This window comes from Nanorana parkeri, unplaced genomic scaffold, assembly GCF_000935625.1.
Source record: "Nanorana parkeri isolate BGI_ZX_2015 unplaced genomic scaffold, ASM93562v1 scaffold3064, whole genome shotgun sequence".
NCBI lineage: Eukaryota > Metazoa > Chordata > Amphibia > Anura > Dicroglossidae > Nanorana > Nanorana parkeri.
The window spans coordinates 1,332-61,118 of NW_017309332.1; the positions used below are offsets into that span (position 1 = coordinate 1,332).

The 59,787-nt window shown below is 42.6% G+C and overlaps 2 protein-coding genes across 2 annotated transcripts; one reads left to right on the forward strand and one right to left on the reverse strand.

Annotated features, from left to right (window-relative positions):
• Nucleotides 1-26,055: 26,055 nt before the first annotated feature.
• On the forward strand, nucleotides 26,056-34,968 carry LOC108802724 (acrosin-like). Its single transcript, XM_018574579.1, has 6 exons — nucleotides 26,056-26,196; nucleotides 26,593-26,680; nucleotides 33,255-33,441; nucleotides 33,608-33,873; nucleotides 34,268-34,413; nucleotides 34,627-34,968. Exons 1-6 carry the CDS (start codon nucleotides 26,056-26,058, stop codon nucleotides 34,966-34,968), a joined length of 1,170 nt encoding a protein of 389 aa, XP_018430081.1.
• Nucleotides 34,969-37,522: 2,554 nt separating this feature from the next.
• TERB2 (telomere repeat binding bouquet formation protein 2) lies at nucleotides 37,523-52,749 on the reverse strand. The gene is made up of 7 exons (XM_018574580.1): nucleotides 52,683-52,749; nucleotides 52,092-52,251; nucleotides 47,990-48,129; nucleotides 47,654-47,887; nucleotides 46,665-46,737; nucleotides 41,433-41,521; nucleotides 37,523-37,635 (listed from the first exon to the last, which is right to left on the reverse strand). Exons 1-7 carry the CDS (start codon nucleotides 52,747-52,749, stop codon nucleotides 37,523-37,525), a joined length of 876 nt encoding a protein of 291 aa, XP_018430082.1.
• Between the last annotated feature and the right edge of the window lie 7,038 nt (nucleotides 52,750-59,787).

A 59,787-nucleotide genomic window follows, 5' to 3' on the forward strand; every position in this document is an offset into this window, starting at 1 on the left:
TCCACGCCGCACCTCCTCCCCGCCTCACACTCACCGCCCGCCCACATCCACGATTGGCACAGGGACGCGGGGAGATGTAGTAAGGAGGAGCAGGTGTGGGGGGATGACAGCCGCTGATAGACAGGTCCGATCTCAGAAGCTAGTTGCTGGAAGACTGCTCAGGTAAGCCTGCACTTCCCACACATGGTGCTCTATAATGTATTGCTGGGATTTGTATTCCTCTATAGCTTATGGTACATTGTGCTGTATATTATACATAGGAATACACATCCAGCAATACATTATACACTGTATGTATAATGTATTGCTGGGATTTGTTGTATTCCTATATAGCTGGTGATATTCTGCACTTCACTGTATAGAGGACTACAAATCCCAGCAATAGTACATTATACAGCGCAATGCAGAATACCACCAGCTATAATGTACTATTGCTGGGATTTGTAGTCCTCTATAGCCGGTGCAATTCTGCATTCATTGCTGTATAATTTTACACTTTCCTTTTCACTATATTGCACACCACACTATTTTTTTCCACCGCTCCAAGCTTGCTCCTGTGATGGACTACAATCTCAATACAAACTAGTAGTCCCATCACTGGAGCCATTTTTAATTTTTTTTTTATTGTTTATCCGATTAACCGAACTTAATAATCGGCTAACTAATCGATTTTGAAAATAATCGTTAGCTGCAGCTCTACATGTAACTATATGTAGACATCACGTTATCTCTACACAACAGGGGGACATGGGGTTTAGATTACCCTGTGTGCATTCCTCACACCACACAGCTCACAAGTCACTTGGAAACATCACAATACACAATAAGGAGAATGAAGTGATACCACGGTATTAGGTGTCGCGGGGCAACCAAGGGCCCATTCACACCACAGCGTTATGGTAATTGTACGATACCATACAATTAGCGCACACTATCACACAGCATACCTGTGCGCTGTAGAGTAGCACAACCTGCGGTACTGCAATACTGCACGTTGTATTACAATGAACAGAAAATAGTGCATGCTACTACTGCGTTTCATCACACCGCAATGCAACAAAGGTTATCAATACTAGGGTGTCAATGGGCCCTAAAGAGGAACTTGACCCATCGATTTCATGTCTGCCAAAACAGGTACTTTTAAAAGGTCAAGGTTGTCTGTGTGTTTATTCAGCTCTCAAACCAAACTTTCAAGCCCACAAATAACTGGTGTCATAGCTGATCACATGGGCAGCACCATGGCAACTGCAATCCAAATAGAGGCTATGATGGCATCTTCATTGGCTGCAGGGCAAGGGTGGGCAAACTATAGCCCTACAGCTATTGTGAAACTACAGATCCCATAAAACATTACATCATTCTCACAGCCACAGGCCTGACTTCCAGAAACAGATGCATCATGGGATTTGTAGTTTTGCCACAGCTGGAGGACCGGAGTTTGTGCAACCCGCCCTGCTTTAGGGGATAGGAAGGTATAGGGACTTTTTATTTTCTCAGTGGGGGTCCAAGTACAAGGGTGCGTTTTATGCAATTACCACAGTTCAGATTTATAAAAATGAGAATAATAAAATACATTTAAAAAAATGATTGGCTGACAAAGCTATGAAGTTGTCTGAGCAGAGCCTGTGCCCAGTGTTGTGTGCATCCTCCACCTCATAATAACCACACCGACAACAAACCATAATACTAGAGGAAACCGTGTAAATCCTACTACACACAGTCCTGACCGTCCATGTACATACAGCACACTGACCCAGCCTCAGGACTGACACCCCCGCTATGGTCTAGCTATGGGGAAGACACAGACCGCCACCATCAATCCTCACAACCAAAAAGCATTCGGGCCTACAAAGGGCCAAAACCGACATTAGAAGGAAAGAAGGCCACAGTTATCCCCATGCACACAGAGTGTTTGGTCACATGTGACATGAAGCATCCCATTATTTACAATGCTGGCCGTTCATATCTGAGCCCTGTGTGGCTTTGAACTCCAAAAAGGTACTCAAGCTTTTAGCAGCCCTCATAGGCTTCAATGGGAGCTCCGCTTAGCATGCTTTTTTCCTCTCCTCCTCCAAGTCACTAGCCTTCCCTTCGGCTAAAACAAAAACACTCAAATACACTTCAAGGGTGCTGAAAACGCCGACCCCTCACATATGAACTGAGGCACCAACTTCCTGTGATTGCTTTATCAGAGGTATTATCTGGGAATTTCCCTGATCTGGGAAATAAACGTTATACTTCCCACATCAGGTTCTCCTGCGTTTAGATGTATTCTTCTTTATTTGTGCTTACACATGTTCAGAGTATTTATTATGCCCCTGGACACACACAATTCTATGGTTCACACCAGCCGCATATGGAAATGTTCTGTTATAGCACACAGCTGGTGTCTGAGATGTGTAGCAGTGCCTTGCGTCAGTACAACGCAGGTCATGTCTTCCTTTTTTTTTTTTACTTTATTGGCAGTGTATATACATATCATTCAGCTCTGCGTAGCAGTGCGGTCTGCATCACTGCCGTGCCATCCAGAACGCTGCAGGAGATTCCAACATGTCTGCATTGGTCTGGACAGTGCATCACAGCAGTGCTGAGGGGTGAATGGGTACATGTCCCCTTGCTGTGACTCGCATTGATCCAGAATGGAAAAACACCGGTAACCAGAACTGGCGTGAACAAGCCCGAAATCCAGCACAATGTGTGCACTGACTGTACCATTATAACCCATTACCTGCATTTATATGGGGTTAGAAACACACATATGTCACTGCCAATGTGATATGTTTATGGATGACATGTACATCACACAGGTGTGTGCCAATAGACCAATACTGGGATAAACACACAATATGCACATGAACATATGAGTCTACACCAACGCATGCTCATTGTATGAGCCCATACCAACGAGCACTCATTGTGTAAACCCATACCGACGCATGCTCATCATATGCGCCTACACCGACGCATGCTCATCATATGCGCCTACACCGACGCATGCTCATCATATGCACCTACACCGACGCATGCTCATCATATAAGCCTACACCGACGCATGCTCATCATATAAGCCTACACCGACGCATGCTCATCACATGAGGCCATACCGATGCACACTCATCATACAAGACCATACTGACATGTATCACGTTTGATGATCATCATACTACATATGACATGTGGTATAGAAATGAACCTTTGTATTATTTCCTATTGTTTGATGTACATTTGTTTCTCTCCTCTCACAATACTGTAAATATCCATTGCTGAGATATACAGAAGGATGATGATGGAGGACGGCCGATTGCCCTCATACTGGTCCCATCATTAGACATCAATGACGATCGATCATCTATGTGACATTTTATGTATGTGTGAGGACATCCAGAAATAACATGATATAGACATGTATGATGTCGGTAATGAGCGGAGCACACATATACGATGTCACACAATCATCCCCCCCTCCCCGGGGGACAGAAGACCCTCAATGTCAACAAATGTCATTGTACACAACACACCCTGTGCGATCTCACACCCGCACCGAGCGACCGACACTTTCACACCAACACCCCCGTCATCATCCATCGCAATGCAGACTGACCACCGGCAATCAGAGAAGTGTGACTGATTTATACTGATCTGATAACGCGGTGATACAACCTCCACCCCGCAGACACCCCCATTCCTCTCACATCACCCCCCACCATATCCTCAGGAGCAGTCATCACCGTACCACAGATGTCCCTCGGCCAGCCGGGCAGACACCGCTCTCTTCCAAGCCGCTTTACCTCTCCTGGATCTCCTGGATCTGCCCACGTCTCAGTCTCGCGAGATGTACCGGTGTGTGTACACTGTCCGCACCGCCTGCGTGATCGCCTGCCACTGCGCATGCGCAGACTCCTAACAGCGTTTATGATGCTTATTATTAGACAGGATGATGTGTATAGCGCCGAAAGTCTGTGCAACGGTGTACAAATAAAAAAGAGACAGTACTCTTCCAATACAGGCCCTGAAAACTCATCAGGGAATCCCATCCTGCTTCCACATAAAACTACCTTTATATTCCACATCACCTCAACCCTCGATGGCACCTGAGCCATTACAAGTGCCATTTAAAGCTTTACTGCTGGACACTGGGATTTCCACTATATTCAGTGGTGCCCGCTCACACCTGAGGGTAGTGCCGCTTGAAGTTCATCACTTGAAAAAGTACAGGAGCATCTTTTGGGCCAGAGTCATGTCTTTTGCACCCAATAGACTGAAAAACGTGTAACTTGCCTTTTCTTGCATGGTAACTAGCTGACCAAAAATATTAATAAACACATTCATGTCTGAAATATATGCAAACAGTGGTGGACCCAAGGAACAAAGAGCCCTGGTGAAAGATTTTTTTCTTGGCCCCACTCTCTTCCCGCTCCCAAGGGGGGGAGCCCGGGTGTAGATCTCACTGCCCACTCTAACCCCCACAGCGGTCTCTGCACCAAAAGGATCTTACACTGTAATGTCCCCCCACAGTCACACACTATTATTATACAAATATATATATAGCTCTGACATATACCGTAGTGCTATACAGAGAACACTGAGCCAGTCACATCAGTCTCTGTACAGAGGAGCTTACACTCTAACGTCCCTCAATAGTCTAACACTATTATTTGTATACAATTATACAGCTCTGACATATACCATAGTATGCTAAAGAGAACACTGAGCCAGTCACATCTGTCTCTGTACACAGGAGCTTACACTTACATACAAATCCCAGCAATACATTATACAGCAATGCAGAATAATATTGGAATTGGACTCAGGATTTTGCAATGCACTGGACTTAGTAACACACTGGACTCAGGACCTGTAACGCACTGGACTCAGGACCTGGTAACACAATGGACTTGGGACTTAGTAACACACTGGACTCAGGACCTGTAACGCACTGGACTCAGGACCTGGTAACACAATGGACTTGGGACTTAGTAACACACTGGACTCAGGACCCTGTAACGCACTGGACTCAGGACTTAGTAACGCACTGGACTCAGGACCTAGTAACACAATGGACTTAGGACTTTGTAACCCACTGGACTCAGGACTCTATAACGCAATGGACTCAGGACTTGGCAACACAATGGACTCAGGACACTGAAACGTACTGGACTCAGGACTCTGTAACACCCCGGACTCAGGACTCTGTAATGCCCCGGACTCAGGACTCTGTAACGCCCCGGACTCAGAACTTAGGAACGCCCCGGACTCAGAACTTAGGAACGCCCCGGACTCAGTACTTAGGAACACACCAGGTTCAGGACTTAGGAACACACCAGACTCAGGTCTTAGGAACGCACTGGACTCAGGACTTAGGAACGCACTGGACTTAGGAACGCAGTGGACTCAGGATTTTGTAACGCACTGGACTCAGGATTTTGTAACGCACTGGACTCAGGATTTTGTAACGCAGAGGACTCAGGATTTAGTAATGCACAGGACTCAGGACTCTGTAGCGTACTGGACTCAGGACTTTGAAACGCTGAACTCAGGACTTTGCAACGCACTGAACTCAGTACTTTGCAACGCACTGAACTCAGTACTTTGCAACGCACTGGACTCAGGACTTTGTAACACACTAGACCTAGAAACGCACTTGACTCAGGAACGCACTGCACTCAGGACTTTGTAACACAATTGACTCAGAAACGCACTCGACTCATTACTTAGGAACGCACTGCACTCAGGACTTCGTAACACACTGGACTCAGGACTTTGTAACACATTTGACTCAGGACTTTGTAACACACTGGACTCAGGACTTTGTAACACACTGGACTCAGGACTTTGTAACACACTGGACTCAGGACTTTGTAACACACTGGACTCAGGAACGCACTGGACTCAGGAGTTTAATACACACTGGACTCAGGATCTTACACTGTAATGTCCCCCCACAGTCACACACTATTACAATACAATACAATTTACAATACAATACAGTTTCAGTACTATAGGGTTAGGAGGGCCCTGCACGTGAGAGCTTACAATCTAGTAGGAGGGGCAACTGATACAAAAGGTAATAATTGTTTAAATTGAGTTATTGGAGAAAGTAAAAAGCAGTTATGTTGAGATGAGATACGCTTCCCAGAAGAGATGGGTTTTTAGGGATTGCCTAAAGTTGGGCAGCGTAGGAGATAGGCGGACAGATTGGGGTAAGGAGTTCCAGAGAATAGGGGACACTCTGGAGAAGTCCTGGAGGCGAGCGTGGGAGGAGGTAATTAGAGAGCAGGAGGTCTTGAGAGGAGCGGAGAGGGTGGTTTGGGTGATATTTTGAGATGAGGTCAGTGATATAGGTTGGGGCGGAGTTGTAGATGGCCTAGCATGTTGTTGTTAGTATTTTGAATTTTGTTCGATGGGCAAGTGGGAGCCAGTGGAGGGATTGGCAGAGAGGGGCTGCAGACACTGAACGGTTGGTTAGGTGGATAAGTCTGGCAGCAGCATTCATGATAAACTGAAGGGCGGATAGCCTGCTTAGTGGTAGGCCAACAAGGAGGGAATTACAGTAGTCGAGGCGAGAGATTACAAGGGAGTGTATTAGAAGCTTTGTGGTTTCGTTTGTTAAAAAGGGGAGTATTTTGGAAATGTTACGGAGGTTGAGTTGGCAAGATTTGGATAATGATTGGATGTGGTGCTGAAAGGGGAGCTCAGAGTCAAGGATTACACCGAGTACCCTGGCATGATGGGAGGGGTTGATCGTTGTGTTGTTGATTGTGATGGGGAAGTTGGGGGAGGGAACACAGAGAGGAAGAAAAATTATACGCTCAGTTTTTAACAGATTGATTTTGAGATGCTAAGATGTCACTGAGTAGATTAGAGATATGTGAAGAGACAGAGGGGGTGAGCTGAGGAGTGGAGAGATAGATTTGGGTATCATCAGCATAAAGATGGTATTGAAAGCCATGGGAGGCTATCAATTGACCCAGGGAAGAAGTGTAGATAGAGAATAGAAGGGGCCCAAGGACAGACCCTAGGGGGAGCCCCACGGAAAGAGGAAGAGGAGAGGAGGAGGTAGAATTGTAGGTGACACTGAAGGTGCTCTGAGATAGGTAGGAGGTGAACCATGAGAAAGCAGAGTCTTGGAGGCCAAGGGAATGGAGTTTATTAAGGAGAATCGGGTGGTCAACTGTGTTAAAGGCAGCAGATGGGTGTTTTGTGGGTCACCACATGCCTTCCACTTTTTTGGGTGAGAGGTTCCTCAGCCTCCTCTTAGCGCAGCACTGTCAGTTCTTGCACCAAGCTGCCATTCAAAATATGCTGCCCAGCGCTGTGTCAGCTTGAGGTGGAGTGGGCTGGGGGTATGGCGGCGAGGGAGGTTCATCCATACATGCATTGCTTACAGCTCCCTCATGTCCTATAGAGGTGCCTGGACTGGAGTGGCATCACATTCTGGCTCCCGGCACCTCTACAGGGCACAAAAGGGAGCTGTACAATCAATGTACATATGGATGGATCTCTGTCACAGCAAAGCAGCCCACTGGACCCCAGGCTGAGTATCCACCCCAGTTCTCGTAAGGTAGGGAGACTGGGTGGATCTTAAAAAAAGGAAAAAACATTTTTTGAAATGTGTGTGTGAGTGTGTGAGATTGTGTCTCTGGTTGTTTATGTATGTCGGTGTTTTTGAGGGCCCGCTCACACCAGTACAGTGCATTCTGGTGTGGGAGGTGTATTGGATTGCCATTCATTTGAATAGTACCCCAAACCAACCTCCCACCCCCAGTTCGTACATCCGCACCAGAACGTGCAGTACCCTAATACAGTGCATTTCATTGCAGTGCAACTTGGGTCGCGCCTTTATGACCAAGGACAAATGTGGGTCCTGAGGTTACACAGGTTGAGAACCACTGGTCTAAAAGTATGAGTATAGAGTATTGGCCATTGGTTTTGGCAGTTAGTAGATAATTAGTAAGTTTTAGAAGGGCAGTTTCTGTGGAGTGTTGCGGACGAAAGCCAGATTAAAACGGGTCAAGAAGATGGTTACCTGTAAGGTGGCGGCTCAGGTGGTTGTGCACCAGCCATTCAAGAAGTTTGGAGAGCATTGAGATGGTACTCAAGTTGTTTGGACTGGTGGGCCCCAAAGACATTTTTTTTAAAAATGGGGTTACCAGTGCTTGTTTTAGAGGGGTAGGGATGACACCATTAGAAAGAGAGAGATTGAAGATGTGAGTAAGAGAGTGTAGGATAGAGCTAGATGGTGACCGGAGTAGATGTGAGGGGATGGGGTCCAAGAGGCAGGTTGTTAGTGGATCAAAAGAAGAGAGTAGTGAGTGTGGTGGCAGACAAGGTATGTTTGGAGTGGGGTAGGTCTGGACAGTGGAGATTTCATTGCAAATTGCATCAATCTTGTCTCTGAAGTGATTGGCAATTTCCTGGGCAGTCAGTGAGTTGGTTGAAGGAGGCGGTGGGGGACAAAGTAGGGAGTTGAAAGTCGAAAAGAGTTGACGAGGACTAGATGAGGGGGAGTTAATGAGTGTGATGAAGTAGGTCTCTTTGGCTGTGAGGAGGCAGGTACTATATTTTTGGAGGGCAGATTTATATAGGGTGAAACCTTGCAGGGATTTGGATTTACGCCATTGTCGCTCAAGTTCACGTCTACGTCTTTTGAGTCTTCTAGTGTCATCTGTCCGCCAAGGTTGTAGTGGAGGTGAAAGGGGCAAGTGTTTCCATACAGGATGAGAGTTATTGTAGAGAGAAGTGGCAAGGTCAGGGCAGGAAAGGGTTTTGATTTTGTCATAAAGGTGGTCTGTTGCAGAGTAAAGAAGAGAGGGGTTAAAGTGGTGAAGGTTCCTACGGGTGGCGGTTTGCTGGTTGGAGTGTTGGGGGCAGATGAGAGGGAGAGTGTGAATCTAATGAGGTTGTGATCAGAGAGTGGAAAAGCGGTGTTGGTGAGATTGCAGGGAGTACATAGGTAGGAGAATATGAGATCAAGGGTGTTGCCATCAAAGTGAGTAGAAGTGTTAGTCTATTGTGTTAGGCCAAAGGGAGAAGTTAGGTTGAGTAGCTCAAAGGTTGCAGTATTACTAATATTGACAGGGACATTAAAGTCACCGAGAATGACAGTGGGTGTTTCAGAGGAAAGAAAATAGGGCAGCCAGGCAGATGCACTGTATTAGGGTACTGCACGTTCTGGTGCAGATGCACGAACTGGGGGTGGGAGGTTGGTTTGGGGTACGATTTAAATGAATGGCAATGCAATACACCTCCCACACCAGAATGCACAGTAGGCGCGATTGTGTGGTACAGTGCGTTAATCGCATGGGACTGTGCTATTAAAGCACTGTACTGGTGTGAGCGGGCCCTCAAAAACACCGACATACATAAACAACCAGAGACACAATCTCACACACTCACACACACATTCCAAAAAATGTTTTTTCCTTTTTTTAAGATCCACCCAGTCTCCCTACCTTACGAGAACTGGGGTGGATACTCAGCCTGGGGTCCAGTGGGCTGCTTTGCTGTGACAGAGATCCATCCATATGTACATTGATTGTACAGCTCCCTTTTGTGCCCTGTAGAGGTGCCGGGAGCCAGAATGTGATGCCACTCCAGTCCAGGCACCTCTATAGGACATGAGGGAGCTGTAAGCAATGCATGTATGGATGAAGCTCCCTCGCCGCCATACCCCCAGCCCACCCCACCTCAAGCTGACACAGCGCTGGGCAGCATATTTTTAATGGCAGCTTGGCGCAAGAACTGACAGTGCTGCGCTAAGAGGAGGCTGAGGAACCTCTCACCCAAAAAAGTGGAAGGCATGTGGCGACCCACAAAACATGGGGTCACGACCCACTTTTGGGTCACGACCCACCAGTTGAGAACCAATGATCTATCTAATGGCTGAGCTGTGTGGTGTGAAGAAATAACCACTAAACACCCTTCAAAAGCTGTTCTTGTCTATAGTCACAGAAGTCTTCCAGCATTACAGAAATATCAAACATTCCATTCAAAAAAGTATCAGGCCATTTAAAGTACTGCTGATGCATCATTTGGAACACAGGTAATTAAGGGATTTTTTTTTCATGACAGGCATAAGATCTGGCAATGTGTGTCCAGGTATAATGTCTAAAATTACCTGAAACTTTTGTCTTCACCCTGATGGATGGGCAACTCCAGGTTATGGCTTCATTTACTGTATTTAGAATATACAGTATATATGTGTACATCAAGGCATGTTTCTAATTAATTGTTGGAACCCTAGTAAAGAAAGGAAAACAAAGCCCCCATTCACACCTAAATGATGCGACAGTGCATGTTGCGTGTATGTGCAATTTACATGTTTTTGTCACATGCGCACAGCAGCTCAGTCATTTCAATGGGCTGTCGTACTGTATGTGCGACAATCACATCAAAGAAGTACATGCACTTTTTTTTTTTAAATTGCACCAAAACGCTTAGCCGTACCAATTGCACCGTACCAATCAATACTGTAAATGTTAGGGTAGAATTACAATCAGCAGCAAATGCCATTTGGTGTTTCACAGGAATGGGAGCTGCACAGGAACGCGGCCAAAAGCAAATAATAACATTTTTAATGTTTCCAGTGACATGTTTATGTGAGTTATAACACACCTTTTCACAGTAGGAGAAAAAATAAAAGTTAGGAAAGAAAGGAGATTTGTTTGATGGTTGCCATTTCTGAGATCCCCTGAAAATATTGGTTGCCTGGCTATTATGATGGTGCTTTGACTTTAATACTTATTGTGTGACTAGCCTGAAGGGGTATAGAGATAAAGAATTCTTACATTTTGACAAATTTCATTTGATTCATGCTTGTTCTAGGCCTGTGACCCTAAACTGCGAAAGGCAGGAACAATTAGGCAACTGACATTTCAGAAGGAGGTCACCAATGGCAGCTTAGATATTTCTCACATGACATGGGTACTTTAAAGTCACCCTTCCCTTTGCTCATACAGAAGAGCAAAGTCCTTCACACATGAATTCTAACCGTGCTTTCTTCTTCATTCACATTTTTCCATGAATAGCCACAGCTGTCCTATTCCCAGCTAATGTTTATCTCAAGTTTTATCAGTCCCACCTCTCTCTGATATAGACTGAGTGGCCAGATTATTATGACCACCCGACGTTTGTATGGAAATTAGCTATAATTAGCTATAATTTCACGCTGAATTTGCTAGAGGGCCAGACCATTATAAATAGGGAAGCAGGTTGTTTACCACGACAGTAGAAGTGATTTTCTTCTGAAGATATGGGTAAACAACGCGATTTAACAGCCTTTGAACGTGGGATGATTGTTGGCGCTCGGAGCCATGGAGCGAGTATCAGCAAAACAGCAGAATTCGTTAAATGTTCAAGAGCAGCTGTTGTTAAAGTGTTTAAAGACTGGACTGTCAGCCGAAAATCTGGGTCTGAACGTGCGAATTGTGGCCGTCAGCGACTAGTCAATGTTAGGGCAGAACGGAGAGTGGCAAGACTGGTACAAGACAACAGAAGGGCAACAGTGCAGTGTCAGATTCCTCGCATCAACTTTCAACATCTCGTGGAGTCACAAGGCGGCCCAACTAAGTCATCTCGTGGAGTTATCTCGTGGCCCAATGAAGTACTGATGGGGTGGTCATAATAATCTGGCCACTCAGTGTATCTTTCAACTCTTCCATCACCTATACAAAAAACTCACTCCCTGGATACAACTGATCACACAATAGTAGATCAAAATTGTGCCTCCTCACAATTATGGAATGTCTGGAGATATGTCTGCTCCATTGCTCCAAGAAGAACATTTATTCCCACAGCTATGGTGTGCCAAAAAAGGAATTTTGGAGAAAAAGATCCTTGCATGGTACATTTTTTTAAAATCCAGTTTAGATATTAAGGTATCTCGAATGGTTTTAATAAAATGTACTGCAACTTCCAAAAACATCAATCTAAGGAAATACAAAATCTTTAAAGTACAAAGTACACTTTTAAACAAAGCGCATTTATCATATGCGCCCCATTCCTTTTGTGCTATACTAACCCACCCTCCCCCTCCTGCCTCAGGGCATATAGAGTTCTATAGATGGTACTATAGAACTGTAGCACCCTGTAGGCACGAGTGCTATTGAATTTAGTTTGTTCAGATTGTAATCAGTCTGATGCTGATTTGTAGTCCATGCTCATCTGGTTTCCCCTAATCAGTCTGTCATCGTTTGCAATTGTCTGCTGCTTGGTGTACCCTGGACACAGGGCAGAGCAACCAATGAGAGATTGTTATGAGTAGATATGTCTCCCTAGCCAATTACTGTGAGGTTAATGGCCAGTGGTGCATGCTCGAAGAGAAGATAAACACTTGGGGTGGACCTCCCTGCCTGGGGGTAGGCTGCTATGGACTGTCTGAGATGGCTAGGCCTGAAGCCTAGGGACTAGCCATGTGCTTATACTGAGGCATGAGTCTGGAAGACCAGTGGTTACTACTGATGACAAGGATGGATATGACTGGTGATCTCTACCTCAAGTAATGCTGTGCCAGGTGCTCTTCACACAGACTGTCATGTCTGGCTTAAAGGTCATAGTCTGTGATAGCTGCAGCTACACTAACCTACCACTTAAAGGAGTCTACACCTTTTGGATGGTCCTAACCCTCAACCTCTCTCCCTGAAATTCATCAATAAAGTTCCTCAGCATCACATCTACAGTCTGGACATCACTTTAATCGGTCACGATATAGGGTGGTAAGTACTAATGGGTAAAGTGAATCTGGATAACCTTAATTCAAAACGTGGAGATTATTGAGCTGTGGTAACCCATAGCAACCGACCCTGGGACAGAGGTACTCTCAAGGTGTGCTGTGTATTCCTTGATTGAGGTTCACCAAAGTGAAAATACAGGGAGACCCATTCACTAATCTATGCTGCTCCTTAGGGGGTGTGCCGCTACAGAACTTTTTGGGAAGCTACTGTGTGGCATGGCCAGTGCAATAAAGGTCTGCTGGTGAAATACCAACAAACACTGTAAGCAGCAATTAGTGCACAGTGGGGGGCAAAGAGGATAAGTACATGTGTCCTTTAAGATGCTTACAGTGATGCAGTGGACTAATCTCACCAACCCCCAAGGAATTACCATACATTATGTTATTAGGCTAGAAAATTATTCTAAAAAGAATCCTAAGCAAGCTTTCCAAATGCTGTCATATTCGTCCATCAGATGTACTCTAAGCTCAAAAAAAACTTTGATTCCTCCACCAGTTGTACTGTAGACTCAAAGAGCACTTTAATTCCTCCATCATCAGTTATATCCTAAGCTCAAAGGGTACTTTGATTTCTCCATCAGTTGTACTTTATACCAGGGGTAGGCAACCTCAGCACTCCAGTTGTTGTGTAACTACAAGGCATTTTAAGACTCTAAATGCCACGGGAATGACTCCCAGAGGCAGAGGCATAATGGGATTTGCAGTTTCATCACAGATGGAGTTCCGAGGTTGCCTACCTCTGTTCTACGTTTACAGGGTACTTCGATTCCTCCATCATCTGTTATACTCTAATCTCAAAGGGTACTTAGACTAGACACAAAACTTTTACAATTTCTCTCAAGTACAAGCTGAATATTTTTTATATATTGTGCTCATTAGTATCTGTTCCTGAAAAAGATAAGGAAGAGGAAAGCATTAATCAATAACATGTCAAAATATATTTTGTTTACGAGAACAAAAGGAAATAGTCGACACACAGGAAGATAAAAACCAGGAAAACATGCATATTTTACGGGAACAGATGACTATGATCCAAGCTTACATTACTAAGCAATAGCATACACTTTATTCTGTGGGATCACATGCAGCAACCAAAAAGTGTCATTTCAAGTATCCCTCCTGCACTGTCACAACTGGAAATAGTTAATAGTTCCCTCCAGATATTCACATCTGCATTGCAAAAGGTTTTTAAAAATTTTTAAAAGCCAAATGTATATTTTTGTGTTTCTTTAAATGTTTGCCTGGTACAACGCTGTGGGACTTGTAGCTGCTTCAGGTGGCACCAGCAGCTTGCACTGGTTCCCTTGACTTTAAGGTGAACCTGGCCTTCTGCTGTGTCCCTGATGGCGGTGATTGGGGTACTGCAAGGTTACACTAAAGCTGGCCATACACCCATAGATTATCTGTGGTCAGATTTGGTGTGGTCAGATTTCTATGGTCAGATGGAAAAAGTGTAACATATTCCTCCATCTACGCTAAACTGTGTGGATGGAGGAATCTTCCACCGGGCCAAACTTCAGTATCTTGCTAGTCGGCCCTGCTGGCTCTCAAATTACCGGACCAATGCATGCATCCAATCAGATTGTTCAGGTATTTTAAGAGCCAGCGTGGCCGACTAGCAAGATACTGAAGCTTGGCCCAGTGGGAGATTCCTCCATACACACAGTTTAGCGTAGATGGAGGAATCTGTTACACTTTTTCCATCTGACCATAGAAAATCTGCTGATCATCTCTAGGTGTATGGCCAACTTATAGAATGAGGAAACCAATGTCATAGATTATAGGATCAAGATCAAAAACAAATTAAGGCAACAGGTGATTGTACACATTTTTTTTTCATGGACGCTGACAAATGAATGCTATTTTTTGGATATTTGGAGTGATCAGAGCCTATGGTTGATATAAGGATGAAGGTTCGTAATATAAGTTACATTTTGTTTGAGGCTTGACTTTCTGATGATGAGGGTGTAGTAGTTCTTAGACATTTAGCAAAGCCTGCCATGTGTCTGTAGATAAGGTAAAAGATGCTAATTTGGCCAAACGATCATAATTGAGGCTTGTCACAAAACGTTTTGAATACTTTTCCAGTTGTAAACAAATGGGAATTGGTTCTCTGATGATGAAAGTTACCCAAACTGATCTTTCTTATTTATTGAGCAATTGTATAGTTATTGCTTTTTTTTTTTGCAATATATTCAGTACAACCCCTTTGTAATCTCAATTCTAAAAAGAGTTTACAATATTAAGCTAACATAAGCAGGTGCTGAACTACAAATCATAGGGCCCCATAGAAAAACTTGGGCTCCCCCTGGCTTAAGCTGCCCATACACCTTAGGAATATCGGGCGATTTTCGTATGCGATCGCGTTTTCGTCCGATATTTATAAGGTTGATGGGCAGTGTACAACCGCAAATACTGTACAATCGATTGACTTTAGACTATCCAGCAGGTTAGAAAACTCTGGTCAATCGTACGATTTTCGCAAGGTTGGTTGTGTTTCGGTACGTCAAAATTAATACGATTAACACTGCTTATGCGCAAACGAAAATAAGTGCGGTCGATTACCGCAATTCGTCCAGGTATTTTTTTTACTACCGCTGATTGCACCTGGTGATAATCGGGGCAGGTTGGGGCTGCCGTACGAAAATCGTATGACGGTTCGATCATCGGACGAGAAGTTTCGTCCAAAGATCGCAAGCTGTAAGGGCAGCTTAACTCTCTCTGTAGTAGACTTGTGCGCCGTCAAAAAATTCGTTCTGTTTCGTTTCGCTTCGGAATATCCGTTATTTCGTATTTCGTAATTTGTAGCTGAACTCAATTCGGATTCGTACGAAATACGAATTTTCGTTAGTGGCGGTTATACTTTCGTAACTTTACGAACATTCGTTATGATGAAGTTAAAAAGCAAAATACCTTTGTTAATATTGGAGTGGTAGTTGTTTTTTTATCCGAAATACGAATTCCGTTAACGGATTCCGTATTCCGAATTCCGTATTTCGGACTTAAAAAAAAAACTACCATCAACTCCAATATAAATGTACTTTGCTTTTTACCTTCAATATAACGAATGTTCGTAATGGAACGAAAATACGTCAACGGAATTTCGTATTTCCTGCCTGTATTTGTAATGCAACTCTCAGCAGCAGAAGAGAACCTCTGATTGGTCAACCAAAACGAAATACGAATTCCGTTAACGGATTCCGTATTCCGAATTCCGTATTTCGGACTTAAAAAAAAAACTACCATCAACTCCAATATAAATGTACTTTGCTTTTTACCTTCAATATAACGAATGTTCGTAATGGAACGAAAATACGTCAACGGAATTTCGTATTTCCTGCCTGTATTTGTAATGCAACTCTCAGCAGCAGAAGAGAACCTCTGATTGGTCAACCAAAACGAAATACGAATTCCGTTAACGGATTCCGTATTCCGAATTCCGTATTTCGGACTTAAAAAAAAAACTACCATCAACTCCAATATAAATGTACTTTGCTTTTTACCTTCAATATAACGAATGTTCGTAATGGAACGAAAATACGTCAACGGAATTTCGTATTTCCTGCCTGTATTTGTAATGCAACTCTCAGCAGCAGAAGAGAACCTCTGATTGGTCAACCAAAACGAAATACGAATTCCGTTAACGGATTCCGTATTCCGAATTCCGTATTTCGGACTTAAAAAAAAAACTACCATCAACTCCAATATAAATGTACTTTGCTTTTTACCTTCAATATAACGAATGTTCGTAATGGAACGAAAATACGTCAACGGAATTTCGTATTTCCTGCCTGTATTTGTAATGCAACTCTCAGCAGCAGAAGAGAACCTCTGATTGGTCAACCAAAACGAAATACGAATTCCGTTAACGGATTCCGTATTCCGAATTCCGTATTTCGGACTTAAAAAAAAAACTACCATCAACTCCAATATAAATGTACTTTGCTTTTTACCTTCAATATAACGAATGTTCGTAATGGAACGAAAATACGTCAACGGAATTTCGTATTTCGGATAAAAAAACAACTACCACTCCAATATTAACAAAGGTATTTTGCTTTTTAACTTCATCATAACGAATGTTCGTAATGGAACGAAAATACGTCAACGGAATTTCGTATTTCGGATATAATTCGGAAACTGCCATTCGGATTTCGGATGCTCCGAAATTCGGAATTTCAGGAAAACGAAACGAATCGCACATGTCTACTCTGTAGCAGCTGGTAGTGTTAACTGTGACAATACGTGTCCTTAATCTTAACATGAAGTATGAATCAAGGACAGGCAGCAGGAGAGCTGTCAGCATAGTCAGTGCAGTCAGTGGCGTCACAAGGATAAAATATTTAAATAAAAACATGTGGGGGTGGGGGGTGTGAGGTACAGTTCCAGCGGATGTTTATATAATGGGGGGGTCGAAAAAAAATTCTGCCCCAGGCGTCCATAACTCTGGTTACGCCACTAATATGATTGAGATTGATAACACAACTATCCACCTCTCTTCCAATGCCAGGGTCCTTGGTGTCATCCTTGACTCGGACCTCACCTTTCTTCCCCACATCCAATCACTATCCAAATCCTGCCACCTTCACCTTCGTAACATCTCCAAAATACGCCCCTTCCTCACCAAGGAAACCGCAAAATTACTCATCCACTCCCTTGTTATCTCTCGTCTTGACTATTGTAACTCCCTCCTCATTGGCCTTCCACTACACAGGATATCCCCCACTCAGTCTATCATGAATGCAGCTGCCAGACTCATCCACTTGACCAACCGCTCAGTGTCTGCAACCCCCCTCTGCCAATCCCTGCACTGGCTTCCACTCGCCCAAAGGATAAAATTCAAAATATTAACAGTCACTTATAAAGTCATCCACAACTCTGCCCCCGGATATATCTCAGACCTTGTCTCAAAATATCACCCTAACCGTCCACTCCGCTCTTCCCTAGACCTCCTGCTTTCCAGCTCCCTAGTCAACTCCTCCCATACTCGCCTCCAGGACTTCTCTAGAGTCTCTCCCATCCTCTGGAACTCTTTACCCAAACCTGTCCGTCTATCTCCCACCCTGACTGTCTTTAGGCGTTCCCTGAAGACTCTTCTCTTCAGGGAAGCCTATCCCACCTCAACCTAACCACTGAACCATTACATTCTCAAACAATTCATCCCCACACAGCTACCTCCTCATGTATCATTTCCCCCTCCTCTTTCAGATTGTAAGCCCCCAGGGGCAGGGCCCTCCTTACCATCCTGTCTTGAATTGTATTGTAATTGTAACGTCGTCCTTACATTGTAAAGCGCTGCGCAAACTGTTGGCGCTATATAAATACTATGTAATAATAATAATAATTATGATAAAATGATTATTGTTCTTGCACACATTTACTCTTCAACCCTAATACAAAGTTCATTAAACTCTAGCTATATTAAACTTGTAGAACTACAAACCTCAGCCCTCCTATAAGGTTTATACAGAGGATAAACTCTGGGATTTGTGACCGCATTAGGTATGCAGAGTTAAATTCAGTCTGTAGTAGAAGTTCAGAGGGTGAATACTGAGGTCTGACTTCAGCCCTTCTATACTGGAAGCATCACAGTTTAGTTTTCCTTATCAGGCATCCCTATGGGGCCCCCTCCTACCCCAGGCCCCATAACAGCTGCGTGGGCTGCTATGGCTATTGGTATGCCATTAAACATAAGATATCACCTCAGTTTTAAAGGGTGTATATCCTTTTTTGAAGGAACCTCTAAATAGACTAGCAACCTGTGCTAATTTATGAAGAGGGTAATTTTGGTAGTGAGTGCAGGTTGATGAGAAGATATTTAATTTCAATTCTGTGTACTTATTGTGTATTCGATTCAGTGATATTAGTTTGAATGGCAGTCCATGGGAGATTCTGCACAATTGGTCAACCTACAAGCAGGGTGAGAAGGAGTCGTGGCGGAGAGGTGAGCAAATAGGATAAGAGCACAGGCATGAAACCTAATTCCAGAATACCATTGACCAGCATCAGTAAACTGTATACCAATTTTAAAGTAGACATAACCTAGACTCTGACTTTAAGCCTTCCATCTTTAAGCTGGGATTAAAGCAGCAGATCCAACAGTACTGAGTGTTATTTAAAGTGTAAATGAAGCCAAAACTTTTTTTAAAGTTTTGGATAGAGTGGAGAGGGATTAAAAGACCTGTCAGGTTTTTATTGCTGTCTTTGTCCCTGTTAGGAAGTTTCACACTTTCTATTTGTCCTGGTGACCGTTATCACTAAAAGCGAAAATAGGAGAAAACCCCAAATTTTGGGCTGTCATCAGAACAGAAATAGAAACTAGTTCTGGTGACCCTGCTGACCACCATGGACTTCCCTCACTTTGGAGGGATTTCTGCTCACTTCCTGTTGTGGCTATATGACAGGATGTGAAGGAAAATCTCCCCAATGGGACACAGAAGGCAAAAAAAAAGCTGATGACTAGCTCTCTTCCTTACTTTATCCAAAACAAAAATTGGATTCAGTCTTACTTTAATTGTAAAAGTACAGTTTTGCCATAAGGGGCTCACGTACTGGTCCTGCAAAAGACCACTGTCCTTCTAAAGGTCCCCACACACCTTGCGATAATCGTACGATAATCGCAGGAAATCCCACGATTGTACGATTATCGTAAGGTGTGTGGAAGCCGTGCGACCTCTACTACTGTAAGGTCGCACGACTTTTAACTTACGGACATGTTGGAAAACCCGCCGAGCATCGTACGATGTTCGGCGGGTTTGTGGCATGTTCGTACGATAAAAGCCGTACGGGCCGGTGTGCGCAAGCGCACACTGCCCGTTCGGCATTGCGGTCATCGGAAGCCCGCCCCTCAGGGGGCGTGGCTTGCGATCATCGCAAGTACGATCTGCCTATGCAAGATAGGCAGATCGTACGTTTTTTTAAGTACCTTACAACCATCGCAAGACAAAAGTCTTGCGATGGTTGTAAGGTGTGTGCCCAGCCTAAGAGCTTCCAAACCCGTATGGAACCATAACCTTGTATGGCTGCACTGAAAGGGAGCATTTCTTAATTCCATGTGTAACAGCTACCTCAAGGCGCAGAAAGTGGTCAAATCAAATACTGGATATAATTAACTCTGTCACTGCCATAGCTGTGTTACGGCTTAAATTGCGGCAGGGTCAGTTAAAGTGATGCTGTTGTGAGAAAAGTATGAATCTGACATTGATGACCCTTTTTTGAAAATGCAAGTTGCCTGGTTGTGTGTGGGTTCAATATTTTTGAGTCACAGACCGATAAACAAGCATGCTGTTAGAAAAGTGTCAGAGTTCCTTATCGTTATACTTGTTTGGGATCAGAGACTCACAATGCATTAAAGCCAAAGCATCATCATGACAGCCAGGGAACTAACATTCTCAAAGGAGAGGTCAGCAATGGCTTCCTCTGAAGTTTTCTCATGGCAGAGTCACTTTAATTGTAGAAATGATTCTGAAAGCTGAACAGTAGCATTGTCACTTCAGTGGACACTCCTGCACTGCGTTTGTAATGCTGTAGGTGTCACTCTACCCACAGATCAAGAGCACACCGTATTTGTTGACTCTATTTAGAAGGATGCTCATGGCCCATAGGCAACAGGTCCCTGCATTACATTGATATAGAATACATAGGCACCTATAAAGCTGCCACAGTGACAATAAAAAGCATCCGCAGTATCTTCATCCTCAGCACTTCACATCATCCTGAGCCTCTAGAAGCAAGAGTGTGCTCTCTGACTGGCTGCTGCTAGGTACACCACCTGACAGACCTGACTGTTATGGCTTTCTAGTGTTATAGACTACAATTCCCATGATGCCGACTCCAGGATCAGTCTTATTTGGCTTCTTCATAATGATCACCCCAGCAGCTGGCACTAATTGTCTGCTGCATGTTGCACTATGGTGGAAGGGGGGGCATGGTGGCCCTTACTTCTTCCCGCATCACTTAGGTGACGACGTGCGTTTTTGCGAGGTTATTATTGTGTTTTTGTTGGTGTCTTTCCTGCTTTGTGCATTTTTGGTTTGGCCAATGAATGTGAATGACCAATGAAAGTGAAAAGCATAGGTTGTTACGGATGGGGGCCTGTTGTCATGTATGCACTAAAACACGAAAATGCATGTTACTTGTGTTTTTCATGTGCTTCTATGGAAATCTATGGGGATAAAATCGCACCATGCATGGGGATATGGACATACATTTCTGTGCATGCATGGGGAAACGATCTTGCCAGCATAGCATCTTCATGTCCTTTACACAGTATTGGCTGTGATGACTCACAGGACCTTAGACCACTGGAGTGGAGCGGGAGTTAGGCTAAAAGAACCTGGCTCCCAGGTTCAGGTGAGTATAACTTTTTTATTTAACACCCTACACGAAAACAAGCACTTAACCTTTGTAGTGTGGGGGTAGCCCCATGGCAAGAGTTAAGATTATTTCTGCTCAGAGTTCTTCATTAAATCTGCATGCCAAAATGAAACTAGGGAGGAAGCACCATTTCAGTTTCTGTATTTTCTCTTACAATAACTATGGGGTAAGCTTTAACTGATTAAACACTGGGCTTCTCTGAGCTACATTAGTCCAGCATAGGTATAAAAGAGTATGGATCTTCCTTTGTCACATGGGCATGGAGGAGGAGATGCAATTAACTTACATATATCGCAGCTTACAAGTTTCTGGGTGTGGTGGCTGCATTCATTTTTTCTTATTCAGACTTCTTTCTTAAGGTGCCCATACACTGCTCGATTCTCGTACGAGAATCGCGGGAAATCCCACGATCGTACGAGAATCGAACAGTGTGAACGAAGACGTGCGACCGTTTCTACTGTACGGCCGCACGTCTTTTGTCTAAGGAGCATGTTAGAAAACCAGCCGAGAATCGTACGATTTTCGGCTGGTTTGAACGGTGCTCGGGACCTTTATGTTCACCTAGTGATTCTGCCAGGAGCACACCTCCTGTCCTTCGGAGATAATGCTCGCTGCATTGCTGTGTTGTATCTATGGATGAGCAGTACTGTCAATATAACAGGAAGTGTGTTATGACAACATCGTCCTCTCCCAATCTCCATACCATAGAGGAAGGTGTTCTGTAGTTCACAGAGGTAAAATGGGCAGGGCTGATAACATTATGTGAGGTAACACTGTAGAGCACAGAGGATAGCACAGAATTTTTGACAAGATCTACCGGTATTTATACTTACGATTACTATATACATATATATATATATATATATATATATATACACACACACGCAAACAAAGTTTATTGTTAGGGTTTTTATACAATCTAATGATGTTCAGCATTTTGCTACTTTATGTTGTTTGCTAATTTATAATTAGATTCTCAAGATGATTTTTACTTGCCCCAGAATAAGCAAAACATGGCATCAGTAACGTGGAAATTCAGATCATGCACAGAGAACTTCAATGGATCAGATCCCAGCACCTTCATTTCCCAAGACCTAAATGTATAATCTCTGGCAGTGTGTGAAGATACACAGTACATGTGAATATGGGGAGAAGACAGAGAATGAACAATGTGGTCAAAGCCTAAACTTGTCTTCAGTGGTCAGACAGTAGCAGAGGCCTACATCAGCAGAAAGTCTTTATAGCTGCAACGAGTATGGGAAAAACGTTTCCATTCCTTCATACTTAGTCATCACAAGCTACACTCAGGAAAAGCACCATCTGAATATTCTGAGTGTGGGAAGTGCTTTAAGTTTACAATTTTCTATGTAGAGACACCAGCCCACACATACAAGGGGACGGCCATATGATTGCAATGGGTGTGACCCCACTTCTTCCTGAAGTGGATACCAGAGACTTCACACAGGAGAAAGTCTTTTTAGCTATAAAGATTTACAAAACATTCACTCAGAGCTTAACCCTAAGCTCCACTTACACCTGAGCGTTTTGTAGCTCCAATTTCTAAGCACTACACCCCTTCAAGAGGATGAGCCCCATTGTTTTAAATGGCTCCTGTTCACATCTGAGCGTTCTGATGCTTTTAGTGTGGTTTTCACACATTTTCTTGCCTGGTAACTAGCAATCCATCGGCTAAAAATAATAAAAGAATGCGCAAGCCTGAATGGGGCCTAACTGTCCACCAGAGGTCACACACTGGTGAAACACCTTACAGAAGTGCTGAGTGTGACAAATGCTTCAGACTAGATCCATGAACCCATCGCACTGCTGACCGCTTGTCTCCAATGAAGGAATCTAGGTGCTGCGGTGGTCGACGGAAGACAACCGTCATGTAACAGCAGGAAGCAGGGACACCGGCACTCCAATGTTAGTTCAAATATAAAGTCTTTTTATTGTAGAAAAAACTACATGTCACCAAGTTGCAAAGACCGTTTGGGGGCCACACAGGATCCCCTTCTTCAAGTAATGACTTGTCCACATGTAATTGCTTGAAGAAGGGGATCCTGTGTGACCCCGAAACGGTCGTCGCAACTTTTTGACATGTAGTTTTTTCTACAATAAAAAGACTTTATATTTGAACTAACATTGGAGTGCCGGTGTTCCTGCTTCCTGACAAATGCTTCAGTCACAGGTCACATCTTCACTCTGGTGAGCTCTCGAATGCCTGTGGTCACTGTGGCAAAGCATTTAAGCATATCACTCAAGTGACAGTTCTTCGAAGAACCTACACTGGGATTATATATTACTGGGGTTATATACTGTATTATATATCACTAAAGGCAAATAAGCTGTTCACTTTGCAAAGTATGCTTCCCCTTAGCTTAGTGAATCAAGTAAAGCTCTACTGACTTCCATCAACCAATAATGTGCAAGCAAGCAAGCAAGATACTGTTTTTGTTTTCCTTGCATGAGATTAGGGATTCTATGCAAAGTGACATTTCAGCACATTCATCAAGCTAAAGTTGGCCATACACCTATACATTTTCTGCAGACTTTCTATGGTCAGATGGAAAAAGTGTAACAGATTCCTCCATCTACGCTAAACTGTGTGGATGGAGGAATCTCCCACTGGGCCAAGTTTCAGTATCTTGCTAGTCAGCCCAGCTGGCTCTCAAAATACCGGAACAATGCCTGCATCCAATCAGATTGTTCAGGTATTTTGACATTCAGCAGGGCCCACTAGCAAGATACTGAAGCTTTGCCCTGCAGGAGATTCACCCACATGGCTTAGCATAGATGGAGGATTCTAGGAAACAAGGGACAAGACAGAGCGCCTCCTTAGTGTAAAAGTGTAATTTATTTGTACAACACGCAAATAAAAATGTACTTACAGGAAAGTCGGTGGTTAAAAGCATACAAATGGTGATGAAGTATAAAATCTCTAGCAGCGGAAGTCTGAAGGAGTACAGCACATCAGCGTCCTCTGCCCCCTTGAGTTCTAAAGGTCTACGCGTTTCAGGGGCACACCCCCTTTATCAGAACCTCAGAGAACTCTCCTGTATCCTGCTCTTTTAAATACAAGGGTGACCAATCGCAGGATTTTTAGCAGATCACATGGTGGTGTTTAAACCAATCTCCGATGATTCGGATTTTAACTGACACCCGTCTGACAGGCACACCAAGCCTCTCCGGTAATCGCAGCCTGACACCTGAGCCCGCTCACAGCTTTTTATTTTGTGCTCTTTTGTAGTGTCTCACTTAGTTGCAGAGAGTTATATGTAGTTTGTCACATTTAACAATAAACCCAATCTAAGGCTCCCCCCGTATAATCTTACAGTATAGGTACAGTTGGTAATGAATTGGGTGGTTAATACCTTGTCTCATACATATCAGCTGACCTATTAATTCATATGGTGAATGTTCACCAAATAGGGAAGATCGTTTATTTTGCACCACATTGATACTGTATGTATCTCCAGATATAATTTGTATATTTGCTTGCGCCGTTTTGACCCATCCTTCGGAAATATATAAAAGTATGTTTCTACACATATTTACATTAACCCCTTCATGACTGAGGCCCTTTTTTCAATTTTTGCACCCATGTTATATTCCACATTTTAGGCCTGAAAATGATTGTTATATTGGGTACAGAAACTGGTTTGATATTTGGAAATATATATATATAGCTACATAAATATATATATATAGCTAACCTTCTTTTTCTTGGTCTTTGTGGGGGGGGCACTAGATGTTTTTTAAAAGCTTCATTAAAATCGCTTCTCGGCCTTTTGGCTAAGATCAAGTGTAGTATCTGTTCTTATCAGTTCTAGAGGGGAAAGGCATGGACTGTCCTTGGGACGGACAGTTGCCTAGTACTCTCAGGAGTGAAGGTAGGTGCTTGAGGCGACTACAAAGTCTAAAAAATCGGTCTCAGTGCCTTCCCAAATAATAATAATATAGTCAATATAACGAGCGAACAAGACCAGGTGTTTGCCAAATGGGTTGTTAGCCCAAATGTATTGCTGTTCCCACCACGCCATAAAAAGGTTGGTGTAGCTCGGAGCGAACCTAGCTCCCATGGCCGTGCCCTTCAATTGGACATAGTGTTTGCCCAAAAAAGTTAAATAACTTCGGTTACTACTTCTAAGCAATTCTTATTCAGTGAAAGCGGGTTTTTGGCATCTTTGATAAGAAAATGGCGATGTAATGTCAGTTTTCTAGTGAACCTATGCAAGTCTAAGAACAACTCAAATTCATTGGGCCCCGAAGAGGGGGCAAAATTTAGCCCTTTCTGGAGGATGGCAGTCTCACTCTCATTTAATGGATGGCTTGAAAGGTTAAAAATCTTGGCAGTATTGTTAGTGGTGTTGGTTGTGGTGGCTAAAAACTTGTTCTTCCTTTTTTGTTTGACCTGTTGTCCTGCTCTACATCCTCTCCTTCTCTCCCGACCATTCTTTTTATTTTTACTTTGGGTGTCCTGGAATCCAACAAAAAATTGTTGTGATGGTTACTTTCCAGTCCCCCCTCTAATGTATTACAGGCAGTTGAACAATTTTGTTTCGGTTTGGTTCCAACCCTTTCCCATTCTAGTGAACCTTTTCTTAGTCTTGTACCCAAAAAGTGAGACAAACCCTGAGAAGATGAGGGAAAATCTTCATCTACAGGGTTATATGGAGGGAGACTAGAGAGGTTTCCAGAACTGTACTCCGTGGATAACCCAGTGGCGAAACTTTGGGAAGAACTTGTTCTTCTTCCTTCTACAGCTGTATGGGAATATCTCGGAGATTTCGGAATGGTCTTTCATTTTGATGGATGCGGGTCCCTGACTTGTTTGTGGCCCGACCCTCTAGAGAGGAAGCCTGATCATAAATAGAATAGTTTCTATGGCCTCTGGGTCTATGGAGTGGGAAATCCCTAGGGGAGCCATTTTTCATAATGGGGGGCCTGGTATGCCCCGGAAATCGGGTGGTGTTGCCTTTCCTGGCAAAGCGTCCCCGAAAACCAGTGGATTTGTGATCATGGATCTGATTATGGGGAAATGTAACACTCGAAATGTGTGTCGGGTGGACCGGCGAGAAAGGAGAAAACGGGTATTCTGATCTGGGGTGAGTATTGGATCTAAAATTAGATGAAGGTTGACCATTATAGCCCTGGGTATGTGTATTTCGATTTTTAGCTGGATTGGAGAATTTCCAGGAAAATCTTTTGTTAAGCATCTGCTTATTAAGTGGAAAACTTACTTTAAATCAGCGTTCTCCAAACTGGTCAATATCAACCCCAAAGGTCCATGGAATTATCAGAGGAGTTGAAAAAAGAGTGCAATAAATATCTGGGTGTTAGTAGGCGGTCAATAAATGATAGTTCAGTTGTAGTCAATTAACCTTTTGAGAAATCTGTACAGCTCCATGCCATGCCTGAAGAGGAGGTAGCTAGCGGCGAGACAGTATTTCCCACAACTGTACAACTCCTTGAGTTGTCTCCCTCAGGTGTGTGCTGTTAATGGAGTTGCGTACCAGCATGCTTTGTGCTGTGTGTCTGTGACCTTCTACCCTTCCCCTTCAATGAAGGAAATAGGTACATGAAGGATTCCTGTTTATGTTCAGTTATTTTTATATTATAAATGTTTGGTGGTGGATAAATGATTTGAAACCATGATGGGTTGATAAGCTGCAGAGTTTGGGGACCCTTCCTTAAAATGAATGCTGTGTTATATTATGACATCTTTAAGTGTGGTATTTCTGGATGTCTTTGTCACACTTTCCTGTTCTCTGATCCAATGCCAGATTTTGCCCCTTGTACAAGGTGCTCAGCTTCCTGCCAATCAGCTCTCAACCTCTGTGTTAAAAAGCTAGTACACATACTGCTCAGCATTCAAGCAATGTGTCAGCACACTAGAAGCCGGACCCCCTGTGTTTCCTTAAGTTTGTCTTCTGTTTCCTGAGGATTCCTTTGCTCTCTTGCTTTCTGTATTCTGGCTTTCTACCGTGTTCTTAGTGTGTTCCTGTGGATTCTGCATGTGACCGTCCATTGCATTCACCTGTGAGCTGTGAATTTTGTCTGCACAGCTTTATGTTTCCACACTCCAGCTCCCATGCGTCTGCTCTCCCTATCCACCTGCATCCTGCGTGCATCAGCCTGTGGTGCCAATCCTGCTCTGCAGTGCTCTACGTCGACCTCCTGTGTTCTTGTGCTTCCTGTGTGATCCTGTTTCTTCATGTATATCCTGGACCTCCTGGTTACTTACTTCTTCCCTAACTGCCACTGAGTCCTGTATCCCAATGCTGTTCTGTGGCCTTGCTCCCATTGTAGTTCTGTTCGCTGTGTCTGCACTGGTGTATTAGAGGGCCGCCACTTGGGAGCTGTCCTGCAGCACAACCAATCTCCACCATCAGGAGCTCTGGAGAAGACCTAGCACTCCTTATACTCAAACGTGAAGTCATCCTATCCTTTTTCTCTATGTGCCTAGTGTACCACGTGTCCTTGCGGTCCTTGTGACCAGTGTCCCAGGTCCGATTCCTGCTCAGTCAGTCTCTGGCTGCTCTGCAAACCCTGGAGCCTGCATCCCTATACCTACGGTTCCCAGACCGTGACAGACTTAACCTTTCCTAGTATGCATATTAGTTTTATATTGTTATCTTAGGGGTTTTTGTTTACAAAAACAGTATAATTTTTCTTCTCCTGAGTTCACTTTGAACTTCCAGTTATCTGCAGAGTTTAAATAAATAGGAATTTCCTTTCCACATGATTACAGTAGATAGTTGAAGTAGTAGAAGTAAATGGTGCTCCACTGAGCTGATAATATACTCCTTTAGTAAAATCATCCCTTAGTCATGGTCCACTAAAGATTCGTGATTTCTTTTGAACAGGCACTACATTTTGTAAGTGTAGTCAGGGCTCTGATATAAACAAACATTATTATATAGTGGCTTTGTCTATTAAAAGCCTGAAATGTATGGGACTCACCCCTTTCTAAGTGAATTTTAGCTATGAGAGACACAGTTTAACACATACCAAATGCAATGTATTGTGAAAATTATCTGAAAGTTCAGACCAGTCACATCTATTTGCCTGGCGCCTACCCAACTTCACTTGATTTAGAACAATGTTCCAAGATTCTAGTCAACAAGTGCCCCCTCATGAGCAATGCTCCAGTTGGGAAGTTTTGGGGGTAACTACTGAACAAGTAAAAAATTGTTTTTTACCTAAACATGAACCTCTTAGCACCCTCAGATCAGCTGGAGCACTTTACATGCACATGTCTTCTTTTAGGTAGTGTCTATGCGCAGTAATAATGGATGGATTTAATGAAACTGATACAAACTGTAACAAAAGCTCCATAGTACTGTTGAGTCCTGAAGATAGGACTAGTCCATAAACATGGAAGGTAGCAGCTTCAAGTCTACCACCACTTGCAAGACTACCAACTACTTGAGCTAGTTGGCTCATTCCAATACAACACAACTAAGTCTTAGCAAGCCGTAAATCCTAATAGGTTTACTGTGCTGAGTTGTACCCGAAAAAGTCAAGCGGAAGCAAGTATCATGGAAGCCTTGCACCTTCTTAGTGTATCCAGTCACTTACTTTAGGCAGCTGACTGGGGTGAGTGCTGCAGGAAAGGAGTACAAAAAACAGAATTGTGGTATTGATCTTTTACTGCATACTGACAAGTAGGTATTTTATCTTAAAGGTTAAATAACACTTATCCACTTTCAGACTTGCAAACTATGTATAGCAGGGACTTTGGTAAAGTACACAAACTGATATAGCTGGTGCCTAATATTTGAACTGACTTGGAGGCGATTGGAGGTAATTGGAAGCAAACAGACACACTTTGTTTTCTAACTATCACTGATCAAAAGCTTGTTGTTTTTTTTTTGGGGGGGAGGGGGGGGGTTTGTTATATTTTCTTACATGTACACTGCACAGAATTGTAAATATTTTTTAATAATAAATATATACATTTTATATAATACATTTTTTATAATTAAATACATTTTAATAATAAAAAACATAATTTTCAATAATTTTTGCAAGACAGTTTTGCTAAAAGAAAGCCTTGTTTCTCCTAAAAAATGATATATGTAGTACTTGCGCATCATATGTAATAACAAAGTTACTGTCAAATCAGCAGGCCCATAGCTGAAATGTAAAACCTTTCCTGCTCCATAATGAGAATACAGGTACAGAAGCTAAAGAAGTCAAATTAAACTTTAGGCAACATTTAAAGTGTATTTATTGCCCAAATATTTTTTCAATTAAGGGCTAAAACCTATTTTTTGCTGTCTGTGTGGCAAAATGTCCTTTCACTTCCTGTTCAGAAAGGCAACAGGAAGTTAGCAGAAATCTGCCTAAGTAAGAAATTGTTATCACCAGGACAAGTGTTCTCATTAGAAGATTTGTACTTACCTCTTGTTCAGGGGACAACGCTAACATTTTGGATTTCCCTTTACTTTCTATTTTGGTCACAATGGTCACCAGTGCAAACGGAGGAATGATTCTCCCCAATGGGGATATAAAATTGAAAGGCCTGACACTCCCTACTCTATCCAAAACTAAAAAAAAAGGTTTTTTTTGTACAAATACACTTTAACCCCTTGCCAACCACAGACATACCAGGTACCTCCGGCAAAAGATGTCACTTAATGACCCGAGAGGTAACTGGAACGTCATTTTATTGGGATCACTTCCAGCCGCTCTAATGGTATTGCAGGCATGCCTCGATGTGGAGGCATCCTGCAATACCGACCATGACTACCAGGCCACTTCGTGATCGTTCCCCGCAATCGATCACTTCCGGACTAACCGGCAGAGCAGCTGGAAATGTATCAGAGCATCAGAAGCAATCAGTCAAAAAGCTGGGGTATGCGATAAGCCCCAAACTAAAGATAGGCCCTATCATTAGAAATACTCTCAATTTCAACTCAAATGACAGTCATACAAATGACAAGCACATGTCAGAAGTTTGGCATTGCACCCCCAAAACAACCCAACAAACCTATGCATGGGTGGCATCACTGTACTCAGAAAATGTTGCTGAACACATATTGTGGTGTTATTTGGCAGTATCCCTTAAAGTTCTCAGTACATATATTCTTAGATTCCAATCTCTGTCAAAAAATCACCAACATTTTTTTTTTATTTTTTTCACATTTTGGCATCCAAATATCCAATATAGGAAGTAGAATCCAGAGATCATAATGGATTCTTTATTTCATAAGGTGCTGCGGATAATAGGAATGACAAAGGAGTGAAAAGACGATTGGTTGCCTGGTCAGCACACTTTTCACACATGGCCCTATATCTACTCATCAGTATATTGATGGAATAAAAGTGATCCACTGTAGAGATTGCAGCGCTCACATCAATATTTTCTCATTAACAGAACTTAGAGATATGCAGAGAAAATAGATAAAACTACAAGGATAAGGATTGTTATTATCAGTCGTGTGACAGTCATTTTTAAATCTCAACTGTCAACTGTCTCTCGCTCGTTCTCTCTCTCTCTCTCTCTCCCTCTCTCTGTCGCTGTCGGTTACCGCTTACTGATCATTCAGAATTTAGTTGGTTTGCACTTTGCACTTCAGTTCTTATTGCAGTTTATAGACTTGTACAAGTATTTATAGTTTACCAATGATACTCTCAATTTCAACTCAAATGACAGTCATACAAATGACAAGCACATGTCAGAAGTTTGGCATTGCACCCCCAAAACAACCCAACAAACCTATGCATGGGTGGTACTGTACTCAGAAAATGTTGCTGAACACATATTGTGGTGTTATTTGGCAGTATCCCTTAAAGTTCTCAGTACATGTAATCCTATATTCCAATCTGTCAAAAAATCACCAAGATTTTTAATTTTTTTTCACATTTTGCATAGATTAGTGGTAAAATGGTTAAATGAAAAGAGTCAAAATATCCCAAATGTAATACCTTGGATTGTCTCCTTTTAAAAAATATATACATGTAGGGGGTTATTCTGGGATCCATGACAGATATCAGTGTTACAATGTCACTATTGCTAATTTTGAAGAAAAAAAATGGTTTGGAAATAGCAAAGTGCTACTTGTACAAAGTGCTCCAAAAAAAAAAATCGAGAACATTGGGTATTTCTAAACTCAGGACAAAATGTAGAAACTATTTAGCTGGGGTCTTTTTTGGCGGATGTAGATATGCAACAGATTTTGGGGGTCAAAGTTAGAAAAAGTTTCTTTTGTTATTTTTTCATAATATTTTATATTGTTTATTATGGTAAATTATATGATATGCTGAAAATAATGGTATCTTTAGAAAGTCCATTTAATGGCGATAAAACAGTATATAATATGTGTGGGTACACTAAATGAGTAAGTGGAAAATTAGAGCTAAACACAAACACCGCAGAAATATAAAAACAGCCCTGGTCACTGATGGTAAGAAAATCATAAAACAGTCTGGTCTCTAAGGGGTTAAACTTTCAGTTCCACAAAAACAATTTGTACTATGCCATTTTAACTTACACATGCCTATGTTTTATGTAGTTAGGTCAACATGATCATTGCAGGCACACATGCACAATATCTTCCATCATCTTCAATATAGGAGATGTCAAAAATGTAGTTTTAAAAATGTGTGATGCATTCATATGATTTGCATCCTTGGATCCTGCAATGACAATATCATGGCATGCTGATCATGTGACTCCCTATGTTACACTGTGAAAAGGAGATATATGCAGCTTAGGGCTATACATAGGGAGAAGTAGCAGTGAGCTTGGTGTGGTAATGTCATGTGTGAGCTCATATCCAATATAGGAAGTAGAATCCAAAGATCATAATGGATTCTTTCTCTCATAAGGTGCCGCGGATAATAGGAATGACAAAGGAGTAAAAAGACGATTGGTTGCCAGGTCAGCACACTTTTCACACATGGCACTATATCTACTCATCAGAATATTGTTGGAATAAAAGTGATCCACTGTAGTGATTGCAGCGCTCACATCAATATTTTTTCATTAACAGAACTTAGAGATATGCAGAGACAATAGAGAAAACTACAGGGATAAGGATTGTTATTATCAGTCGTGTGACAGTCATTTTTAAATCATCCCTGTCAACTGTCTCTCGCTCGTTCTCTCTCTCTCTCTCTCCCTCTCTCTGTCGGTTACCGCTTACTGATAATTCAGAATTTAGTTGGTTTGCACTTTGCACTTCAGTTCTTATTGCAGTTTATAGACTTATACAAGTATTTAATTTATAGTTTACCAATGATATATTACCCAGTTTTGAACATAATTGTTGTTTTTAGTATCACTTCTATGAATGATTGCTGATTTTTACACATTTCTATTATTTTGTACTTTTAGCAATATGTAAATCCTCCACAAATAACGCACTACATTCAATTGATGTAATATGGTTACTTCTTTACTGGAAAACCTTGTTTGAAAACCAATAAAAACAAATATTGCAAAAGAACAAACAAAAAAAGGACCCTTGTTTGAGCTTGGGAATTGCCTGTGATGTCATAGTGAGAGGTATTTATGCAGCTGCCTATGATGTCATAGTGAGAGAGGGGGAGGGTATTTTTATGCAGCTGCACTGCCTGAAGTGGCTCAGATAAGTGATTTGGGAGAGTAGAGGAGAGATGGATCGCTTATGTATGCTATTTGTGCTGATTTTATTTGCGTCATTTATTGATGGAACTCATGCCTACATCTCTGACAGTAAGTAAACCCCAGGTTATTATTACTTCTTTGTTTCCATAGGCTCAATTCATAAAGCTTTAACACAATACAAGGATCTTTAGTTGCAGCCATGCGATTGTAATTTACACAGAGCTAACACACCAGGATAAGTATCCTTACTTTTAAAAAGTGACAGTTATTTTCATTTGAATCTAATGACATTTGAAAATTATACAGTAGTCGCATGACGTAGATAGAGTGCTTTGAGGCATTTTGTGAATGGGCAAGTAGCGGGGAGGGCCGCGAATGGGACTGGAGCACTTTACTGCTCGTCACATTTTTTAATATTTGGAACTAGAAGGTAAAATAAGCAAATGTTAGTTACTGTTGAAATAATTGGACATTATACTTGTTTTCTGACTGTAAACATTAAAGTAGAAGGTAAATATGATTTGCTGAATATTTTTTTTCTTCTTATTTTAGGTTGTGGTGGACGCCCTATGCGTAGCGCTTCACGGATTGTTGGAGGAGTTATGGCCCAGCCCGGTGCCTGGCCCTGGATGGTCAGCATACAGATGCCAGAGTTCATCGGGTATAAACACTTTTGTGGAGGAACCCTAATAACAGACCAATGGGTTCTAACTGCCGCACATTGCTTCAAGGATCTGAGGTAAGGATAACTCGTATAGAGAAACGACATGCGGGTTTGGCTTAGGATTACTAGGAGCTAGACAATGCAATATGATATATTTACAAAATTAGGTTTTCAGATATATATCTATCTATATATTTATATGTATATAAAGCGGCTCATCTTTATTTATTTTTCTTTCCAGCTTTATGTCCAAATGGAGGCTTGTGATAGGGGGTCACCAACTGTCACAACCTAGCAGCGATGTCCAGATAAGATCTATCAAGTCATACATCCTTCATAAAAGATATTCCGAGCGATTGAAAATCAATGACATCGCTCTCATAAAGCTCGATTCGCCAGTGAAATACAGTGGCTATGTTCAACCTGCCTGTTTACCCAGCAGCACCATGGACATCCCTGACATGACCTCATGCTACGTAAGTGGCTGGGGTCTCATGTCTGAGAAAGGTGAGTAGTACTGCACTTTAATTTTGAAATCCATTCCACAGAGGTTACATATTCCCAAAAAGTTAGTTATATGCTTATTATACTGTACTGGAGTCTGTTGAAGCTGTGAGCGTTTGATGTTGCAGGAATTCACCTTTGACACAGAAGCTCCCGATGCAGAATGGAAAAGGCACGTGATTAGTTAGGGTTGAGGATTACAGTTAGATTTATGTTTTCAGTAATCTTCCGAGCCCTGGTACTGCACTGTGCTGAGTGTCTTCCCCTCTGCTGTGAAAACACAGAGGGTCGCATGCTTGGCATATGCTAGGTTTACTTTAAAGTAACCACATGGTCATGTCTAGAGTATGGCTGTATACCTTGCATATTCTCACATCTTGTATTCTTTTCTTTATAGCTGCCAGAACAGCAGATATACTACAGGAAGCCAAAGTTTCACTGATTGACAGAGAGACATGTAACAGCCCAGGCTGGTACAATGGCCGTGTCAAGAAGCAAAATCTGTGTGCTGGACATCGCATGGGAGGAATTGACACCTGCCAGGTAGGTTCCAAAACTATAATTTTTTTTAAATTAACAATATCCGTCCAAGTAATTGGACTCAAATTGATATGAAATTAATGAGCAAATAAAGGGTGATCAAGTTTCCCAGAATTCTCAAAAGATATTATGGGGTCTCTGGTTAGATGCTGGTACTTACTATTGTTCTGTGAATATTATATATTCATCATTTTATTTTCTTCTAATTTATTACAGGGAGACAGTGGAGGACCACTCATGTGTTTGGATAAAAAAACTTCCAAATATTACGTGGTTGGTGTCACAAGCTGGGGTTTTGGCTGCGCCCGAAAGCAGCAACCAGGTGTCTATGCCAGTACCCAGCATTTTCTGAAGTGGATTTCTGCTAAATTATTAGGTTGCTCTTCTCAGCAGAGAAAACAACCAGCTTTTAGCACCACTTCTGCTACAGTGTCTTCGGGATCTGAGCGTAAATTGGATGTCCTACCTTCATCTCAGGTAGGCTCAACTCTGAGACTATCTATAAAGGACAACCCTTACGTGAGGAAGATTCTGAAGAAGCTTAGCCTTGCCAAATAGAATCATGCCAGGAGCATGACAAATATTAGACCTGCAAGATGTTGCATCTAACTGTCAGTTTTCAGAAGAACTTTGCAAACATCATTATTTCAAGAATGGATTCTCCAGCACCATATATGATGCAACTGAAACCTCTGTTTTAGACCTGGGTACCTAAAACAGATTAGTTAGGTTTTCTTGCAGGCTAGCTTAAAAGCGTGCTGGGGACCCTCATTGCACTGTATGGTGCAAACAATCTATCTCATAATGAATAAAACAACAATGCATTTAAATGTAAACATTACAGCCTATTTATTTTTATTTTTCATTATGGTGTGATGAAGCAACAAAGAAACTGTAAATTCTAGCCTAACATTTTCTTTGGGCTAGGAGGTAGAATTTATTAGTAGTAGTATTTCATAACAGAGGTCCACTATCACTAAATTTACAAAGTGCGAGGTGTAATTAAAATGTGTAAAAAAATGTAAATGTGCCACATTATCAAAAACAATTTAAAAAATACAGATACATACATTAATGGTGTTGAAAGACCCTGACTCCTGGGGAACATGTTCTATGTTTAATGCTCAGTGCCTTTGGTGTAGTGACAACAAGCTGGCATGCATGCTGTCCTGAGTGGACTGGTCTACTGTCCCACATTGCCTGCACAATCCCAGCGCTGATGTCACTTGTCACAGCCAGAGGTAGCAGTATGAGACCACTGTAGCGTCTTCTCTGGTTCAGGTAATTAATTGCTATCAACAATGATCAATTCAACTGAGTCACCACAGATTATCATTGTAAGGTGGTTGCCCTCCTCCCACTAATTACCATGTAATTAGTGGGGGCTATAAGGGGGCTATTTTCCTCCTGTACAGGTGGGTTCTCTGTTAAAGTCTGATGGCCACAAGCATGTCGTGCTTCTCCTTTAGCAGTCGCCGTTCAAGGATTCTTTATGTGCGTTGCAGGTACTTGGGTGCCCCTAGGATTTAATCACCTGATATCAGAAGTACAGGATTATCAGACCTAAACAGGAGGCTGTTCTTCAGTCAGGATAAGTAATTAAATGAGTCAGTATCCAATGTCATTGCTGGGGGAAAAGAAAGTTAATCTTTTCAGCAAAGTGGTAGAGCAGGATGGTAGTTGATAACAAATCCAAGGTTAGGGCAGGAGGCATTTTACCAAGATCAGATCAAGCGAGCATACAGATCCAAGGTGCCAGACAGATCAGCAATAGCAGGCAAGGGCAGGTAACAGGAACTACATAGGCTGCGAACAGGCAGGAGCCAGAAGTGAAAAAAAACTTGAAGGCAAAAACACTGGAGCAGGAACCAAGCTATGACTGGCAAACTAGGAACACTCCAGAGACAGGAAAACAAGAGCAAGGACTGAAACAAGAACACAAGAAATAAAAAACACACACACAACCTCGATGAAGGCTACAATGAACAAATGTAGCATACATAGTTGTATCCTTTTAAAGGAGTATAGAGCTATCTCTAGGCCTGCATGTGTAGAAACCCTTGCATGTACACTAGGGGTGAAACTTCAAATCATGGGAAAGGCAGCAATAGAGTACTGCAAAGATTAAGTCCAGGGTCACAGGCCAGCCATCCGGGCACAGCAAGGGACAGGCAGCAATATGCTGCAGCAGAGATGAATTCCAGGGTCACAGTGCAACAAACTGGGCACTGCAAGGTACAGGCAAACAACTGGTACAGCAATGCTTGGGTCCAGGGTCAAAAGGCAACAATCCAGGCAGCAGTGAAGTCCAGGGTCACAGGACAACAATACAGCACACAGCCAGGGACAGGTGGTAATCTGGTATAGCAACAATTAAATCTGGATTAATGGGGCAACAATGTGGCCACAACAAGGGGCAATCAGCACATAGTACATAGTAGTACAGTACAGTAATACAGTGCAGCAGTGTAGAATGCTTACACTTGTAAAACTTCTGTAAAAGACTTTTAAAAATGGTTGTTAAGCTCATGCAACCTAAATGTACACAGTTGTTTCACTGTGACTAATTTATTAGTGTCACTGTATTCCTTTTCTCTCATCAGGCTGAATCACCCACTTATAGGGTTCTATAAGACCATCTCCCCAGGCAAGAAGCGCATTGGGAAATGGCCAAAGAAAACCTTGCAGGCAGTCCTGAAGATTTGCTGGCAGGATGTAATTAAACATTGCAGGTCATGGGCAGGATTGCAGGGAGGGGCTAATTTAGCACAGCAGTGGGAAGGAGGCAGTGGAAAAATGCCCCTTTGTATGAAAATATGCCTATCCCTTGAACACCAGGGATGCGTGATGAGATCTCAGTACCTCTAAATAGCCAAACCCAATTTCCATGGCTGTTTCAAGCTGCTCTACCTCTCGGTGTTGAATTTTTAATGTAGAGGAACAAGATTTTTTTTTTAGTAATCCAAAAAGCGTGAAACTGTCATTTGAAGTTCAATCACATTTTAAATTTTTGTACAGAAATTCAATTATTGATATATGAATGAATGAAATGTAACAATATTACTTAAAGTATTTAAAACATGGTAACATAATATTTAAGCATTTCTATCCCTTAACATTTGTAACTTGGAGCTTTAACACAAAAAACTAAATATTCTGAAGAGTCAGGTCTAAAATCATGCAGCTCTCCTGGGAATTTCTTCAGCTGATCAATGGAAATATAACCTATAAGAGATATTATTTACTTAGTACACCAAAAGTATATTATCTTGAATGATTATATAGACCCCTAGTGCTCAATACATTGCCTGGCAGTGCTCAGTGCATGGCCCACTGTGCTTTAGACCTCAGTTTTGGTTGGAGTTAAGCTGGCCATATACACTAATAGATTTCAAAAGAAACCTAACATATTCCTGCATCCACACTCAACACGGTAAATTGACAAATCCCTCCCCCCAATAGATATTCTGACAGCCAACGCCCGCGACTGTCGGAATACACAAGCAGTCACTGCAGCTGATCGGTAGCAATCAATGTACTGTATAAACGTCAATTTTTGGCTTGCCTCCTTCAAAAAAATTTGTTGGCATAATGGAATTTTGTTGAGCCACCCACTGTTGGGATTTCAGCTGATTCCTGTACATTGGCTGAAATGTCTAAAAGTGTATGGCCAGCTTTATACTCTAAAATTGTGTCATATGTTTAATATACCATTAACGTTAAAGGAAGTATAGTCCCCATCACCGTTTGTGAGGTGGCTACTAGAAAGTTAGTGATTGCCAGAGCTGTAGTCAGTCTGGCTGAATTATAGGTGGCATTTATCTGGTTAATTCCAGGTGTTCTGACATAGAATGTACCTGCCTGAGTGGAGTGTAACTCTGCTGCAGTGTGGGACAGCCAATGAGGGACACTGTGAGTGTGTGTGCAGTTCACCAGCCAATCACTGGGGCTCTCACAACCAGTGTTGCATGCTGGGATAGGGAATATATACTCCAGGGAATTGCCATGGGCTCAGTCTAGTCTGGTTACAGCCATGGATATCCTGGGGAATACTTTAGTGTGGGAAATGCTCTGTTAGGCCTTAAGCTCGGAGCCTTTGATACTGATTGAGGAGGAGAACCAGGGAAGATGATGGGTGCTGGAGGTACCTGGATTGGAATGGACCTCAGGAGCAAGTCTGGTGTCTCTCCAATTGAAGATCTCCCACCCACCCCTATTCAGTGGCTTCTCAAATACCCAGTGCCAAATGGTGTTCCTATTGACCCACACTGGAGTGCTAAAAGGGACTCGTGAGTTTGGAGTCTGTGTCTGTTCTACCCTGGATGTCTAGGCCTCTATACCCTTTCTCCCAGAGTGAATATGTTAATTACGTTCCTCAGCATCATACTTCTGGTCTGGATATCAGCTCTGTTGGTCACTAGCAGAAGGGCGGTCAATGATAGTGGGGCAGCCAGTTGCTAAAAATCCCCTAGACAGGATAATTGATGATCAGGTCCCAGGCATATTTTATCTGCTCCTTCGGGGATGAGCTCTGCAGAACCATTTGGTGACTAGCCCATCAGACTAAAAAAATGCAAACTTTGAATACAAATTAGTATGCTTTGTCAGGCTTGATAAAATACTGGATCTAATAACACAACTTTATACACTATAAAGATATAAAATACTTTCTTTCCAATACACACAAGCAGTGTATTTTTTGTAAAATTTTAGTACTGTATTTACACTTAATGATCGGGACTCCAGAGTGTTAATTGGGAATTGTCATGATTTTCAGTCCTGACTTAATTCCCACCTACATGTGTGCTGCTGAGAGTGAAAGACTTTCAAACTGTTTGTATAACTTTAATCACAGCCAGGAAAGTTTAATAAGGCAAGTTGTGGTGAGGTTGGCTTTAGGGCTTGTTCACATTAGAACATACACTTTGATGCATAGTGTGTAGCCTTAAGTGTGTGAAAATCGTTCAGTTCTTGATGAACCAGCCGAAATTTGCATAGTGAGTGCCCCTTTCGGCACCCTTCAACCCGGCATCCTTCGATCAGCTGATCGAAGGAGCAGATTGGAAAATATTTGGCCGAATAGAGCTTGCAACCAATCAGTTGCAAACAGGGGGCCACTGAAAGCAGGTGATTCCTCCGTCCACACTCATAAGTGTTGATGGAGAAATCTATTATATTTTCTTTGTTCAGCCCGCAGATTGAACGAAGAAAATATCATCGTGTATACCCAGCTTTAGTGAAGGACTCTATGAATGGCAAGCTGCACACCCAAAATGCATCTTGCCAGACATTTTCCTAATGTACTACAATACAATGCATTGGTGTAAATAAGCTATAATAAACATATATGAGGCCCAATTCACAAAGCTTACACACCAGGATAAGGATAATTACTGTAAAAAATGAAGGAGTTATTTTTCACTGAGTACAATGTGTCACATAGCTGAAATAAAGGTACTTATCTTTGTGTTAAAGCTTTGTGAATTGAGGCTCTGCTGTCAAGAAGGTCTAAAGAAATGAAAAGCTTGTTGTAAAGCATACTTCCATTACAAATCCAAAAAAGAAGTGGAATTGAGACATGCAAATCACTGGTTTATGCTGCAGGGGTGTTACGCTGCCAGAGCCTTTTTTTCGTTTTTTCCATACTTTAAATCTACATTTTAGGCCTGAAAATTCCTTAAAACCACTAGAATGATATATTTCCTGAAAGCACAGACCCTGAAGAATATAACATAGAGCCGTGGGAGTCTGTTTACAGGGACCCACTGCTGCCAACGTATGGCATGTGTTGGTGGCAACAAAAGGGTTAAAGCACACATATACATTTGGTAGAGTAACATAATTTATAGCTACATGTATAATCAACAGTAAGGCAAAAAAAAAACCTTTTTCATCCTTTACAAAACAAAATATTATGCATAACAAAATGCAACACTTTGGTATATGTTTATCAAAAAAATCACACAGCCTCTTTGTCCAGCAAAACTGCATAAATATTGACTCTGTGTGAGTTAATCAGCTGATGTGAGAATGGGGCAAAGACGAACATTCTTAGTGCAATTTCTCTTCTGGTCGAATGTTCTTAAATAGGTATAGCCATACAGAACAGAGTGTGATTGGAGAAAATCCCGTATTAAGGCCACTAGATGGAGCTGTGGAAATAAATACATGTTAGTAAGGAGATACAATGTTACAATTCAAGAGACCAATGGAAAGAATAAGCATATGAATGTAACCATTGATATTACGGGGATAGCAATGGTTACATTTATATGCTTATTCTCTCCAGTGTTCTCTTGTATTGTATCTCTTTACTAACATGTCTTTATTTCCTATAATTCTCTGCTCTAGCTCTAGTGGCCATAATGTGGTATTTCCCCTTCCATGCTGTTCACCCTGCTCTGCATGAATTAAAGGAGAACTATGAGTTGAGTGAAAATCACTCATCCTCATAGTTCGAGCCGACGTGTGACAATGAAACTTTCACACGCCGGCTCAATAGATCGGGAAGTGAGCGAACATATACCGTCGCTGGCTCACTTCTCTATCATCTCCCTACAGAGAGCAGTGACTGTCAGTCATGGCTCCCCGCAGGGATTCCACCCTCCCCGCTCTGATCCTCCAGCTCTGACTGGAGGAACGGGCGGGGGAGGGGGCAGGTACAGCTGTCTCTGCCTCTACATAGGCAGAGCCTGCTGTCACTCACGTAGCTGGGTGGATCTTGACAGTAATGTCGGGATCCGTCCCGGCTGCGGCGGTCTCAGTATGCCGCGAACTGTAGCTCGCTATATACTGAGCTTTGGGTCACTGGAGGATGCTAGCATATGTCCTCCCGTGACCCTTAAGAGAACTATGGGGAAAAACACTTACCCCATAGTTTTGTTTTAATCTAATGAAGAACATTTGACCAGAAGAGAAATGACACTAAGAACATTTTTTTGGGTCCCATTGTCACAACATCTGCACAGAACGATTGTAACTGCAGTTTCCCTGGACGAATAAGACCCCTTTAAGTATTGTACCTGTCTGAATATTATTTCCCGGATAATTCTGAAGGGTATGTTGTATCCCATCATCAGAGGATCCACTATCAGATGTCAAGTCCTTCTTCCTACACCATAACAGAAAATGTCACTATCATGAGTATATTCTACATACTGTAGGTCTATGCATAGTAGAGGAGAGGTCTGCTGTGTGACAATCAGATACAACTAATCATTATGAAACTCTGAGACTGGTAGTCACTTGAAATAGCCCTGACTGGTGTATAGACATAGAGACACAAGTGCACACAGCACATCACCAACATTCCTGATAAATAGGTTTATCTATTCACCATCTATGAAAAAGCTGCAGTATTAGTTTTGGGTGGACTGACCATTTAGGTGACACACAAGTGCTACCCATGAGTCATTGTTTAAGTCAAGTTCACTAAATTTACCTTCATATGAAATGTATATAAAGTTCTTACAGTCCATTTTCCACCAGGTTAAAGGGAATATATAAAGGTTTTACATGTAATGTCTTTATTGATTTTGGTCAAGTCCAAAAACAATCTACAAATAGTTCTGTCTTTGTTGTCAGATGAATATACAATATTGTATATGGGCTCCTTTTCACATGCGTTCCAGGTTATCATTACCCGCTTTGCTTAAAACATTCCTTTCATATACAGAGCTCAATAGCTCAAGCTGAAATGTACACATGCTGTGCTTTCTCTTTTAGAAAACCCTTAATGCTTTGTGAATCCTGTCTACACCCTCTCAGAAATAATGACTTGTAAAACCGTTTATATTAATGTTGTAAAAACAAAAATATTAAATAAAAACACAAAAAGCAAATTAATATGGCTGGCCTGATATAATGTACCTATAGAGATTTGATATACCTGTCTCATTGTTTTGTTCAGCCTTCCTTAGTCAGAACTCAACCACTCTGCACACCATGCTTCCAGAAGATGCATTGGCAGAGGATCATGGGAAATAATATTTTTTTCTGCATTACATTTGCATTAAAATGGCTCTAAACTATAAATGCTTGAAGCTGAACACAAGGCAAACATATAAATACATTGATGAAACGCATATAAGGGAGCTGTTTTACCTGCTTAAGTATTTGTGTTTCTGTTCAGACAGTTCTAAGACTGACCATACAGCACAGTCCTTCCAGGCAGGGCTGGAATCCTTATTTTTTTTCTCCTGCAGTAGAATGAGAACTATGGGATGAGTGACATACACTCATCACCATAGTTAGAGCTGATGTGTGACACTGAAGCTGTCACACATCGGCTCTATTAATCGAGAACTGAGTGATCGCATACCGCTGATCTTTCAGTTCACAATCTTCTCCTTGCAGGAGCGGTGACTGTCAGTCACTGCTCCATGCAGGGATTCCCCATTGCCCTCTTTGTTCCTCCAGCATTGATTGGAGGGATAGCCAGGGGAAAAGGCGGGCACAGCTGGCTCTGGCTATAGAGAGTCAGAACCAGCTGTCAATCAGGCATGGAGGTGGATCCTGACAATATTGCCTGTATCTTTTCCGGCTGCAGCGTATAGCAGACAACAGCCCGCTATATTCTGCGTTTTGGGTCACAGAAGTAAATGTCCTTCCCCCAGCCTGCGAATGGACGGTGAAAAGAGAAGCAGCAGACTGATGCTCATCTGAATTATCTCTATGTCACTCTGCACTCTCCTCCTATCACCATGGTTCTTGTGCTGCTTCCTCCTCCTCCATTGTGAACTATGCTATATAGGAACTGCAAGAGGCTGATAACGAGTCAAACTCAGGTACTTACACTTCTTGCATATAAAAAAATACATTTATTGATGTATTATTAAATACAAAGCTGCAATAATTTGTGCCATTTATATCTTCCTGGAGTTCAATTTTAAATTATATTTTCCTGAGGTATATGCTGGTTGTCAGGTGGACCTGCTTGTTTCTATACTTTTAGTCACTGACTTGAATCAAGTATGCAGCTTCAGATTTCAAACTTTTCTGATCTGCATACTTGTTACAGGTCTGTTACATGGAAGGTATTGAAATAATGAGTCCACAAAGAGCCAGACATGCAGCATTTTCAGAAGTCAACAATGGCAATCTTTATATTTCCCTCTTAACAGGTTTACTTTAACTGTTGTTCCCTACCTTAAATCACATTCTGGATTCCTGTGATCATTCTCTTTAGCACCAAAAGGGGTTTTAACCTCCTAAAACCAACAGGTATATACAGTATATTTTAATTGTAGTATAGATAACTGCAACCACAGAATACATGCTTGAGATTATACCAACTAAGAAACTGAGAAGACAAACAAGAGAGGTACTTTAAATGACATATTGCATTAGAGTCGTCGTGTTTAAATATTAAAAAAGCCATATGGTAGCTGCCATAGCTGATCTCTTTCTGAACTTGGTAGATGCATGTTTTTGTTTGTTTTTTGGGGTGGAAGGGGGGGTTGCCAATGTATCACCTTCAGTACTTTATGAGTCCTGGACATGGAAAAAGTATGCAGACCAGCAGATCTGATTTCACTCTGTCTGCTGGTCCTGGATCAGTAAATAATGAAGCCTGACTGAGGCAGCCTCTATAATGCTCTTTGTGCAAGTTTACTTTAAAGTGTATGTAAACCCTAAAAAAATGCATCATTGCCACCCAAAAATATTTTTTAAGATTATAGTGTCAATTGTTTTTTAAAAAGCTTGCAGGCTTGGTCAGTAAACAGGCAGAAGGTCGATCTGGAGAGCAAGCAGAAACATGGTCAGACCCTATAACAAGCATTGGGCACAGGGTCAGTGAAGTTTAAATCAGGCACCTTAGAAGGGAAAGATCAATTAAGGCTAAAGGGAGGAGTCAGTAGGGGGAGCCAAAAGATCCTGAATGCAGGGGGTAGTGGCTAATGGGGAGCCAGGGTGGAGTCCAAAGTGTAGTCACCTCTCCAGTCACCAGAAGTGCAGTGGGAGGTGGGCAGACCATGAGATGCAAGATTGCATCTTTACATTGCCCTCCCCTTAAGGAGGGACAAAAGGACTCTTAGTAGCAGGTGTGGCAGGATGCAAGCAATAGAAGGACTGACCATGTGCCCGACACTTGTTATATATTTGCCTAAGTGTATGACTAGCTGCCATCACTGTACTGACCCTTTGCCTGTTTTCTGACCAAGTTTCTGTCTGCTCCCTGGACTGTTCCTCTGCCTGTTTTTTGACCACATCTGTCTGCTGCATGGACTGACCCTTTTTACCTAAGTGCCTGACTAGCTGCCATGCCTGTACTGACCCTTTGCCTGTTTTCTGACCATGTTTCTGCCTGCTCCTTGGATCGCCACCCTGCCTGTTTACTGACCACGTCTCTGTTTGCCACCTGGATCGATCCTTTGCATGTTAACTAACCATGTTTCTGTCTGCTCCCTGGACTGTTCCTCTGCCTGTTTTTTGACCACATCTGTCTGCTACCTGGACTGACCCTTTTCCTATTTTATGGACTTTGTCTCATCCTGTTGCCTGTACCAATACCTCTGCAAGTCCCCTCCATGCCATCCTTTGCAGACATCTGTATCCCCCTGTGCCACGGATACTCCTAGTCCTACCTTTGTAACAAAGGGCCTTCTTCCCTTATGGGACTTGGGGCTGCTATAAGTGAAGTTACACTGGTCCGCTATTTTCTCCGACCACTTACTGTATACACGTGCGCATTACAGTATGGACCTGTGGGAGGCAACCATTTGTCTGTACTGAAGGGGCTGGCACAATGTTTGGTAAACCCTGAATATGTACTTTAAACACAAGATCACTGCTAGGACTGTCTGCAGTATAACTGCAGTATAAACTGTTTTTCTTAAACTTTTCTGACCACTTGTTTTAAGAAAATAATAAAATAGTAGCAATAAAGTTTAGAAACTACACCAGGAAAACCCTATTCTCATGCAGTTCAAAAAGATTTTACAGTTATTCCCTTTACCTTCATTATTTTTTCCTAAATTACTATTTCTTAAAATGTGGTTAACCAAATACATAATAACCAATACATGAACGTTGGTTAGCAGTATAATATATCTAAAGCCAAAGCTTTTTTGGATAGAGTAGGTACTGGTTAATACCACTGACAAGTGTCTCACTACAGATAGTTTCCTTCATTTTCTCAAAACACAACAAGAAGTATGAGATGTAAAGGAAATCCTCTGTTACAGTTGTCACCTGAACAAGTGTCCTCTTTGGAAGGTTTTCTTTCTATTCCTGACTCATTTTCTGTCCTTGTGACAGAATAGAGAGTGTGAATTTTCTAGATGTTTCAGTACTGCCCTTCTCTATCCAAAGGAAGAAAATGACTTCACATACCCTTTAAGTAATGCACCTTGTGTGTTACAATTAGAGAAAATTGTAAAACCCACAGCAACCAGATAAGTGCAGCTCCTCCATTTTAGTTTCCTCCAGTCTTTGGCTTTTTTTCTACCGTAACTGACCCATGAGGAGAAATTAGAAGTCTATTACTAAAGATCTGCGGTTTGCACTCTCCACAGCACTGCAAAGCATCGCTGGAAATAATCCCAACTGAATTGACATTTCCATTTTATTTATTTTATTTATAAAAACAGAGTACAGTTCTGAGCTAGTGATGTCCTGCGGGGTGTTCTCTGCATAAGGCTGCAGAGAACACTTGATGAAAAAAGGGCTGACATACTGGGGCGTAACTAGAAATCACAGGGCCCCATAGCAAAATTTTATATGGGGCCCTGTGATTTCTAGTTATGCCCCTTGCAGAGCCCACTTGAGATCCCACACAGCCCACTTGAGGGTGACCCTCTCTATGGTGAACTCTGCAGGGTCACCCTCAGGTTGGCTGGTCGCACTCCTTACCTGTCCGCCTCCTCTTCCTCCACGCTCGCTGATGGGCCCCGCCTCCTCCTCCTTCTCCGTCACCAGGCCCCACCTCCTCCCCTGCTGTCGACCACGGGCCCCGCCTCCTCCTCCCCTGCCAGATCCGGCCTCCTTCACTGCCGCTGCTGGCTCTATTTGACTCAGCAGCGGCGCTGGAGACGAACACGCTGCTGCACAGATTACGGTCAGTGATCTGAATAGCAGCGCATTCTTCTTCAGAGCCGCCGATGACAGCCACCAGCAGAGGATGCCATAGCGACCCAGGCCCCCCAGGTCCACTCGGCATCTGGCTAGGCCCCCCTGTGCCTCGGGCCCCATAGCGGCCGCCTGGCTCGCTATGGCGATTGTTACGCCACTGCTGACATATTAACCTGCTTTACATCATGTGACCGGCTTCCTTCACTTTCCAGCACATTTCCCCCTCATTCACTAAAATGAATGGAGCTTCTTTTGCTTCAAAGGAATGAAACAAGCAAAGTGCAAGGCATACTTATAAAGCACAGAGCAGTGCTTGATAAAAGTCCTTTAGCTTCTAATAGAAAAAGGAGCAGTATATCCGCAGTTGGGCCATACTATTGCTTTATAGATGAGCCCCTAAAGCGGCATTTTAGTTACTGAAAACATTTTACACACTAGCTTTATTGTAGAAGGGGCATACTGTATCTCTTCTACAATAAAACCTGCCTGCTCACAGACCTATGTACAATGTACATTGAGCTGCGCATGCCTCATAGCAGGATGAATTAACTTTTGCAATGCTGGAGGGGAAGTGAGTATAAGCAGACTTTAGTTTCACTTTAAATTATATACTGGAATACTTTTGTAATGCGCCTGGGTTCTGGGACAGGTGAATGGATCACAGCTGCGGAATAGAGGCTAAGGTTAGGTATGGCAATCAGGCTCGAACCCCAGGCGTCTCTCTCAATCTTAACGGAGAGTGAGGGGTTCTTGCATCATCTGCCACAAATGAAGAGTGTAGGTATGGACCAGGTAGTGGTATCTCAGTTCATAACTCCCTGGGGCAGGGTACACAAAGGTAGATACGAGGAACTAGATAACAGGTCTAATGCAGGGTAGAGCTGGGGCTCAAATGGTAACAGGAATAAATGATGAAGCCAATGTTGGAGCATCTAGCAGTGGACCCTGTGCCAGAGAGGTTAGAGTGACAAACAGTCCAGCAAGATAAGTGCCAATCCCCCTCCAGTACAATACTTGCAGTTGGCAGCAGGCAGGATAGAGGAAACACGAGATCCAGCAGTGATAGAGGTCCTTGAGGCTCCTGGCATCTGTAGGGCATAAAGCTCAATAGTGGAACGCTTCCATAGCGTTCACAAGAGCTATTTATAATCCGCGAACGCGGAAGTGATACCGGCCGTGACGTCACTTCCGCGAACCACGGTGGAGAGCAGGGAACCTCCCCCTCTGAGAGGGAAGCGGCCTGCGTGACGCGGCCGATGCATTCCACGTTGGAACGCAGATGGCTCGCGGCAGGCAAGGACGTTACAACTTTCTGTTATAAGACTCTTTAGTTCTATACTGACCTGATTCTTCTGTAGCGTATCATCCTGCTCCCAGATAAAGCTGCCAATTTTTCTTCTGATTTCTGTTACATACAAATTAAGTCAGTCTGAATAATATTTCCTGACAGATTTCTAATTCGAACTGACAGGAGAGTGTCTTATACACTATATTAATTTATACCAACCTTCCTGAAGACAAGCTGGAGGGAGGATAAAATGTCCAAGGGCCAACAGATGATTAGCTTTAGATCTGGCACTGGTTTTTAGGAAGCTGGCGTGGAAGACGGTAGTCTTGTTTTCAACATAATCCAGGCTGTTATATATTCTGAAATAAATATTTTCATATTCATATTAGCACCATATTGGTAAATGAAAAGAAATATAGTATCTCACGTAATTGTACAATCATCATTAACAATGCTCACCACTGTAATGGTTAGCGGTACACAGGAACATATGTAATAAGAGGCTCCATGAGATGCCTGCTAGATCTAAGGTCAAAAACCGACATCCTTGCAGATACCATTAGAAAATCTGTTGCCCAACTTCCCCAAGTGCATATCTCTGTCCCGGAGTGGGCCCCTCAGAGTCCCTTCACCTGCCTTTTTACCTACATTTCCATCTGTTAGCTATAGTGAAGTACCATATCTGTCTGAGGCAAAATCTTTTCTTTGCTCAGCATCCAACCAGAGTCTTTCCCTCACATACAGAACCCATCCTCAGCCACAGCTAACAAAGGCACGTTGATGTGAGGGGATAAACCTACGCCAGGACAGAGGTACATATTTGGGGAAAGCGGGTCTGGCAGCCATTTTGTATGTCAGCTGGGGATCAGTAGATCTAAATAAAAAAAAAATATTTTAGGTCTGCTTCCAAAGTTTCTTTGTACATTCAGGGAGCCCTTGGTATACCCAGTCTTCATGGCTGTAACTTCTGAGATAAGCACCATTGTGAAGTTAGGCCCACCCACCATTATGTTATAGGCTACTAAGCCAGCTCTCATTGGAGAGTGGAATAGCAATAGAGCAAGACATTTTGATCTCTTCCTATTTTCAGTTTACAGGTGGAGAGTGGAAGCAAGTAAATTAGAGACTAATAAATTACTATTACTAGATCACAAGAAACAGGTACAACCATTTAATTATAAGACAATATAATATCTCCCAAAATCAAATCAATATGCCCATCATTAGGATAATATCCCCTATCGTTAACACGAACAGGTTTATTCACAAAAGGGTGAGGAGTTTGGAGAAGGCAGGAGAAGTGAGCAATCTAGGACAACATATTGTCATATTGAATTGGAGAATTTTTCCAAATCAGCTATGTTGTCCTAGATTGTTCACTTCTCCTGCCTTCTCCATACTCTTCACCCTTCTGTGAATAACCCTGTTAAACAGTGGCCCAGAAGTGCAGCGGGAGCTGTAATAATTGGGTGAGTGAAGAAAGTTGTTTTGAGGATGCTGGAGGCAGTCTGAATAATCTGGCCTGTGAAGGTCTCTCTAATTCCAACTACTAATTATATATTTGATGCTGTCCTCCTGCCCAGAATTTGGCTTTAATTGTTTTCATTTAATGTCTGCCTGTCAGTCTTCCAATGTCAATGAGTTTCATTAACACTAATCCAATTGAACATAAAAGCCAACCAGCCTGTCTATACATACTGTATGTCCTTCTGGGTCTGTCCACATGATTTTCTAAGTGACACTAAACTCAGGAGTTAAATCTTAAAAATACATTCAAGTACCTTAACTATTAATTATTAGGAATGCACATTGGGCCAAACTGTCTATCTTCTGGTTTGTTTTGTCTTTTATGTGGGGGGGCCTACAGGGATTGATATATTTTTAAGAATTGTATATATACGTTTATATGTGTTTGAGGGATTTTGGGTTGTTGAATAAAGCATTTATACTTTTTTATGAAAATACAAGGGTCATGGTTCTTTTTGACTATTAATTAATAGTATGTTTTCCATCTGGACCCTTCAATGAAGTTGATATAGTGGGAACCAATTGGTCTTTTGCAGGTACCTTAAAGCAGAACTATGAGGTGAGTGAAAATCACTCATCCTCATAGGTCGAGCCGACGTGTGACAATGAAACTGTCACATGTCGGCTCAATAGATGGGGAAGTGAGCAAACGTATACAGTCGCTCGCTCAGTTCTCGATCATCTCCCTGCAAAGAGCCGTGACTGTCACTCACGGCTCCTCTCAGGGATTCCCCCCCTGAGAGGGGAGGGGGCGGGGGAGGGGGCGGGTACAGCCTGCTGTCACTCACGCAGCTGGGTGGATCTCGACAGTAATGTCGGTCTCAGTATACAGCAAGCTGTAACAAGATATACGTGATATACTGAGCTTTGGGTCACGCGAGGACGCTAGTATATGTCCTCCCGTGACCCTTAAGAGAACTATGGAGAAAAACACTTACCCCATAGTTCTCTTTTAACTATTACCAATACTTTAACTCATTTGTGCATCACTCAGCTGTAGATCCTCAAATCATCGCTGAATTGGTGCTGACACTGTCCTTCCTTCTGGAGGGTGGTTACTTTTGTTCTCCATGGTCCCTGTGTGTGTTATAAAGTAATCACTGCTCCAAGCTCACTCCTGCGATCTCAATACAAATTAGTAAACTAACCCTGAGATTGCAGTCTATCACAGGAGTGAGCTTGGAGCGGTGACTACTTTATAACACATACAGGGACCATGGGGAACAAATGTAGCACACCAAAATGCTAACTTATTTAAGGCAAACCTGGAAGACAAATGCCTTGACAGCATACAACAAAAGCCATATATATGCTATCGCTTTAATGACAGTTTTTTCATCATACAGACATATGGGGAAGAAAAGCTAATAAAAATGTACTTAGAAAAAGCAAACCTTTGAACTACAAATGATAGTTCTGTCTGAAACAAGAGATAAGAGGGTAAATGTGGACCTCTATTTTTCTAAATCAATATCAAACAGTTTTATGACCACTTACCTCTGAGACTCACCCCCTCACTCCCATTCCACAGCCCCTTCTTTACTCCGTATCTGATCAAATGTAATTACCCTGTTTCTCTGTAAACTTTATGAGGGGACTGGGGAGGTATGTTTGTCATAAGTAACCTAGTTGTTACTTAGATGTGCAGTACTATCTGTCCTAACAAAGTGCTAAAGACCTCAAGGCATTGTATGTTAATGTCCTGCCTCTCGGTCTAGTCCCTCTAGTCTGTCCCTTTGGTACATTGTCGTCTTTTAATGCAGTAAAAGTTGCTTATGGAGTCCTTTGTATAATCCTGCTTGAAAGAAACAACTAGAATGGTAAACATTTTTTTTTAGAAATATATTTTAGGTATGTTGTGTGAAGGAAACACAAAACGTAGTGAGACTAAACAAGGTTGTACCTTGGCACCATCTGATGGTCAAATTTAGTGTTACGTCAAAATATTGACCTTTAGGTATTGACAATAATCTGCCCAAACGAATGCCCAAAATATTTTTGTTTTGCTTTCAAGAAAGTGTAAGAAAGATTTTTATTTATTTCTATTTAATCTGCAGAGTAACCAAACCAGAAAATCACCTAGTAAAGTGTTTTAGATTAGAATTCAGTCTTTGCCTTTGTCATTTTTTGAGCAAAAGATTGTATGATACGATAGAATCTGTGCTAGATCTATCATTTATTGCTACATGTATGCTTAGTTTAGAAATGTCAGATACATCTAGTCAGGCCATTTGACATACTTGTTGACAACTTAAAGGGAAATTCCAGCTTTTAGAAAAAACTTCCTCATGCAAGAAAAAAATGTGTATTTATTTTTATTTTTTTTTGCATTGGAGCCAGTAAAGCATTGTAACTGCGATCAGTGGATCATGGGTGCAGTGCTCTGGTTCCTACAGACGTTTCCTCCCGTCCATGTCTGAATGAAGGAAGAATAAGTGGACTACATATGCAGCGATGTCACTCCACTTGTATTCCATTGAGAACTACAAGTGCCTCTGCCACAATGACTGATGGGACTTGTATTATCTCCTCTCACAGATCCTGCCAAAGCTGTGTTGGGCAGAGCCAAATAAAAAACAGCCTGCATGGAGAAGGACTCTGCAATACAGTAAGGTGGACTTAGGTTTTAATCCTACCTGATTCAACTGTGTAAGCTCCTTGGTTATGTAAACAATAACTTTGGGACATGCAATTCAAATGCATGTTTCACCAGAGTGCTAAAAATAGAAGGCTGAGGGCTTGATGGATATTGCATTAAAAATTCCTTTCAAATACCATTTTTGGTTGTTCATACCTCTGGGTATCACGGTGGGCTGCATTACTGCTGAAGAGGTAATAAGCATGGTGATGAGTTGTAATAACACCGCCTTCCGATTCTGTAAGGTAAAACAAAAATGCATGGACTGAGGCAATATTTATGCATATAGGTTCACATTTACCATCAATGTCCAGGCCTAGGACAGGACGCAATGATGTGGGGTGAAAAGGGGATTGACAGACTGTTTGATAAATGTAAATGTGGCACCCCTTTGTCCTCCAGAGGCCAGAGGGTAGTGAGGGCTGACATTTCACTCTCAGGGGCAGATCCTTAGTCAGCGAAGGGACCTGCGATTGCCAAATTGTGCATCAGTCCCTTTAAGTGCCTTTTTAATTGCTTTATTGCAGAACAGCAGAACCGGGAGAGAAGGTATAGGGCTTCAGACATCCATGGCAAATATAGCACAGACTCCAGACTCACCAATCTCTTCAGGCGTCCGCAGTGCAGAATTATCAGTAGAACAGGCTGACACTGGGTAATAGAGCAACAGCTGAATAGGGATGTGCATGAGATCTTCCATGGGAGAGACACCATACTTGTTCCTGAGGTCTAATCAGCTCCTGGTACCTCCAACAGTCATAGGGCTCATCTGGTTCTCCTCCCAGATAGTTCCAGACCCCACATGGGTCCACATGTGGCCCCCTTAAGGTTTAAGGCCTGGTCATCCTCTCCATCATTGTACATAACACCTCCCTGGCCAGGCCTGGGGGGCGGACTACCCTTGAGCACATGGCAATCCCTGAGTATTTATGCACTCCCTCAGCATGCACCACTATCCATGAAACTCCTAGTGAATAGCTGGTGAGGCATAGACACTCCTAATGTTCCCCTATTGACTGCCCCACACTGTAGCAGGGCACACCCGACCCCACTCAGGTGAGTACAATCAACAGCAGAACATCTGGAATTAACCAGATAATAACCCACTACAAATCAGCCAGACTGATTACAGCATTAGCAATGCTAAATTTCTAATAGCCACTCCACTGAAGGTGGTAGGGGCTACATAATCATCCAGCAATATTATGAAGGTCAAGTCCCCCTACTCACCATTTATTGTATCACTCAGTAGTGATGTGGGCATTGCAAATACACAGCAGCCAGCGTTCATCTGTCCATGAGCTGACTTCAGTTATGAATCTGGTTGCTATGGATACTGAGCTTTGCACTCCAGCTCTGCCCTTGGCACTGGCCTATCGAATTAGACTACTTGCTATTACTTTTAGTCTTTACTTTTAGCCTAGTTAATCAGTCTTACATAATATTAAAAGGTGTTTTATTTTAATTAATAACAGTTTATTGTTAATTGGGAGAGGAATTCCTGTGAGCAGGAGTCTTTTGCATTTAAAGAGGTCAGCAGTGCAGCTTTCCTGTATGGCACTATACAATAACATGCTGTAAAGTAGAACATAAGAGACGTATTCTCTAACCCCAAATATTGATCAGGCTGCTGTCTACGCTCTGGGAGAACCAGGCCTTCATACCACAAAACATGGCACCGATCAGTCAGAGACAGTGTGACGTCAGTCATGTGACTGGGCTTAGGAGAAGGGGGAGGAGTCTGCTAGAATACAAGGAGCTGCTCAGAAGTTTACACTTCTTAAGGCCCAGTCACACAGCTTAGCCCAATGCATAGACAAACCAATTTTCCTTATGTCCTATTAAGAAGGGCATGATACAGTGTTAAGTAACGCAGCATGTTGCCACGCAATACACCACAATGCAACATACTGCAGAGCATAAGGATGAATAGAATGTAATTTAATGACATTTCAATAAAGTTTTAAAAATGTAAACAGTGCAAGGCGTTCTAACAAAACACCTCACCACCCATTCACAGTGCATACCATCAGCCTCATATTATACATGATATAATATAATGGACCCTAAAATCTAAACTCGAGGTAAAATAAAATGCTCTCACCACACTGCAAGGATTAAATGCTTGTTTTGTTTTCAAGGGAGAATCGTAAAAAAAAGGAGTTTTACTTACCTTAGGCCCCGTTCACATTGAGCGGTTCGCAAATCGCGTGTTTGTCGCGCGATTTGCATTTTGTGCGATATTGCGCGATATCGCGCAAATGCTTGCATTGAGCAAGCTTGAATCGCGGCTAAATCCGCTCCAAAAAGGGTCCTGCTGTAGCGACACACGACCCGCGACAGCAGGACCCTTTGCCCCATTGAGAAGCATTGGAGAGCGATATCGCGCGGTAAATTGCTGCGATATCGCGGGAATTACCGAGCGATAAATCGCTCAATGTGAACGGGGCCTTATCCCTCGCTCACCCGGCAGTTGTAGGAGGACCCTCAGCATCCCCATTCAAATGCAGGACTGCTGGTCCCGCATTGCACGTGATGACGTCAGAGTGCCTACGGCCGATAGAGCAGCTAAGAGAAGCAGCTTCGGGGGGACCGGTCATGCAACTGGGAAGATACCTTCAGGTGCAAGCAATAAAAGGAATATACCGGTAATTGCCTTTTTCTGATCAAAATGGACACGTGAGGGGGGAACCCCAGTGTAGGAGTATTTTTTATTTTTACAGGAGTTTGGCTTTATAGAAAACCTGGCGTGTGAAAAAAATGTGCAGTAAGCCATTTTTTATTTTTCAGTTTCTCTTAAAATTATAGGAGTCACGCACATATCCCAGATTTCTAAGCTGGTGTAACAAGGACACTCCACTGTAGTCCAGGTAAGTCAAGGAAAACGCAGTTTATTGAAAGGGCAAACACAAAATAGCTTGCTACAGCAACATAAGACAGCTCACCAATCCTCGAGTCGTCCCATACACTCGCGGTGTCCCAGTCTTTTAATAAGTCTCTCTTGCAGCACTGCTGCTCTGGCCTCAATCTTCAGGGCCACTGTCTGGTTCCTCCAGACAACGGCAATAACATGCCAATACTCCCAATATGGTTCACAAACCCGCAGCTCCCTGCTGCACTGGCCTCCACACCGACCCCAGGGTGGAGCTCTCCTGACTCACAGGTGGGGGCCCTGAACACATCCCAGCACACACTTCAAGAGGGATGTACACAGGTGCACAATCATGTGCTGGTCACCACCAAAGCATGGACCCAGGAATGGAGATTTCCTCCCACCCAGAGCTCTAAGAAATCTCCTGGCTCCAGGATCCCAACTATGATTCAGAAAACCCGGAAAGAACTGAAAAGGCTGTTCTCTCCTGGTACCAGTAATGTCTTCCTGGAGCCACTCAGCCCCTCTGGCTGAGAATCCTGGGTGACTTTGAGGCCACCTAACACCGTGGTATTGCCTCACAATGCCACACTGGGAAAGAGAGACACATTAGCACAGGGGGGAGCAATTCCAGTCCTCCAGCTGTTGTGGAACTACAAGTCCCATAAAGCATTGCAAAACTGACAGTTACATGCATGACTCCCAGAGGAAGAGTAATGCTGGGATTTGTAGTTAAAGAACAGCTGAAGGGCCAGAGTTGCCCACACCTGCATTAGGATCAATTCAAAAAGCTAAAACACCAGGATAGGGATCCTTATTTTTAGGAAGGTAACAGTTATTTTCAATTGACTCAAATGGAATGTTAAAGCTCTGTAAATTAAGCCTATTGCAGCACAAAGTTTGTACACAGGGGCCATACCCCTGCTATGGCCCCCAATTACAAGGAGCATGAAGAAGTAGGCCTTAAGCACACAAGCTCCCTGCATTTAACACAGGAGAAATTGATCTGGGAAGTATAAACAAACTTTTATTTACCAAGTTCCCATGCGTTTAAATGTACTCGCATTCACATGAATTTAGCTGCAAAAAAACATGCTAAACGGTTCCTGGACATATATAGTTCTTGTTTGTGTAAACGCAGCTAGACTGAATGCATATACCGTATATACTCGAGTATAAGCCGTCCCGAATATAAGCCGAGGTACCTAAGTTTACCAAAAAAAAACTGGGAAAAAGTATTGACCCGAATATAAGCCGAGGGTAGTTCCATGTATTGTGTGCAATCAACAAAAGAAAAAAGGGATACTAGAGTTGGTATATTTACTGATTCTGTGTATATGGGCACTATGCACTACCATTTCTCTTGTTCTGTATGCCAGTGGTGATTCCTGGTATCTGTTCTTATTCTGCATATATGGACACTATGCAGTACCACTTCTCTTGTTCTGTACGCTAGCGGTGATTCCTGGTATCTGTTCTTATTCTGTATATATGAACACTATGCGCTACCACTTCTCTTGTTCTATATGCTAGCGGTGATTCCTGGTATCTGTTCTTATTCTGTATATATGAACACTATGCGCTAGCACTTCTCTTGTTCTGTACGCTAGCAGTGATTCCTGGTATCTGTTCTTATTCTGTATATATGGACATTATGCAGTCACACTTCTCTTGTTCTGTACGCCAGTGGTGATTCCTGGTATCTGTTCTTATTCTGTACATATGGACACTATGCAGTACCACTTTTCTTGTTCTGTATGCTAGCGGTGATTCCTGGTATCTGTTCTTATTCTGTATATATGGACACTATGCAGTAACACTTCTCTTGTTCTGTATGCTAGCAGTGATTCCTGGTATCTGTTCTTATTCTGTATATATGGACACTATGCAGTATCATTTCTCTTGTTCTGTATGCTAGCAATGATTCCTGGTATCTGTTCTTATTCTGTATATATGGACACTATGCGCTATCACTTCTCTTGTTCTGTATGCTAGCGGTTATTCCTTGTATCTGTACATATTCTGTAGATATAAACATTGCACAGTAGTACTTCTTTTGTTTTGTATGCTGGCTGTAAGTCTCACAATCTGCTCTTATTCTGTATTCTGAACATTGCACAATACCACTTCTCTTGTTCTATATGCTGGGAGTCATCCTCAGTATTTTACATACATGCACAATATCTGTTATTATGCTGTATGTGTAGACATTGCATAGTACTATTTCCTTTGAATCCTTGGTAACCGTCCTTATTTACTAGCTAAGTGCACTGCACAACTTTCTTTATCAAATTCACATATCTTTGATTTTTGTGCAAATGTGCCCATTGTACTGCTTCATTTTTAATAGTACCTGTTGTAAGCAGAAATGCGCATACTTGTTCTTGGCCAGTGATTCACATTTTGGTGATGAAATGATGAGGATGGCTGCCCTGGAAATTGCACCTTGAGAAACAAGTCAACACTGGCAACACAACACCCGTATTTCTGTCCTGAATAGTTCAAGTTTAGGTTTTCATTGATCTGAAAGTATTTTGTTGTGCACTAGATGGCAGCACCAGAGCTATTTGACTAACAATGTCTAATCACACTGGACAACAAATCTTTTCAAAACTTTTGCTTCCTGAAAATGTTTGGTGATTATGATAGATCCCTTTAAGCTGAACACAAGTATATTTTCAGAAAGACTGTATCACGTAGTAATCTTAAGAAATATGAAATTAACTTTTAATTACTATGATGTGTTTAATCGCATAATATTAATTTATATATAATGCATCATTTCCGATACATAGTACAAGTTCATGAGCACTAAAAGTGTTTGGCTGATGATTTGTGTTTGTCCTCAGTGTCCAAGGCATTATGTTGCATTGTCCAACAATAATCAACAAGCACTGATGGATTCCAGTTGCCCTGATATTGTTTTTCTATTGTGGCATTGTCCTGGTGAAACCATTCACCATGTTCGTCACTGCCTGCACCTAGATTTTCCGGAAAATCTACAACAGTACCAGGGGCGTAACTAGAAATCACAGGGCCCCATAGCAACATTTTGTATGGGGCCTGTGATTTCTAGTTTTACCCCTTGCAGAGCCCACTTGAGATCCCACACAGCCCACCTGACTCTCTATGGTGAACTCTGCAGGGTCACCCTCAGGTTGGCTGGTCGCACTCCTTACCTGTCCGCCTCCTCTTCCTCCACGCTCGCTGATGGGCCCCCCTCTTTCTCCATCACCGGGCCCCGCCTCCTCCCCTTCTGTCGACCACGGGCCCCGCCTCCTCCTCCCCTGCCGGGTCCGGCCTCCTCCACCGCTGCTGCTGGCTCTCAGCAACAGCAACGCATTCTTCTTCAGAGCCGCCAGTGAAAGCCACCAGCAGAGGATGCCAAAGCGACCCAGGCGGTCCACTCGGCATCTGGCCGGGCCCCCCTGTGCCCCATAGCGTCCGCCTGGGTCGCTATGGCGATTGTTACTCCCCTGAGCAGTACCATGTTTTCATATGTTTCCTTCATGTGTGCAACATAGCCAACAAATCTTGAAGGATGTTTATTGCTGTTGTGTAACAAGAGAGCCCTGAGGCTTAATATTGATGAATTAATAAAGAGATGCCATTATAGTGTGCAAGGCTCACAACCCAAAGCTGTGAACAAACTGTCAATGTTAATACAGAAAACGAGGTTGTCTATCTGTGCAAAGACAGAAATTGTCAGACCTGGTGGTAGTATAGCCCCCATCACCCTTTGTGAGGTGGCTACTAGAAAGATAGTGATTGCCAGGGCTGTAGTCAGGATGCCTTGATTATAGTGTGCATTTATCTGTCTAATTCTAGGTGTCAGGGTTGGCATTGACTGTACCCCCCTGGGTGGAGTTTGACTCTGCTGTATTGTGGGACAGCCAATGAGGGACACTGTGTGTGTGTGCAGTTCAACAGCCAATTACTGGGTCTCTCTCAACCAGTGTTGCATGCTGGACAAGTGCATATACAGTATACTGGAGGGAATGGCCATGTGCTCAGTCTAGTTGGGCTCCAGCTATGGATTAGTTCAGGTTGGGTGTTGTCTAGCCTGCCCCCAGGCTAGGCCTGCGGCCTGGTGGTCTGGATGCTTGAGTGAGGCAAGTGTTTAGCTGGGCCTCGAGCCTGGAGGAGGCTTTGTGGTTGTTAGAGGGGGAGAACCAGGGAAGCTGATGGCTGCTGGAGGTGCCTGGAGCATAGTGGACCCCAGGAGCAAGTCTGGTGTCTCTCCTGTTGAAGATTTGTGGTAATTCCGGCTCACCTTCAGCTCAAATACCTATTCAATTATGCTACAAATGGATCTACACTGAATTACTGAGTTGGACTGGTGTGTCTGGAGTCTATCATGGTTTTTCACAAAAGGGTGAAGAGTTTGGAGAAGTCAGGAGAAGTGAACAATCTAGGACAACATAGCTGAACAGGAAAGTGAGCTGAATTGGATTGGAGAATTTGTCCAAATCAGCTATTTTGGCCTAGATTGTTCACTTCTCCTGCCTTCTCCAAACTCTTCACCCTTATGTGAATAGCCCCTATGTCTTTTCTATCCTGGATGTCTAGGATCTCTATAACTCCTCTCCCAGAGTGAATAAGTTCTTCAGCATTATACGTTGGTCTGATGCCAGTTTTGTGAGCACTAGAAGTGGGTGGTTAATGCTAATGGGGCAGCTAAATACTAAAACACCTAGACAAACTAGTGATGACCCGGGGTATTCTGGCGGCTCCTTTGGGGGTGAGCTCTACAATAGTAAACACTATCCTTATAGTCTTGAACCCAGTAGTTCTGCTTTTGATTCTGCAAACCCAAGTCTTTGACCAGGCTGTTTCAGTTGTGAGACATATACAATTCGAAATCCAGATCATTGTCACTGGTTGTATCTGGTTGGTGCATTGCAGTATCTTCAGTGCCGCCCCAAGGCCGGGTCCTGCAATGCCTCCCTCCCCCCCCCCCCCCCCCCAACCCATAGCTAA

Excerpts from the sequence above, each read along its gene's own strand:
- LOC108802724 (XM_018574579.1), top strand. The coding sequence starts at position 26,056 with ATGCCCCGGAAATCGGGTGGTGTTGCCTTTCCTGGCAAAGCGTCCCCG. Across the intron at positions 33,442-33,607 it reads CATTGCTTCAAGGATCTGAG|CTTTATGTCCAAATGGAGGC; the intron begins GTAAGGATAACT and ends TTTTCTTTCCAG. Across the intron at positions 34,414-34,626 it reads GAGGAATTGACACCTGCCAG|GGAGACAGTGGAGGACCACT; the intron begins GTAGGTTCCAAA and ends AATTTATTACAG.
- TERB2 (XM_018574580.1), bottom strand. The coding sequence starts at position 52,749 with ATGTGGACCCATGTGGGGTCTGGAACTATCTGGGAGGAGAACCAGATG. Across the intron at positions 52,252-52,682 it reads GAGCCCTATGACTGTTGGAG|GCCTGGACATTGATGGTAAA; the intron begins GTACCAGGAGCT and ends GTCCTGTCCTAG. Across the intron at positions 47,888-47,989 it reads TCCAGCTTGTCTTCAGGAAG|AAATCAGAAGAAAAATTGGC; the intron begins GTTGGTATAAAT and ends TGTATGTAACAG.